The sequence below is a fragment of the Syngnathus leptorhynchus genome, chromosome 4 (assembly GCF_054491065.1).
Source record: "Syngnathus leptorhynchus isolate UIUO chromosome 4, UIUO_Slep, whole genome shotgun sequence".
NCBI lineage: Eukaryota > Metazoa > Chordata > Actinopteri > Syngnathiformes > Syngnathidae > Syngnathus > Syngnathus leptorhynchus.
Genome location: NC_141198.1, coordinates 4,261,525 through 4,322,472, shown reverse-complemented (window position 1 = coordinate 4,322,472; position 60,948 = coordinate 4,261,525). Strand labels below are relative to the sequence as shown.

Here is a 60,948-nt window from a genome sequence, read left to right as displayed (position 1 = left end):
GAAAATGTGCACTATATATGTGTATATGTACATAAATTACTGTATATTGAATAGAACCTTGTTTATATAAACAACAACCTCTTAAGCCCCAAAAAGTAATGCCGGGTTTTCATTTATTAGTTTCACTAAAGTTTATAATTGACAATTGTAAGTCTTTGTTTCTTAAATGGAAGGGTACAAACAATTTAGCCAGTGTATACACGTGATGTTCATCAGTCTTTGCAACCTAAACAAACAGGAATGCTATTGAAGGCGATTGGTACTGGTTGCCTTTACTATTTAAAATCTGTCTCATTTGCTTGCAAATGTTTTGAGCACCAAGTAAACCTGACATTATCTGTGACTTAACACTTGATTATTTTAATGGCATCACTTTAAAATACTGTAATAATGTTTAGGTTGTCTTTCAGCAATGGCAAGATTGTAAATGGATGCTTTCGAAAATGTCCACAATGCAAAATGAGCAATATCTTATAACTGTCTTTTTTGGTTTTCTATTAAATTTGACATTTCTATAAATCTTTTTTTAATTCAATAGAGGACTATTTCAGGTCCATATTCAAAGAGGAAAACAATAGTGGAGGGGAAAACGAGGGTTGTATCCAAATAAATTTCATATTTGTAGGTTAATTGCAATATTTGTCTTCAGTTCCTTGGGTGCAGGGGGTGTTCAGTTTGCAATAAATTGTATTGTCTGCTGTGTACAGTTATGTTTTGTTTTCATTGTTTTTTAACGACAGAAATTTTACTTGTTTCTATCTTTGTGTGATGGTTTCAAAGAAAACAAAATAGTTTAACATGTCTTAAATCTTAGTTGTTTTTTAGGGTTTATTCTTAAAATAAATAAACTTATCTGTGTTTTCTTTTATTCCTGTTTTTCTTTAGTTTGATTACATATTGCAATCTCATGACAGGAGACCAAATTCAAGGCTCCATGAGTGAAACAGACTGGCCTTATGGAAAGGCTTGGAATGGGTCAAGTAGTGTGGATGTGTAGTGTGGAAGTTAAATTGTCCCAAAAACTAAAGTCACAGCAGTCACAATGCGGATAGGAAACCGAGTTGGACATACTAAAACTATGTGAATGCAACAAAATCTAAGGGCAACACTGCTACAGACAGGCCAGGACAACAAGTTGTGGCACAATGCAGACTTATTTGTTTGAAGGGAAAGGCGCTATGGAGTGCTAGAGATCCGGATGGGCTGATGTGACAGGGTAGCTGACTGGTGGGCGAGGGCGGCAGTGCCGTGAATGATCACTGTCCACGGCGTGACTGGCTGTCAGATAGCAGGAAGAAACCTAGCGGAGAAAGCAGCAGAGCAAGCACGCAGCACCAGGGGGCATCGCAGGTAATCGTGGTGAGGGCGGCGAGCGGGCCGGGACGCAGTTAGAAACAGGCAAATGGTCAGGACAGTCGGCAAGCAGGTTAGTGCACGCATAGAGTTGGCAATGGTAGTCAGACGGGAGAAACACAGTGAACAGGCATGAACAGACTGACAATGATCCCTGGGCCCTCGGGATTTAAGGAGCGTTTATTAACGTCGGCGTGTCTTTGAACAACTGACGTCATTGAAAGATTACCGGTAAAGTGGTGGCGGCTGACGCAGGACTTGAAGGCTGTTTGCAGTGTGACTGGAACCCTACTTACAACTTGTCTTGGGCAAACCCATGGGTTAATAGCTGAAATTTATCTGGTTTTGAACATGTCCTGTCTGCAGAGACAGACCTCCTTCTGACTCCGCCGCTGTGAGGTTTTTTTTTTTTTTTTGTAGTAACTTTTTTTTTTTAACAAGTAGTGCTTTCTTTTTTTAATCAGGCTATTCTGTCAAGTAGCTTATTGCCAATCCACCGCGAATAGCATCTGTACGAACCGCTGGAAGTATTTCTCCACGTAACATAGGACTCTCAAAATTAAATAACAACATGTGCAAATTAACAAAGATATTTTTCTGAAGGCTGAACAAACCAAAAAGTGTCAGTGAATAATATAGTAATACAGTGAGTAATATAATAATATATTATAAAGTCACACTTTATTTCAAGAAAACCGGGCTAATGTGGCTGTCCCTAATGTACGTATTCTAAAGAAAAGATTCATTGTATTCCTGATTGATAGAAACAGCTTTCAGCGACAAATGCCAATCATTTTGATTTGGAGACAAACTGAAGGTTTATTTCACATACATACGTCGAAATGTAAAATTGATTTAAACTGGGTAAATTCCAAGTGACCTGTGCTCCAAAAAATTTAAAAAAGAATGTCATTAAAGAACAGTCTTGGTCAGCTAAGTCATTGGTATTTTAAAGGATGCAACTAAACAACATTTGAAATGCTTAAAGGAGAACACTTTTAAAACTTGTAGCCCAGGCCAGATCTGCTGATGTGGCAGAAGAGTGTCATTGCAAAACACATCCCTAGGACCTGTCAACAAAAACAAAAAAACAATGTGATCATCCTTGCTGAAGATTTTAGTCATGCTTAAGCTATTGTTAGTCCAAAGGGATTTAATATTTCTGCTGTTTTCTTTTCATAAAATGCTTCTCCCTCAAATTTAAGTCAGTTAGTTTCTGTCACACAAACTTACTGTTCAGCTTGAACCAGCTGGATGGCACATTTATAACATACAATTTCTACAGAATTCTTAGGAAGAGTATTGACCCTTCATGAATTGTCAAATTGTCCGAAACACGTTTATACGTATTAATAAATTTTCAAATAGTCTGAAACACGTACAGTACTGCATTTAGCCCCGTTTTAAGGAGTCCTGTATTCTACTGAGGATGTTCTAATTGGAGATGAAAATGAAATGTCCAGTAAAATGATGTACATTGTACATACGCATTGGATAGATGAATGGATGGATGGATGGATGGATGGATGGATGGATGGATGGATGGATGGATGGATACCGTAATTTTCGGACGATAAATCGTGTTTTTTTTTTTCTAAGTTTGGGTGGGGGGGGGCGACTTATACTGAGGAGCGACTTATATGTGAATTTTTTTCACAAATTTTCAAAATTAAAAAAAAAAACGCGAGAAACAAACCACGATGTAGAAAGGAATTGCTGTAATTTGAATTTTAAGTGACGTCAGTGGCGCGGCAGTTGTTTACATAAAGGACAAAGATTCGATCACGGGATGACGAAGATGACGAAGGGCCCCACGTACTACCGGCATCATTAGCGGCTTTGTTTGTAAGTGACACAGAGGACGAAGAGTTTGAAGGATTTAATGATTTGGAGTGACACAGAAGGTTTGAAAAACTATTACGGCTTTTACGCACGCCCGGTCCTTCTCGACGGGAGCTCTCTTTCACCTCCGTGGATGGAAGTCGGGGACCGGCGCTCGGCTGGGTGCCTATCCAGGGACGGTGGATGGGGCTCAGACATGGCTTTTACGCACGCACTCTACGGAGCTTTCTTTCACTCCGTGGATGGAAGTCGAGGGCCGGCGCTTGGCTGGGTGGCTGTTCGGGGACGGTGGATGGGGCTCGGACATGGCTTTTACGCCTGCCCGGTCCTATTCTATGGAGCTCTTTTCCACCTCCATGGCTGGAAGTTCAGTAGTTGTTGCCTCGTTGAACTTTTGTTTTGTTAAATAAAGAGCCGTTTACCAAACCCCCACGTCTTTGCTTGTACTTTGTTAACGCTACAATTTAGTTATATACTAGATCTGTGGAATAACGACGAGGCTGACGTCAGGGCGCACGCGCGGCTTTGTTGACAAAGGACGAGGAATTTGATCGATGGATTTAATGATTTGGAGTGACACAGATGGTTTGATAATATTGTTGTAATATGATAGTTATTTGAAAATTACTTCATATAACCTGATATGGGTCGGTGGAATAATTAGAAATGCAAATCACAACGGGTCCGACGTCAGCATATGCGCCGCATACGCGGCATTGTTTACATAAAGCACGATCGAAGGATTTAATGAATTGTAGTGACACAGATGGTTTGATAAACGTGTTATTTATGTAATACTTAATTGAATAACTCTGAATGTTACGCCAGGCCAGTTCTCAGCTCCTCGTTTGTGTATATGTCACGTTAGCATACCGTATTGTTTAGCCTGTTGTTGCTGGTTCATGTCTGTTTTTGGTGTTGGATTTTGACAAATAAATTTGCCCCAAAAGTGCGACTTATACTCCGGTGTGACTTATATATGTTTTTTTTCACTTTATTGTGCATTTTATGGCTGGTGCGACTTATACTACGGACCGACTTATAGTCCGAAAATTACGGTAGACGGATGGATGGATGGATGGATGGATGGATGGATGGATGGATGGATGGATGGATGGATGGATGGATGGATGGATGGATGGAGATATACATATAATTATAATAATATTGTGGTAGATACTATATAGATAATTTACCTCAATAATGCAGAGGAGAATTACAGAAATCCCAGTGCTTAGAAAATTGTCTTCAAACCAGCTCCTCATCTTGTCCAAACAGCCCTGAAAACCCAAAGCACACTATTTGGACTGAACTTGGAAGAAAAGGAGGAGTCTTATGCTGAACTCATCAAACGGTAACTGTACCATTGGTCTGTACTGTCGGTGTTGTGAACCAGTGCAGTCTTGAAGGCAACAGGAATCAGGTATATTATCTCCCCAGTCTGACACATTGTGCACCCCACAACAATCAAACTGGAACAAAATGTTCAACTGTGTATGAATCTGATTCAGTGATTCTCAAACTTTATATACCATTTATCATTACAAAAAAATAATCATACTTGGCTACCCAAGTACCACGTAATCAATGGTAAAATAGAGCAGCGGCTTAGTGTTCAATGAAAATACATTTTTCCTAAGATGTTTTTACTGTATATTGTAAGCCATTTTAATATTACATTTTAAACATGAAACACAGTTTAAAAGTGATTTTGTTAAAATACATAGAAGTTAATAAAAAAAAAACACCTGAATAAAAGTTCAAACCAAATAGTTCTTGATGTTTAAATCCAAATGTATTTGACTTGGAATATGAAATACAACTGAGATCGTAAGTAATTCTACCACTAGAGAAAGCCTGTGTGGTATGCGTTCCACACGTAGAGAATAAGTGTGATACAAGGTGTACCAGTGAAGTTCCAGCACTGGTGTCAGAAAAGATATTTCAAATTCCAAGTCTAATGCTGTTTTGCACCACATCTACAGCCAGTACTAGCATTTTTTTTTCCAGGATCTTCCGTAGCTCCATCACTATGGTCATCTTGATTGTTTACACATCTTCAAAACACTTCTCTTTAGTCAACCCTTTGAGCTCAGGAAAGTGAAAAAAAAAAAAAAAATCAGATGGAGCGAGGTCAGGTGTATAGAGAAGGTTACTCCAGCACAGCAATGTTCTTTTTGACAAGGAACTGTTGGATGCTCAGGGATGCGTCGTAAACCGACTAGTTGTCCTGCTGTAACTATTACTTGTTCTCACATTCTAAATGAAACAAATGCCGTATGATTTGTTTGTTGACGTGTTGGTTAAGTGTCTAGTCCATGCTGTGGGGAACAAAGTGGGGTCTTTTTGTTGTTTGTGTTTGAAATATCTTTTGTGGTACCAGTCTTGAAACTTTTCTAACACAGTTTATAGATTATTACTTGGTCTGATTTGTGTCTCACCATTTTTTGAACCAGATCCCATTCAATGTGGAACTTGGCTGCATGACTCCCATTTGCTTCCTTCAAACCGTTGTTCAGATCACGCTCCACCCATTCGGAAATCTAATGTGGTGAAATGTAAATTATTGGTATCACACTTGATGGCACACAATAATGGAAGTTAGAATGTGTTCTGGGTGTGGCCTCACAGTTTGTTCGTAGAGGAGAAGCAAACACGCTGCAATCAGCTCCACTAGGAGCAGGAAGAAGAGCAACAAGAAGAACTGACAATAGAAACAGATGTGTTAATGTCACTTTTTCAACCGCATTCATTCGCGGCATATTTGAAAGGAAATATCTGCAAATTCTGCTTTGGCCTTATCCGACATTTAAATTTTAATTGTAAGATGTAAATATAGAACAAGGTAAAGTCAATGCTGAACATCAGAGAAACTACAGCAGCTGGTGCTCAAAATGTACCCACTTAAAAAACCTTGCATGAATTGCTTTTCTCAACTATTATCATTAGTAAATGATCTATTTTTTTTGTTTGTCGGTTAACTTTACAAAATTATGGGAAAACGTTTTGGTAGCACAAATGTTGAGCCAACAATAGCAAGGTAATGCGGATAACTGATAAATTTCCAAGCAACGCCTTTTACCTCAAAATGTCGTATGACAACATGACTGTCAAACCAACAAACTTAATGTTTGGTGACTAAAGAGTTTTTCCCATTGTATTAAAAAATATGAATAATTTGTATAAAGTACAGTATGTGTGTGGTACCGTCAGTAGGAGGCAGCGATTCTCCTTCAGAGCTCCCAGGAAGCCCAGGAAGGAAACACACGAGATGATGATGCCACTGATCAGCAACATGTTGGCTATATTAAACTTGGCCAAGGAAGGTGTGAGTGCCGTCAGTTTGAAGTTCACCATCATGAACACACCGAAGCCCAGCACGGCCATACCAGACATCTGACATGGCAGAACTACTTCAGTAGGGGGCTCATCGTCAATTGAAAATGCTTTACACCCTTGTACGCACCTCAACAGTTCAACATATGCAGTGCAGAACTGGTGACATGTAGTCAGTATTTTTTTTTTTTTTTTTTAATATAGAAATAAACCTTGACCAGAAATTTGACCTCTCCATTTGACCTTTCACAATAAACACATACGAAGAAAGTTGCACCCTGGAATAGTTCTATTTCCATCCATAATACAGTGTTATAAACAAAAAAATGGTGCAAATTTAGCCATTTCATGACAGATTTTTTTTTTGCTTTTAGCCTTGCAAATGCTAATTCAAAGCTAATTCATATCTTTATTCAGATCTACATATATTGATAAACATCTATATATGTATATCAATATATGTATATATGTATATATTATTATAGTATTATATATAATTATAAATATAATATAATCTAAGCGGTTCAGAAAATGACTGAATGAATGAAGGAATATATAATTTTGTGTGTGTGTGTGCGCGCGCACGTATAAAGCTTGAAAATAACACGGCTCCTGTAAATAGTGAAGTATAAAAATTGTAACCGTTTGGATATGATATAATCGTGGCATCACAACACAAGAACAAATGAATATTTTAGACATACGTACAAAACAAAGAAAGTTGGCGACACACATGGTGTACTTTAAACACTTGAGGAATCCGTGGGTCATGGTCTGATGGCTCTGTTAAGACAGGTCACAAAATGATGAAAATGTCAATAGAAAAAGAGAGAATTTTTTTAATGTATTATTAAGAATAATGTTCTTCACAAATCAACAGTCACACTTGGGGCGTTGTGGGTGGTTGGTTGATTGGGGAGGGGTTGATTTTAACCTCATCTCATTTCCTGTCTTTTCTACCAAGTATACAAAGAGAAACTGTCTTTCAAATGTAATCTAGACATTTAGTGTTTATTTTACTTGTTAGAAAAAAAAACTAATATCACAACATTTAGGTCAAATCCTATTTTAACCAACAAAATTAGAGCCACACAAGGAACAATAAATAAGGATAATGTTTTAAAAATACTCATACCTAATTATTATACTGTTTTGGATGCCGCTATTTCAGGATTATTTTAAAAGAACTCTGTTGACTGTCAATGCTGTACATTGCAAGTTTTATTTAATCTTTAGAAGTAAAAGCTACACAGAATAGAATATAACATACGGAATAATATGCTAATTTTAACATGTCATAGGATGAAGATGACCGCAGCGTAATCTCTAGACTAAAAAAAGTACAAAGACTCTTACCTTTTTAGAAAATAATCATGAATTACTTATTGATGTTTTCGAGAACTCTGCTGGTGCTTACACTTCCCCCTTCTCTTCGTACTCAGGGCTGTGTTGTCCCTCATGGGGCTGACAACTCTGTCTTACTTCCTCTTTCTAAACGTTGGGTGGAAAATGTATGACTGAGAAACTTCAGCAGAAACTAAACAAAAATAACACCCATGTGTGTGTGCGCGTGTGTGTGTGCGCGTGTGTGTGTGTGTGCGCGTGTAAAAACATTTCTTTAGGCCTAACCACTTGAAAGCCTCAGATGTTATTAGGCAACCACTGTGATGATCATTGGGACTTTAACTTTTTAACTTTAAGTTGTGGCCGCTAAGAATTGTCATGACCTTTTCCGTGGCTGTTTTGAACAAACAACACATTTTGTCTCTTTGATAAAGTTCAAATTCATTGAGCAATGGGACTGCTATTAAGAAAAAGTACTGTATAACAATGGAAAATTGTTTTGTTTGACACACAGTAAGAACGTGAATGCCAGTCTCATTATTTGCACAATGACATGAGTGGAAGAGCTGAATCTTAAAACACTGATGTGGTGAGGAACTAGAACAAAATGAAGAAGTAATCTGTTCTCAAGCACACAGTAACTATTAACACTTAAAAGAATAACTGAAATTCTATACAGTGTGGAAGTGTTTAATCGCACGCAAGGTTCTGAGTTTGATTCTCAGCTATGGATTTGTGTTTTTAGCTTTTCCACATTCTGAAAACATGCAGGCAAAGCTGGCTGGATATTCGACAACATATTTATTGCACAAAACGAATTAAACATTCCAAAAGTGTCCCCTGTTTTTTGGATGTAGCAACTTGAAATATGTCTAGTAAATGTATTAAATGCTCCGTGATACATATTCTGACTTTAGATCAAGAAATATATACAAACTGTTGTCAAAACTGCAATTTATGCGCAAGGGCAAAATTACATGGGTGAAATCTTACTAAAATCTAGTAGTAACAAAATTGCATGTCAAGCATTAAGTACAGTAGCTACATTTCAAAGAGAATGACAGCTGTGCTTGTTGTAATATTGTACACTACTTTCATCTAGCGGATGAATATTTAATGCCGTGATCATTCTACTCAGCACCAATTTATATTACTGCTTGACTATGACCAGCCACATCTACTGATTTAAGCGATTTCTCTTTTTGGTTCAACTTTTTTTTTATTTTTTTTATGACGCAACCATACAGAGTCTGAATTACTGACCTTTAACCTCTCTTGTGAACAAGACCTCAAGTTATTTGAATTCTTCCAACAGGGATATGAATGAGCTCCTGGAGAAGACACTCCAGCCATTTCTGACCGAGGACCATTGTCTCAGATTCAGAGGTTTCCATCCCCAACAATTTCACACTTCCCTCCAAACCGCTCCAGTGAGAATTTAAGAAGAATGAAACCAGCAGCAGCGCATCATCTTCAAAAAGCAGAGATGCAATTTATTTATTTCCTTATAATGTTTGTTCTTTGTCACAGACATACAAGCACATTTTGAGTTTTTAGTTTAAGCTTTAATATCTTTATCAAGAGTCACCATTCATTTCTATATATAACTCCATCCATCCATTATCTGACCCGCTTTGTCCCCACGGGGGTCGCGGGCGTGCTGGAGCCTATCCCAGCCGTCATCGGGCAGTAGGCGGGGGACACCCTGAACCGAATTTTTGAAATTCCCCCCGGACATATTTTTGGGGCTGAAAACATGTCTGGGGAAAAGAGGACGTCTTGTCACCCTAATGCGGAGTCACATCATCTTGTGGCCTGTTGTCTCATCGGGGGAAGCAAACGCTTGACGACTCAGACTGCTTTTCAATGGGATTGTTATCTCGTACACATTCTCTGACACTTACACGAGCCCAATGAGTGCAGCCCAGACACATGCACGCACACAAAAGCTTGTCCACAACTGTGCCTTTTTTTACTCAACATTTGGAGTTGGAGGCAAAATAAATCTCAAAATAAATGGGTGTGCAAGTACATATTTGGATTCATGGTGGATTTGCAAAAGACGATGGGGGGCTGGGTGGACTCTGGATGACCTATAAAATAATGTCTCATAACTTAAAAATCCGTTGAGGAACAAACAATTTTTTTACGGCACAAACGGAACAAACTGTTTTCCTTGAATTTTGCGTGGGGTGAGGGGTCAGCTTCACGCAGGTGTAACATAAGTAACAAGCAGTGTTGCGGTTTGTGTGTCTGCTCCCACTTGTTGAAAACTAAGCCCCTTTCTGGACCATATGACTACCTCAAGGTCATCAAGGAAATAATCAGTCTTATCGATCTATCAGCAGATTTTTGTGTTCTGCTTTTGTTGCTGAATATTGATTGTCCACAAGTCATGCGTCAGCAGGGCGAAGAGCAGCGGACTGAGCACGCAGCCTTGAGGGGCCCCCGTGCTCAGCGTGATGCTGCCGGAGACATTGTCGCCAACACGCACTACCTGAGGCCTCTGACAGAGGAAGTCCAGTAGCCAGTTGCAAAGGTAGCTGAGGCCCAGCTGGTCGAGTTTGCAGATGAGATGCTGTGGAACAATGGTGTTGAATGCAGAACTGAAGTCCACAAACAGCAATCTCACATACCAGTCTCTGTTCTCCAGGTGGGTGAGGGCAGAGTGGAGGGCAGAGCGGATGGCATCCTCAGACGACCGATTGGCTCGGAAGGCAAACTGGAAGGGGTCTAAGGTGGGGGGAAGAACAGATCTGACGTGCGCCATGACAAGCCGCTCAAAGCACTTCATGACGATGGGTGTCAGTACCACAGGGCGGTAGTCATTGAAGCAGGAAGGAGCACAATTTTTCAGCACAGGTATGATGGTGGCAGCCTTGAAACCTGACGGGACGACGGCCTGCTGCAGGGAAATGTTAAAGATGTCCGTAAGACATCCATCAGCTCCTCAGCGCAGTCCTTCAGCGCTCGACCCGGGATGTTGTCCGGGCCCGCTGCCTTACGGGTGTTGATAGCGGCAAGCGTGCTCCTCAAGCTAACGGCAGAGAGGCACAGGGACTGCTCGTTTGGAGGGGTCTTTAGCGGGCAAGTGCTGTTCTGAGCGTCGAAGCGAGAAAAGAAGCGGTTCAGTTCATTGAGCAGAGGGACGTCACCCTCACAGCTCTGCGGCCCGGGCTTGTAGTCCGTGATGGTCCAAATGCCTTGCCACAGGCTCCGAGCATCCCTGCTGTCTTTGAAGTGGGCGGTAATCTTGGAAGAGAATGCCTTTTTCGCTCCCTTGATGCCCGGGGACAGGTTCGCCCTAGCTGATGTCACGCCCGCTTCATCCCCAGCCCTGGAGGCTTTGTCTCTGGCCCTCAGCAGCCCAAGGACAGCCCCATGTCACCCATGGCTTCCAGTTAGCCCGAGTGACGATGCATTTTGTGAGGGTCACATCATCAATGCACTTTGCGATGTAAGAGGTCACAGAGTCAGTATACTCCTCAATGTCTGTCTGATTGTTGCAAGTGGCTGCCTGCTTAAACATTTCCCAGTCTGTAGTGCCAAAGCAGTCACGAAGAGCATCAGAGGCCCCCTCAGGCCACACTCTTACCCGCTTGCGAACCGGCCTGGAAGTTCTCACTCTTTGTATGTACGCGGGCATAAGCATAACAGCCTTGAAACCTGACGGGACGACGGCCTGCTGCAGGGAAATGTTAAAGATGTCCGTAAGACATCCATCAGCTGCTCAGCGCAGTCCTTCAGCGCTCGACCCGGGATGTTGTCCGGGCCCGCTGCCTTACGGGTGTTGATAGCGGCACACTATTTGTGATGTGGTCACAAAGTCCAATGTGGGGGAGGGGGTGGCCTTGAAAGCTCCTTTATGTGCAGTGTAGACCAGGTCCAGGAAGCTGTCACCACGTGTTGGAAAATTAACATGCTGGTGAAGCTTTGCAAAGACAGACTTCAGGTCAGTATGATTAAAATCCCCAGCGAAGATGGTGAAACCGTCAAGGTGCGCCGTCTGCTGATCACTGACAGCCTGGTACAGTTCACTAAGGGCCGTGATCCTGTCGCTTCCAACATTGGAAGGCGGGATGTTGACCGGGAAAAGCAGAGTCGCAGTAAATTCCCTTGGCAGATAAAAAGGACGGAACTTAATGATCAGAAACTCCGCAGTTTCTGCGCACAACTAGAGTCCCGGCACTATTCGTCACGGATGTAGACACAGATTCCTCCTCCACGTGAATTTCATATTACGCTAGCTGCTCCAGTTGCACAGCAGATTCCGGAATGTTGACATTCAATCAAGTCTCAGTGAACACGAACACACAGCAGTGACTCACTGTCCGGTTCGTAGATCTCAGCAGTCGGATGTAATCCATTTTGTTGTCCAGCGACCGAACGTTCGCCAGAAGAATGGAAGGCACGGCCGGGTGAGTTGGTGTGCACACTCAGTCCAGCCTGGCTTGACTTTGTATTTTTGTTAGTTGATTCAAGGACTGGCTTCTTGAGATATGAAGAGTCTAGCGGTCTAATTGTTGCAATGTCAGATTTGCATTGAGTTACGTTGGGCTTTAGCACCCCCTAGTGGTGAAATGTGTGATAACCTGATTTGAGCTTCGTCATTGGTCGGTTATCCTTATGCCTAAAAGAGCCACACGTGTGTAACTGGCGAGTGACGATCGCTGATGGTAAAGATGAAGTGCTAACACTGTGAGTTTGAGTTTGTTTCATTCTGTCTCTCATAGTACCCGTGATGAAAATTACAGGCATCTTTTAAGTGGGAGAACTTGCACAATTGCCCCACTGTACACCTGAGGCTTAATAGCATAACTTTGGGGCAATTGTGTGCAATCCTTGGCAGGCTAAAGTGATGCTTTGATGCAAACAATCAGCAGCTCACCCAAAAATGAAGGGCGGGCATGTTTTTTGGGGCCAAAGGGACAATGGGCATTGTTCCCCGCCCCTCCGGCAAAATCCTCGTGCAATGCCCCCAATGAAGTGCTAAGAGTACAAACATGCGAGTGTGCCATCAGTGAGGAGCATAGAGTAAAATCATGCAATCAGTGTGCTCTGATCTGTCCGCCTGTTCCCCAAATTGTGCCCTCAGCCAACCAGTGTGCTCCCGGGTGGCTCAGGCACAGCAACAGCTGCTACAAGATGGAGGAGGTCCCCAATGGTTGGCTGGGCGCCTGGCACCACTGTGTCTCTGAGGGCGGCAACCTGGTCTCTATCACCTCCTCGGCCGAGGAAAACTTTGTGAAAGCGACTATGGGCGTGGACACCCGCTTCTGGCTGGGACTCTCCAACCAGGTGAGACGGAAGTGGGAGTGGACTCTGCAGTAACAACTGAAACTGTTTTCTCCCCCCCAGAAATGCGACAAGGTCTGGTCAGCCACTCAAGGAAAAACAAGAAAATGTTCCAAATCAAAACGGTTTGAGGGATTCCGGGAAGTGGAAGGCTGGCTCCTGCGCTTCCTCCTTGGCCTACATGTGCAAACGGACGCTGAGTAAGCCTGCACGTTTGTACCGTAATTTTCGGACTATAAGTCGCTCCGGAGTATCAGTCGCACCAGCCATAAAATGCACAATAAAGTGACAAAAAACATATGTAAGTTGCACCGGAGTATAAGTCGCACTTTTGGGGCAAATTTATTTGTCAAAATCCAACACCAAAAACAGACATGAACCAGCAACAACAGCCTAAACGATACGGTATGCTAACGTGACATATACACAAACGAGGAGCTGAGAACTGGCCTGACGTAACATTCAGAGTTATTCAAATAAGTATTACATAAATAACACGTTTATCAAACCATGTGTGATGTGAGTCACCCCGCTCACTCTTTGTATGTACTTCTGCCCTCTAGGAAGAGATACAGATGTCCAAGCTGTCCAGATCCTGAATTCCCTCCCCCCTCCACCCTCTGCTACATGACGTCCTGTTCTTTTGCGCTATGATCTGCTGCTATTATTTGTCTATTTATTTATTTATTATTATTTATTATAATTATTTCTTGCTTATTAAGGTTATTTGCTTATTACTTGTTCGTTGCTCGTCTGTTCGTTTTTACTCTTTGTGCTATTTGATGTGAGTGTTGTGTAGTGTGTCTAGTCACCGTGGGACGGTGGGAAACGTAATTTCGATCTCTTTGTCTCCTTGTCTCTTATCTCTCTCTGGCATGTAAAAAAATTGACAATAAAGCGGACTTTGACTTTGATCTGTGTTACTACAATTCATTAAATCCATCGATCGTGCTTTATGTAAACAATGCCGCGTATGCGCCGCATATGCTGACGTCGGACCCGTTGTAAATTGCATTTCTAATTATTCCACAGACCCATATAACGATATCCATCCATCCATCCATTTTCTGAACCGCTTAGTCCCCACGGGGGTCGCGGGCGTGCTGAAGCCTATCCCAGCCGTCATCGGGCAGTAGGCGGGGGACACCCTGAACCGGTTGCCAGCCAATCGCAGGGCACACAGAGACGAACAACCATCCGCACTCGCATTCATACCTAGGGACAATTTAGAGTCTTCAATCGGCCTACCAAGCATGTTTTTGGGATGTGGGAGGAAACCGGAGTGCCCGGAGAAAACCCACGCGGGCTCGGGGAGAACATGCAAACTACACACACAGGGAGGGCCGGAGGTGGAATCGAACCCGCACCCTCTTAACTGTGAGGCGGACGTGCTACCCACTGCCCCACCGAGCCGCCATCATATAACGATATATAAAATATATTTCAAAAAACTATCATATTACAACAATATTATCAAACCATCTGTGTCATTCCAAATCATTAAATCCTTCGATAAAATTCCTCGTTCTTTATGTCAACAACGCCGCGCGTGCGCTGCAGAGATCTAGTATATAATGTACGTAAGTACCAGGAAAGACGTGGGTTTGGTAAACGGGCGTGCGTAAAAGCCATGTCCGAGCCCCATCCACCGTCCCCGGACAGTCACCCGGCCGAGCGCCGGCCCTCGACTTCCATCCACGGAGTGAAAGAAAGCTCCGTAGAGTATGACCAGGCGTGCGTAAAAGCCATGTCTGAGCCCCATCCACCGTCCCTGGATAGGCACCCAGCCGAGCGCCGGCCCCCGACTTCCATCCACGGAGGTGAAAGAGAGCTCCCGTCGAGAAGGACCGTGCGCAAAAGCCATAATAGTTTTTCAAACCTTCTGTCTCGCTCCAAATCATTAAATCCTTCAAACTCTTCGTCCTCCGTGTCACTTACAAACAAAGCCGCTAATGATGCCGGTAGTACGTGGGGCCCTTCGTCATCTTCGTCATCCCGTGATCGAATCCTTTGCCCTTTATGTAAACAACCGCCGTGCGGCATGGGTGACGTCACTTGCAGTTTATCGCGGTTTCACTACATTGCGGATTTTTGATGGCTGGTTGGGCGGGAGTTGATGTAGCACCTGGGTCTTCTTGATGTTCACGGTCAGACCCAGGGCTCTGTATGCCTTAGCGAAGGAGTTCAGGATGCCCTGGAGGTCTTCTGCAGAGTGTGCTGCAATGGCATTATCGTCTGCATACTGGAGCTCCACGACCGTGGTGGTTCTGATCTTGGTTTTGGCTTTGAACCTGATAAGGTTGAAGAGCCTGCCATCAGTTCTGTACCAAATTGGGATTCCGTGTGGTAGTTCTTCGTCAATGAGACGGATATGGCGGCAATGAAGATAGAGAACAGGATGGGTGTAATGATACATCCCTGTTTGACCCCTGTCACTACAAATGTACAGTGAAAGGCTCAGTCAAGGAGCTGTTGTTGAGCACTGTGGCTGTCATTCCGTCATGTAATAATCGCAGTATTCTGACGTATTTATCTGGGCAAGCATACCTCAGAAGGATGCTCCAGAGGGCCTGGCGATCCACCGTGTCAAAGGCCTTTGTCAGGTCTATAAAAGCCATAAACAAAGGCTTTTTATGCTCACGGCATTTCTCCTGGAGTTGGCGTGCTGTAAAAATCATGTCTGCACTGGGATTCTGGGAGAACTTACTCAGACAGTGGCAGTAGGCGATTGGCAAGAACACGAGCAAGTACTTTGCCAACTGTTGAAAGGAGCGAGATGCCCCTATAGTTCCCACAATCCGCTTTGTCCCCTTTCTTGAAAATGGTCACTATCAGAGAGTCCCTGTGCTCCGAGGGAGTACTTTTTTTTCCCACACCTTCAGAAAGAGGGAATGGAGGTGGCGCTGGCGCTCTGGTCCACCTTCGTTTAGGACCTCAGCTGGGATTCCATCTGGCCCAGAGGCCTTGTTGTTCCTTCAGGCTCCTGATGGCATCTTCGACCTCTGCTAAAGTGGGAGGTTCATCTATGTTTTCCCTGATGGGACTCTGAGGGATGTGACTGAGAAAATCTGACTGAGTTGTGTTGACACGGTTGAGTAGTTCCTGAAAGTGCTCTCTCCACCGGTTGTTTATGGACTCATCGTCCTTCAACAGCTCCTGCCCGTCTTTAGGTTTTGGCCGCGATGGCTTGGGCCGTAGACAGCCTTAGTAGCGCTGAAAAAGCCTCTGGGGTCACCAGAGTCTGCCAAACTCTGGATTTCCAGTGCCCTTTCAGTCTACCAGGAGCTTTTAATCTGTCTCACCCGCCTCTGGACGTCAGCCTTGGCTCTGGAGTGAGCCTGTGTCTTTGCTTTGCAGGTGATGTCATTTTGCCAGACACGAAAGGTTTCCCTTTTTTTTGGAGATGAGCTGTTCTATCTCTGTGTAATTCTCATCAAACCAGTCCTGATGCTTTTTGGACTTGTACTCGAGAGTGGCACTGCAGGTATCAAGGATGGAAGACCTGAGCAGGCTCCAGTGCTCTTCAATGTCCTCAGGGTATTCCTGATTGAGGCTTTCTCCAAGAGAGGCCTGAAACAGCTGCAGGGCGGCGGTTTTGTTCAGGGTCTCAAGGTTTCGTCACTGCTTCTTTTGCAGTCTCCTCCTTCTTGAGTCTGATGGACATCGTGGATCATATCAGGCGGTGATCTGTCCAGCAGGCCTCTGAATCTATCATGGCTTTTGTGATGCACACGTCGCGCTGATCCCTGGCTCTGACAATGACATAGTCAAAAAGATGCCATTGTTTAGAGCGAGGGTGTCTCCATGAACCCTTGAGTTTGTTCTTCTGGCAAAAGATGGTATTGGTGATGATAACGTCGTATTGAGCATATTTGCTAAGAAGCAAAACCCCGTTGGAGTTGATGTTTCCAATGCCTTCCTTTCCAGTGGTGCCCTTCCAGAGGTGGTGGTCACGGCCCACTCTGGCATTGAAATCTCCCAATATAATAATCTTGTCCTCCTTGGGGATTTTTGACAATACCTCATCCAGACAGGCATAGAAGGCCTCAGAGAGAGAGAGAGAGAGAGAGAGAGACACAGAGGCTCTATGTCACTTAAGAGGATTTGGGATTTTCTCCATTTACCTTAAGGATACAGACTCATGCCCTGGTGTCTCCTAATTCCTCCACATCATCTACAACTGTGAGAAGGTGGGTTTCACAAGGAAAGCCCAGAAAGAGGATCGACTAGGGACGGACGGGTGGCCAGACATGAGAATGAATGAGCCTTCCTTTGCTCAGTGTGTCTTGACAGTCTGGGCATTGCTGACGGGACAATCCCAGATTCCTCCTTTTCAGCATCTTCCTCTGCGATCAATGCCGAACCTCACAAAGGGCATTTGGGGGGCAGCGGTTGCTGGACACCGTCTGAAATGTGTACGTAAAAAAAAAAAACAACAACACAGCTCTCCGTCGTAGTTGTTGGTAGTTTGGTATCCTGAGCAATGGAATGCCTTCTGCCCTCAGTCAACAGCTGGATCCAGGTGAACCTCGGTCAGAACTTCAAGGTGACAGGCATTGTGACCCAGAGCTGTGTACACTTTGGGCAAAGTTCCACCCTATTTGAGATGGAGTTTGAGCTCAAGCATCTGCTCGGCCGCTCTTCACTCGGGCGTCATTGAGAATGGAGATGTGATTTTGCGAGAGGCGCAGCCACAGCAGGCCTTCAACGGCTCCACCTGTAACAGGATTACCTCAAGGTTGGCTCTTACTGCAGAGTCTATTTGAAGACGACGCACAGCTCATTCTCACTTTACTGTCTGCAGATATGGTGACAATTTGGCTCCGTCTCCATCTTACACTTTTGCTAACATGGGTGAATAAAATGTTCAGAATAGAAAGCCTTTCTACACGTGACGCCATCTTGTGTGCAGAGCCAAAATGCTTGGGACCTGAATGGGAGAAGTTTGCAGACTTCTGCTACAAACGTTTTGATGCGAAACGTGCTATGGCGCTCGTCAAGCCTGCTGCCGTCTGGATGCCAACCTGGTGTCCATTCGCTTCAAGACTGAGCAGGATTTACTGCAAGACCTCGTGAAGTCAGGTCTGTGCTCGCCAAGTGTCGCAACTGCTTATTCGCTGCCATATTTGGAAAGCAAATGAGAGCTCTGTTGCTGTCTGCAGCCCCCGGCGACACGTGGATTGGACTGAACGACCGGGTGGTTCCCGGCAGATTCGCATGCTCTGACCACTACAAGGTGACCTTAACCAACTGGGCTCCGGGAGAACTTGCCCGCCGGTTGGTGAATTGCGTGGCCACCTTGAGCCAGGTCGGTGCGGAAAAGATTGATCCGCTTGCCGGAGAAAGTATTTATTTTATTTCAAATCAATCTCATTTTGACTTTCAGTCTGGCAAATGGAAGAAGATGTCCTGCGCGCAACTCAACGGCTACATGTGTAAGATGCCGACAGACTATTGTGCCCTGGATATACAAGGCACCAATGCAAGTTGCAAGTAATTGTATGAATGCAATTGATCTTGCATGATCATTCTGCTTGATTTACCATGCATTTTGATTGATTTACCATGCATTATTATGATTGATTAACCATTGATTGATTAGTCTTTTTGTTAGATTTACCATGTATTATTATTCTGTTTAAGTTCCCATACATTCTTCTTCTTCTTGACTTAACATGTGACATTACGATTTACCATGCATTATTATTATTTTGTTCAATTTACCATGTTATTATTCTCTATGCATTTTCATAATTGAGTTCTTCTATTTCATTTAATTATTGTTAAATTGACCATACATTATTATTCCATCTGTTGTTTTACCCTGTTTATTTGAACAAAAAAATCATAAAATAATAAAGACAATTGGTGTGTCACCTGTTAACTCATTTAATAGTTTACAGATTTGGACAGGGCAATTTTATAATCTGGTCAATTTGATCATAATTTATTACTCCCTAGGTACGAGTATTAGTCAGACTTCCTCATGATGCCATTTGGGTGCATTTTGTATTGCTCTTTGTAACAATTATGAAAAAAATGATTGTATATTGCTCTGTAACAATTTTGATATTTCTATTAGCGTAATCAAATACATACATCCATTGTCCTGAAGCACTTATCCTCATGAGGGTCGCGGGAGTCTGTCACCATTAAAAAAAAAAAAAAAACAGTTGGGAGTGGTCATTCCGCCTATCATGCGTGTGATTAGGAGCGGTCATTCCGCCCATCATGCGTGTGTTTGGAACGTGGGAGGCAACCCAGGAACGCAGGGACGGGGAAAACATGCAAAGCCCACACAAGGTGGCCGGTGATCAGAGGCAGAGCCGTGCTTTACCATTTAGGCCAGGAGTCAGCAACACGCTGCCCCAGAGCCGCTCTTTAGCACCCCCCCCACCAAAAAATGTGTGAACATGTTGTTGGTGGTGGTGGTGGTGTTTTTTCTAAATACATTTTTTAGATGGTAATCATGACACACCCATTCTTATGCTGTAAAAATGTATGTAGTTGTAAATATATTAAAAATACTGAATTTAAGAATGGTAGGCCGATAGAGCTCTCCAAATTGTCCCTCGGTGCCAGCGCAAATGGTTGTTCGTCTCTGTGTGCCCTGCGATTGGCTGGCAACTAGTTCAGGGTGTCGCGATGACTGCTGGGATAGGCTCCAGCACACCTATGACCCCCGTGAGGACAAGTGATATAGAAGATGGATGGATGGATTTGGGGGATGAGGGTGCACATTCATTCGAAGCACTCCACAGCTCACGCCTAAAAACACTCCTCACTTGAGCCAATGTTTATGGATATGTCTATCCTGTCTTTTCATTTGATAAGTTCTTTGTGTGTTCATCTATCATCATGTGTCTTTTGTCTGTCATCAGATACTTCACAGCCAGCAGGTACTCACAAGAACACATATGAAGAGCGAGTGCTGCGGGGAAGGCTAGAGACCTCATCATCACTACACTATCCAGGTATTTGTACAACTTTCACTGAGGGTTTTTTTTCTGATATGCGTACAATTATATATCTATACATGTTTTTAATTTCATGCTGACACCATGTCTGGTTTGTGCATGTATTTTGCGCCAATGTAGATGCATTAAAATTGCATCTAGCCATCTCACTAGAGGGCAGCAGTGAGTTTTAAATGGTGTGTCCATGAACACAACCGTTGTTAGAATAAGCGAACCTTATTTAAATTTTGGAGTACGCATTAATTTATAGGGTAACTTAGTAGATAGATAACCCAAAGAAAACCGAGGTTGTGCTCCTCTGGTGACAAATTTGCACTGGCGTGATTTTCTTGCCTGAAGCCCTGTTGAAGCTATCTCAGAGGATAGCTGAACGTAACATCCTCAACCTTCACGGCAAAGCTTCAATTGCCTGATACTACAGCAGGAAGCGGCATCTTTCTTGCAGCATCTTCAACATCATAACATTCAGACGGACCATAAAGGCATCCACGAGAGTTTTGCTTTTCCTGGTGCTATCCGCATCTGTGTTCTCGACTGCCCAAGTGACCAGGAGCCAGACCAGCAGCCAGCTTCTGACGGGTGGCCAACGGCATCTACCAGACGCTGAGCAACATGTTCGAGGAGGATGGATGTGGGTTGAATCTCACAGATACAGCCTCCATTTTTTGCAGCCAGGCCTTAAAACAGAGAGATTTGACCGCTTGACCTTTGACCTTTCAAAACTAAACTGGGCTATAACTCATGATTGGAATGGCGGATTTATGTAGGACAAAGTGTTCTGGAAAGCCTGAAGGGAGCACTGACACGTAAGTGAGAGTTGGATTGGTCTGTCCAACTGAGGTTCAATGGCACAGCTTTCTAGCACCTCATAGTTTGTTTCAGAACCTAACTAAACCCTGACGGAAGGCCTTTATATACTCGGGCGGACGTCAACTGCGGCGTTGCATCGTGATTGACGCTGCGACCAGTCTGCAACATGCTTTTTACGTTCGAAATTGTCAAATGCATTTCTTATCTTTTGTAATTAGCTATGCAATATTACATATTGGGGCTTTCCTGGCTACATCCTACAAGGTGTTAGTGCTGAGTTCTGAGTTTCCGCAGAAAGTACAGGCGGCGCTGAGCTTTCTTTGCCAGCGACGCAGCGTTGGTGGTCCAGGCAAGCAAGTTCAAAGACGCAAGTTGAAAAAGACAAAAAGGAAAAAACGCAAGTTGGCAGCCGCCGCCGCCGCCGCTTTGGCGTTTCTCCATTCAGACGGACATTCAGTCCTCACTGATGTGCACCCCCAGGAATCTGGTGCTGCTCACTCTCTCCACCACAGCACCAGGTCAGCGGCAGGTGGTGGGTGTGACCCTTCCGAAAGTCAATGAAAATCTCCTTGGTCTTGTTGACGTTCAGCAGAAGGTTGTTGTCCCTGCACCACGCGGCCAAAAGGTCGACCGCCGATCTATATAGAGTCTCGTCACCACCGGTGATCAGACCCACCACAGTCGTGTCATCGTCATATTTCAGCACGCGGTTGCTGCTGTAGGTCGCGGTGCAGTCATGCGTCAGCAGGGTGAAGAGCAGCGGACTGAGCACGCAGCCTTGAGGGGCCCCCGTGTCAGCTTGTCGAGTTTGCAAATGAGACGCTGCGGAACAATGTTGAAGTCCACAAACAGCAATCTCACATACGAGTCCCTGTTCTCCAGGTGGGTGAGGGCAGAGTGGAGGGCAGAGCAGACGGCATCCTCAGAGGACCGATTGGGTCTTAAGGAAAACTGGAAGGGGTCTACGGTGGGGGGAAGAACAGATCTGACGTGCGCCAAGACAAGCCGCTCAAAGCACTTCAGGACGATAGAGGTCAGTGCCACAGGGCAGTAGTCATTGAAGCAGGAAGGAGCGGGATTTTTCGGCACGGGTATGATAGTGGCAGCCTTGAAGCATGACGAGACGATGGCCCGCTGCAGGGAAATGTTAAAGATGTCCGTGAAGACATCCATCAGCTCCTCAGCGCAGTCCTTCAGCGCCCGTCCCGGGATGTTGTCCAGGCCCGCCGCCTTACGGGTGTTGATAGCAGCAAGCGTCCTCCTCACGCTAACGGCAGAGAGTCACAGGGGCTGCTCGTCTGGAGGGGGAGGGGTCTTCAGCGGGCAAGTATCGTTCTGAGCATCGAAGCGAGCAAAGAAGCGGTCCAGTTCGTTGAGCAGAGGGACGCCGCCCTAACAGCTCTGCGGTGCAGGCTTGTAGTCCGTGATGGTCTGTATGCCTCGCCACAGGCTCCGAGCATCCCTGCTGTCTTTGAAGTGGGCAGTAATCTTGGAAGAGAACGCCTTTTCGCATCCTTGATGCCCCGGGACAGGTTCGCCCTTGCTGATCTCACGCCCGCTTCATCCCCGGCCCTGTAGGCTTTGTCTCTGGCCCTCAGCAGCCCCAGGACAGTCCCTGTCATTCATGGCTTCCAGTTAGCCCGAGTGACGACGTACTTTGCGAGGGTCACATCATCAATGCACTTTGCGATGTACGAGGTCATAGAGTCAGCATACTCCTCAATGTCTGTCCAATTGTTGCAAGTAGCTGCCCGCTTAAACATTTCCCAGTCTGTAGTGCCAAAGCAGTCTCGAAGAGCATCAGAGGCCCCCTCAGGCCACACTCTAACTTCGTTTGCGAACCGGCCTGGAAGTTCTCACTCTCTGTCTGTACACGGGCGTAAGCAGAACGGTGACGTGGTCAGAAAGTCCGATGTGTGGGAGGGGGGTGGTCTTGAAAGCTCATTTATGTGCAGTGTAGACCAGGTCCAGGAATCTGTCACCACGTGTTGGAAAATTAACATGCTGGGTAAGCTTTGGAAAGACAGACTTCAGGTCAGCATGATTAAAATCACCAGCGAAGATGATGAAACCGTCAGGGTGCGCCGTCTGCTGATCACTGACAGCCTGATACAGTTCACTGAGGGCCGTGATCCTGTCACTTCCAACGTTGGAAGGCGGGATGTAGACCGCGACAAGCAGAATCGCAGTAAACTCCCTTGGTAGGTAAAAAGGACGGCACTTAATGATCAAAAATTCTGCCAGTGGCGAACAGTGTCTGCATACAACTACAGAGTCCCGGCACCATTCGTCGCGGATGTAGATACAGATACAGATACCTCCTCCACACTTCCTTTTTCAATGGCCCGGTCCGCTCGATAGCACGCTAGCCGCTCCAGTTGCTCAACAGAGTCGCGGGCCGCATTGTAGTCATAGCTTCTTTTGGAGGGCCATTACGACTGTCAATCCAAATAAATGTATGAGTGCCTCATTATATACAATAAAAGCTACAAAACAAACTGACAAATAACTCGTTTTCAAATCAGACGAAAAAAAATGGTCAAATATTTTAAAAAAAGATATTAAAAGTGAAGACAATTTGCAATTCTAGTAATGACACAAATTTGATGCACAATTTGTCTTCATGGGCCACATAAAAGGATGTGATGGGCCGTATCTGGCCCCCGGGCCTTGAGTTTGACACCTGTGGTCTATTTACTCACGCACACACACACACACACACACACACACACACACACACACACACACACACACACACTATTTTTTGTACAGTTTGTTTGTTATTTTCAGCATTTTCCAAAAAGTACCCCATAGTGTTGAGTGTGCAGAGAAGAAAGCTTCCTTGCACTAGGTGGAGTTCACAGCAGAGTCATAGTGTAGAAGGTGAAAGAAAAAACAAAACATGAGTTAATCCTTTGATGCTGTCTGGAAAGAGGTCTTGCTAACTCCACGATCATGATATTCTATTAGGCGATATGCTAATGTCACGACGGCTCGGTGACTTGGGCAGCAGGAAAGCTTTTGGCTGACAAATTTCATCTTGTTCCAAATTATACAACCTACCGTAGGTGTGGCTCCTGGGGACACCTCCAACACCGGTGCTGTCATTTCTCGATCAAATATGACTTCACTTTTATATGCTGTGCGGCCACTTTCCAGCCACCACAGGGCACAGTGGGCTTTTATGTGTCTGTGCCCTAGTTCACGAAGGGTAGCCCCATTTTCTGTTTACATTTTTACTGTGATAACATTTTTCTCGCTGAATCACTGGCAATGCTATATAGCAGTGCTACCTTTCCTCAGCCACTAACAGGGAACTCTACTGTGTTAGTCAGCCATTCCGAAAGCTACCACACTAAAGTTCCTTTGAATTGCCAGTTTGTTTTTTCTAGGGAACGAAATATGCAAAATACCATTTAAGAAACCTCATATTCACCGGAGAAAAAGGCTACATCAGTGTTTTGCGGCTCCCTTTTTTTTTTTTTTTGAAGATCAAATCCCCTTCGTGATCAATTAGAACGACATCCTCGCAGTACTTTGTCGCACACTTTTGGATACTATTTTCATTCTTGATTGGGAGGGCCGGAGGTGAAGCGGACGTGCTACCCACTGCGCCACCGAGCCGCCAGCATAGAACCATAGAGACAAAATTTAAGTACAAAAGATATAAAACCCTCCCTGTGTGGAGTTTGCATGTTCTCCCTGTGTCCGCGTGGGTTTTCTCCGGGCACTCCGGTTTCCTCCCACATCCCAAAAACATGCTTGATAAGCCGATTGACCACTCCAAATTGTCCCTAGGTGTGAGTGCGTGTGCGAATGGTTGTTCGTCTCTGTGTGCCCTGCGATTGGTTGGCAACCAGTTCAGGGTGTCCCCCGCCTACTGCCCGATGATGGCTGGGATGGGCTCCGGCACGCCCGCGACCCCCGTGGGGACTAAGCGGTTCAGAAAATGGATGGATGGATGGATGGATGGATGGATGGATGGATGGATGGATGGATATAAAAATAAGATGACGCAAATTATGAGGAGGTGCAAGAAGGTTTACTACAGCAAGTTAATCGAAAAAAAAATAGAAACAATAGTAAAGGGATATGAAAGGTTTTAAACAGTATTATCCGGAAAAGAGCTGCTAACACAAAGTATCCTGAACGCTTCATGAATAATGACAAGACCATAAACAAAATGGAAGATGCGGTCAATGATTTGGATGCATTTGTCATGAATGTAGGACTGAAATTGGCTGAGGGTATCAGTGACCCGTCGATAGAGCAGGCAAGAGCACTAGGAGATGGTATTGAAATTAATCCAAATTCAATGTTCTTGAGAGCGGTTGATGAGAAAGATGTTTTAGGTGTAATAAAATCATGCAAAAATAAAACATCTACAGATGGGAATGATGTTGATATGGCCTTAATTAAGGAAGTTGTTGATGGAGTGGTACATACATCTGTAATTTGTCCTTTAAAACAGGTACGTTCCCAAGCAAAATGAAAATGGCTAAGGTCATCCCACTGTATAAAACTCTATTATGTCAATTCTCTAAAATCTTGGAGAAGCTTTTCATTGTGAGACTGGATAGCTTCACTAAGATACACAACTTGTTAACTGAAAACCAATATGGATTTAAAACAAATAGATCAACAACTTTGACACGAGTGGACATGATGGAAGAAATAACTAACTGTATTGACAATAAGAAGTATGCGGTAGGACTATTTATCGATTTGAAAAAAGCTTTTGATACCATTGACCATAACATATTATTGTATGAAATGGAAAGGTATGGGATGAGAGGTGTAGTATTGAGCTGGTTAAAAAGTTACATTACTAACAGTCAACAGTTTGTTAAGATGGGTAATCGTATATCATCATGCCTAGACATTACCTGTGGAGTCCCACAGGGTATCAGTGTTGGGCCCCATATTATTTATTCTGTACATAAAGGATATTGGTAAGGCGTCAACTATCTTTAAATGTATTATTTTTGCGGACGACACAACTTCTGTTCTGGTAATAATTTAAAGATACTATTGGAGACCATTACAATTGAATTGTCCAAACTAAAAATATGGTTTGACATTAATAAATTATCATTGAATGTAGACAAAACCAAACTGATGGTATTTGGAAACCGTAAAATAGATACACAGGCCCAAGTAACAATAGATAATGTCAATATTGAACAAGTTTATGAGATCAAATTTTTAGGAGTAATATTAGACAATAAATTCTGTTGGAAACCTCATATAAGATACGTTAGAAGCAAAGAAGCAAGGAGTATTGCAGCACTGTGCAGTGGAAAACATATTCTGGAGCAGAGAATGTTGTATACCCCGTATTGTTTTACCATATTTGACTTGCTGTGTGGAGATATGGGGAAATGCATACATAAGCACTTTAAAACCATGAATTATACGACAGAAAAAAGCTATGAGAATTGTACACAAGGTTGGATTTCGAGATCATACAAATAATTTGTTTTTAAAATCAAACGCTTTTAATCTGATGGATTTATTCAAATTTAAACTGGCACAGATAATGTATCGAGCAAAGATTCAGAAACTCCCAGGGAACATTCAAACATTATTTATTGAACAAGATAAGGGATATAATTTGAGAGGAAAAAATAACTTTGATAAGGGGTATGCTTGCACCAATCTCAGGAGCAAGTGCATATCATCCTATGGAGTAACTGTGTGGAATGGATTAGAAGATAAAATGATGTAAAGCAGAAATATGGTTCTATTTTAAAAAAATGTATAAAGGAATGATGTTTGCAAATTACCAAAAAGAAAGTGACTACAACTACTACAGTGACAAGTGAAGTGAAAGTGACTACTGTTAAACTTTTGGATTACAAGATGTTTTTGTTGTTTTTATTTAGTTCTTTTTTAGTTTTAATGTTTTCACTTGTAACTAAGTGATGGATAGGGGTAGGACACGATAAGCCTAGGTTTCTTCCCACTCCTTTTCGAACAGTGATATATATATATATTGTTGTTTGTTTTTCGTTGTTTGTTTTTTATTGTTTTTATTCTTCAAATCATGTTCGAAATAAATAAATAAATCATTCATTCATTCATCCATTCATTCAATCACGATTTCACTTGATCACATTAAAGCGCCATTTAAACAGTCATAAAATAGCTTCACCCCCCCCCCCCCCACACACACACACACACACACACACACTGTCTCTCAGTATCTATAGCATTGTTTCCAAAAGGACAGAAGGTTACAGCTTGTTTAACTAACACTGATGCCACTGGTGCTATTCTCCCTGCTGTCATCACTCATACTAGATGCAGTGGAGGAATGTGCACGTCAGCCATGACTTCCCACTACCTCAGTTAGTTGGATCCGCAGCCAACTGTCACACCTGCTCCTTGCCCAAGCAGTAGACCTCCTATTCAACTTTTTATTTACCGTAATTTTTGGACTATAAGTCGCGGTTTTTGTCATAGTTTGGGTGGGGGGGGGCAACTTATACTCAGAAGCGACTTATGTGATTTTTTTCACAAATTTTCAAAATTCAAAAATCCGTGATGTTGTGAAACTGCGATAAACAAACTGCGATGTAGCAAGGGATTACTGTCATTTGAACCGCAAGTGACGCGCGGCGGATGTTTACATAAAGGGCAAAGGATTCGATCACGGGATGACAAGGATGACGAAGGGCCCCACGTACTACCGGCATCATTAGCGGCTTTGTTTGTAGGTGACACGGAGGACGAAGAGTTTGAAGGATTTAATGATTTGGAGTGACACAGAGGGTTTGAAAAACTATTATGGCTTTTACGCAAGCCCGGTCCTGCTCGACAGGAGCTCTCTTTTACCTCCGTGGATGGAAGTCGGGGGCCGGCGCTCGGCCGGGTGGCTGTCCGGGGGACGGTGGATGGGGCTCAGACATGGCTTTTACGCACGCACGCTCCTATTCTACGTAGCTCTTCCACCTCCGTGGATCGAAGTCGGGGGCCGGTGCTTGGCCAGGTGGCTGTCCGGAGACGGTGGATGGGGCTCGGACATGGCTTTTACGCACGCCCGCTCCTATTCTATGGAGCTCTCTTCCACCTCCGTGGCTGGAAGTTCAGTAGTTGTTGGCTCGTTGAACTCTTGTTTTGTTAAATAAAGAGCCGTTTACCAAACCTACGTCTTTCCTGGTACTTTGTTAACGCTACAATATAGTTATATACTAGATCTCTGCAGCGCACGCACGGCGTTGTTGACACAAAGAACGAGGAATTTGATCGATGGATTTAATGATTTGGAGTGATATTATTGTAATATGATAGTTACTTGAAATATACTTCATATATCGTTATATGGGTCTGTGGAATAATTAGAAATGCAACTTACAACGGGTCCAACGTCAGCATATGCGGCGCATACGCGGCATTGTTTACATAAAGCAAGATCTATGGATTTAATGAATTGGAGTGACACAGATGGTTTTATAAACATGTTATTTATGTAATACTTACGTGAATAACTCTGAATATTACGTCAGGCCTGTTTTCAGCTCCTCGTTTGTGTATATGTCACGTTAGCATACCGTATCGTTTAGCCTGTTTTTGCTGGTTCATGTCTGTTTTTGGTGTTGGATTTTGACGAATAAATTTGCCCCAAAAGTGCGACTTATACTCCGGTGCGACTTATATATGTTTTTTTTCACTTTATTGTGCATTTGTGCGACTTATAGTCCGAAAATTACGGTACCTCAAAAGCTCATGCTACACAACCTGTGGTGTAATATGCTCATCTATCTATGCAATCAGTATGTGCGCAGAGGGAAAACAGAGCCCATTCAGGTTCCGATAGGGATGAGTGATGACTGCAGCCTATTGACTACTAAGGGCACTCGTATGAGGAATTCGTCAGAGACGTGAATTATGATGTCCTGATACTGGACTTACAGACGTGTCCAAGGGCACACACAAATCGCATTGTATATGCAACTTTGAAAAGCGTGCAGTTGTTGCAGACATAAAATGCAGGTTTGTGCGTTATAGCAATTAACTTCTGTCGCGAGAGCATGTAAGAGATGTATGTGTACTTGTTGAAAAAGGACATATAAAGGAGACGAACAGACTGGATTTGTTAACTGATAGAAAGCTGTGGTTTGTTCTCCAGGGCAGAATAAACCCTGCACAGCTTGGGGACCTGGGTAGTCGACCCTGATCCCTAGAGAAGTAAAGTAGACTTTACTTTGAGTAGGAAGACATGAACGAAGGGGGTACGCATGTTGATAGATGCCAAAAGTGAATGTCGCATGAAAGATCGTCTCCCGACTGGATATTGACAGAATGCCTAAAGACGGCATATTACACTTTCTACACTTTCTGTTTTACTTTGAACTCAATCTGAAAGTGAGATGGACTGCTTGGCTGAGCGTGGTCTACTCTCAAAGCCACTATTACAATTAGCTTTGTTGTTTGCTCAACCCTCTAATGTCCATATTGACTGGAAAGCCACCCAGAAGAGTGCAGCCTGTTGTAAAAGATGTTTTTTCCTTTGCTACTTCCTGATTTACCAAGGATAACGATCTGACTGGCAGACATGATTCTGGAAGGTACTTGTAGGCTATTCGGATCCTCACCAAAAGTTTGTGGGATCTTCTCTGCCCCTACGTCAACCCACTTTAATTTGAGTGTTATGAATGGCACGCAACCTCTGACCTCCATATGTTTTGGAAATGGTTTCTCGCTGATAAACAATGGTTGGCGTGTGGCCAGACAGGAGGCTGCCAAATTGGCACCCTCGTCATCCCCCTTCTCATTTTGACTCCCCCAACTGCTTCGACATGACGCAGCGTGGCCTGTACACACATCCTGCCTTTGTGGGCCAGGAATTTTAAGAATGTTGACTGTTGCCCTTCTCCTCTCTGTTGACCATCAAGGTGCTACCCCCCCTCCAAACTTAGCATCCCAGTGGTTTCTCAACACAACTGTCAGGGTGTTTCTATGGATAAATTTGTGCACTGTGGTGCATGTCCTCCCACAGCGACTGGAGTGACAGCACCTGCTCTTGGAAGTCAAGTGCCCTACATAGCATAGCTCTAATTTAGAAGCCACAATTTCACGACCATCAAGGATTTACCAGTTGAGCTTCTTTTCTTGTGTAAATATACATTTGGCATTTTGTCTTTGATGGCTAAAACCTCTTCTGACCTTGTAGTGAGGCAATTCTGTCAACAGCTGCTTCTAACAGTTTAAGTCAACGGGTTTTAAAAGGATACACTGAACCAATATTAAAGAACTGGTGGCAGAAAAGAGAGACTGCTAAGCGATCTCACGTCATACGTGTCTGGACCACATACTCTCAGAAGCAGCACGCAGAGATAGATCTATCACTTCAGGTGACAAATTTCAAACACTTGCCCGATGGGTGACAAAGGAAACGCTGACTTTTTCTTGCCACTTGTGAGAACTGGAGATTAGGCCAGTATTACCTGAAATGTGGCCCATTCGGAAAGAGGCAGGGGAAACACAGGATGTCCTGAGCTGCAGTCTCACAACACAGTGTCGTGTTGTTCGCAGGGACTTTCTCCATTTCAGAACATCGCCTCTTCAAAGCAAACATTTCATTCTCAGTGCTTCCATTATACCTGTAGCTTTTCCGTCCTTCACGACTCAAGTAAAAAAGGGCCTACTTAAATTAATGGACACATTTGACAGGGTGGAGTTAAATTGTTACAGCTGTACAATTAAGTATGAACAACTCATTTTCAAGCTGGGGTGATTTGAGCACATTTTTATTAGTTCTACCTTCTGCCTCTGTTGTGCTGATGATATTACAGAGGAGGCGGGGCCATGTGTGTCTATAAGTGCAGTCCCTGTTGGGGGAAAACCTCTTCATGAGATAGAGCTCGGCTGACAGTCACATAGCAAAGTTGACTGGTGTTCTTTATTGCAAGGATCCTTTGGATTTCTTATTCCTGAGCTGACGAAAAAGCCAACGCTCCATTTTGGACACAGCTGAACACAAGGATGCTTTACCTTACTATTAGTTTGCACCAGATTTTTTCCACCATGTTTGTGGTCTGCAGCACTGTGGTGATGGTGAGTTGTTGCTCTGCACTCTCATCAGCAAGTATTCCCCATCCGCTGAATGTTTCTTTAAGTATTGAGAATTGTTGGCTACCTCTGACCCTGCTCCTTAGGCAGATGATGAATGCCCACCAGTGTGCTCCTGTGCTACCTCATCCCCGATGTGTCCGGCGGGTGTCAGTTGGGTGAGCGACCACTGTGGCTGCTGTAAAATATGTGCAAGGCAGTTCAATGAAGACTGCAGTGCTGCTCAGCCCTGCGATCACATCAAGGGGCTTCGCTGCTATTTTGGAGCTGGAGGAGACCCTGGGAGAGGACTTTGCCGAGGTGAGAGTGCCGATGAGATGTTATGATGTTTGTGATCAGGCACTTGTTATGTAATCTTACGCTGAAAGCAAATATAACTTTTAATGTGCAAACTTATGCAGATATTTAATATTTTACATCAAAGTGTGAGGGTTGCCCTTACTGCAATATTTTTTATTTGGCCTCAAATGCCTGGCGACACCACTTTTCGTGGCGTAGTGTTTTCTCTCTCCCCCCAAATGAAAAGTCCTCATAGTCTTCCTTTGTGTTTCTTGTGTGTGTGATGCTAGCTGAGGCTCATGGTCTACCCTGCGAGTTCAACGGCCAGTTGTACCAGCACAGTGAGAACTTCCAGCCCAGCTGCCAGCATCAGTGCACCTGTATGAATGGAGTGGTGGGCTGCATTCCCCTCTGTCCTCACCGAGTGTCCCTGCCCAATTTACACTGCTCACGGCCCCGGTTGGCACGGCCAGAAAACAGCTGCTGCGAGGAGTGGTTTTGTGAGGACGACAACCACATCAGAATGGAGCCAGAAGAAATGACACAAAGCCATCTGTCAGAGAGTCAACCTCTCCCAAACCACATCAGTGCTTTGCTGCCACCCTACCCACAGCCTCGCAAGCCAGCTGCCACAAGTGGGACCGTGTTCAGAGGTAAACTTTACAATCATCTTTGATGCCTTACCTGGTCATAAACATGATTGACAGAGTGAATTTTAGTTAAGAAAAGGACATATTCTGCATCAGAACAGTTCAACCAAATTTTATACATTATGGAAACAAGTATTGGAATCCACCTTGTTTCTTCTTTTGTTGCCTATGTACACACAAGACTGTAAAGGTATACCTGGATTGGTTGTTTGGTGTGGAAGAACTTAAGTGCCTTGACATCAAAACCGTCAAACACCATTCCGATGAAGTAAGACAGAGGGTGTGAGCCAGCCTTTGCGCACACCATCATCTTACAGAGTAAACACTTTGCCCAGAATATATAGTATATTTGGTCCGGAGTAGTGATGGGAACGTCAGTTCTTTTAACTGTACCTAACTATTAGACCATTTAAATGAGTCCTTCAAACAATTTGTCTACGGAATTGCTCAATGCTACATCATTCAGTTCACATTTCTAGCCTTTTACACGGGTACTCCAACTTTCTTCCCACATTCCAAAAACGTGTGGTGGGTGGGTTTGTTGAAGATTCATATTTGGTCTTTAGTTAGGAATCTGAGTGTGAATGGTTGTTTGTCTATTTCTGCCCTGTGATTTGCTGGCGCTTAGTTTGGGATGTACCGCCCTTCTCGTCCAATGGCAGCTGATAGGCACCAGCATGTCAGCAGCGCTTGTGAGCATAAGCGGTTCAGAGAATTGATGGATGGAGTTTACCAATTATTGAGAACAAAGAAGAAGTTAAAAAAACATCCATACATACATTTTTCCTGGGGTTCATTCATTCATTTACTGAAATTTCCTGAGTTCTGCAGTTCCATTCTCAAATGGAATGGCTGAGGTCAACTTGTTTAAGTTCAGCTGCAAAGAAGCAAACCATTTCACCTTTGTCTTGTGTTTTTACTTCCAGTCGGTTTAATGACCAGCTGACCTTTATAATGTATGCCAGCTCCAGTTATTAAGATGATCTAGAATTAATTCTAGTCATTGTCCTTATCCCCTCACACAGAGATAACAGCTTTACCAATGCCTGATTTGCTACCGGAATCCAGCTGTTTTCTACAAACCACTGACTGGACAGAATGCTCCACCTCATGTGGGTTGGGAATATCAAGTCGAGTCACTAACAACAACCCAGATTGTCAACTGATCAGAGAAACCAGACTTTGCCAGATTCGACAATGCCACCTGGAGCTTCCTTTGGCAACTAAGGTACGCACAGAAAAACTTAAAGTAATATGAGAGCCCACCGAGTGATGACAATGATCCTCGTTTACATTTAAAATGATATCCTGGTGTGACTTTAAAAACGGCAACTTTATGTTCTGTATAGGGGACTAGGTGCCAGAAAACTGTTCGCCCGCTGGAGCCAGTTCAAATCACTTTTGCTGGATGCTCCACAGCACAACTCTACCGCCCTCGCACCTGTGGATCTTGCTTAGATGGTCGCTGCTGCAGGCCCTTGGTCACCCGAACGGTACGGCTGCGCTTCCGTTGCCTGGACGGTGACAGCTTCTTCAGAAATATGATGTGGATCCAACGTTGCACCTGCAATAAAAGCTGTCACACACACAGCAAGACCTCGAGCCCTTTGCTTAAGCTCCACAATGACATTCACATCTTCAGGCGCTGAGGCTCTCATCGGCTCTGGCCTGGAAGACTTTGCACCGACCCCTTTTGACCCTTTAACCCTACCATACCCTCCCTTGGCAATATACCCGCTTGCACTTTAAGTCTCACAATGACAGTTTGCACGCATTGCAGGAGATGTGTGAAACCGCAAGAGCAGCTCACAGCAGAATGCACTGTGCAGCTCTGTTAGACTGTTGGAAGTAAGCTTGTACTGACATTTTAATATTTTATTTATTTGTACATTTTGTTCACTTTCTCGATATGACAGCTAGTTGTATAGAATATTTGAAGAGAAGACGATTTTGTCATATAGCCCGAGTGCTGTCCATCCATCCATCCATCCATCCATCCATCCATCCATCCATCCATCCATCCATCCATCCATCCATCCATCCATCTTCCTCCGCTTAGCCGGGGTCGGGTCGCGGGGGCAGCAGCTTTAGGAGGGACTCCCAGACCTCCCTCTCCCCAGCCACGTCTTCCAGCTCATCCCGGGGGATCCCAAGGCGTTCCCAGGCCAGCCGAGAGACATAGTCTCTCCAGCGCATCCTGGGTCGTCCCCGGGGTCTCCTACCGGTGGCACATGCCCGGAACACTTCCCCAGGGAGGCGTCCAGGAGGCATCCTGATGAGATGCCCGAGCCACCTCATCTGGCTCCTCTCAACGTGGAGGAACAGCGGCTGTACTCCGAGTCTCTCCCGGATGACCGAGCTTCTCACCCCATCTCTAAGGGAGAGCCCGGACACCCTGCAGAGGAAACTCATTTCGGCCGCTTGTATCCTGGATCTCGTTCTTTCGGTCACGACCCATAGATCGTGACCCTACGTGAGGGTAGGAGCGTAGATCGACCGGTAAATCGAGAGCTTTGCCATTTGGCTCAGCTCTCTCTTCACCACGACGGACCGGTACAGAGTCCGCATTACTGCCGACGCTGCACCGATCCGCTTGTCGATCTCGTGCTCCATCCTGCCCTCACTCGTGAACAAGACCCCAAGATACTTGAACTCCTCCACTTGGGGCAGGATCTCATCCCCGATCCGGAGAGGGCATTCCACCCTTTTCCGACGGAGGACCATGGACTCGGATTTGGAGGTGCTGACCCTCATCCCGACTGCTTCACACTCGGCTGCGAACCGCTCCAGTGAGAGCTGGAGTTCACGGCCTGAAGAAGCCAACAGCATCATGTCATCTGAAAAAAGCAGTGACGCGATGCTGAGGTCCCCAAACCAGACCCCCTCAACGCCTCCGCTGCGCCTAGAAATTCTGTCCATAAAAATTATGCACAGAATCGGTGACAAAGGGCAGCCTTGGCGGAGTCCAACCCTCATTGGGAACGAATCCAACTTACTGCCCGACCGAACTCTGGCATCGGTGATACAGGGACCGAACCGCCCTTATCAGTTAGTTCGGCACCCCGTACTCCTGAAGCACCCTCCACAGAACCTCCCGAGGGACACGGTCGAACACCTTCTCCAAGTCCACAAAACACATGTGGACTGGTTGGGCAAACTCCCATGCACCCTCGAGGATCCTGCCGAGGGTGTAGAGCTGGTCCACTGTTCCACGGCCAGGACGAAAGCCACACTGCTCCTCCTGAATCCGAGGCTCGACCTCCCGACGGATCCTCCTCTCCAGCACCCCTGAATAGACCTTGCCAGGGAGGCTGAGGAGTGTGATTCCCCTGGAATTGGAACACACCCTCCCCTCCAGTCCCCCTTCTTAAAGAGGCACCCGATGTCCACGCAATGCTGTAGAGGCGTGTCAGCCATGACAGCCCCACAACATCCAGAGCCTTTAAGAACTCCGGTCGGATCTCATCCACCCCCGGGGCCTTGCCACGGAGGAGTTTTTTAACTACATCAGTGACTTCAACCTCTGAGATTGGAGAGTCCGCCTCAGAGTCTTCAGGCCCTGCTTCCACAATGGAAGGCGTGTCGGTGGAATTGAGGAGGTCTTTGAAGTATTCCCCCCACCGACTCACGACATCCCGAGTCGAGGTCAGCAGCACACCATCTCCACTGTAAACAGTGTTGACCATGCACTGCTTCCCCCTCCTGAGACGCCGGATGGTGGACCAGAGTTTCCTCGAAGCTGTCCGGAAGTCATTCTCCATGGCCTCGCCAAACTCCTCCCACGCCCGAGTTTTTGCCTCAGCAACCGCCGTGTTCCGCTTGGCCATCCGGTACCTGTCAGCTGCCTCCGGAGTCCCGCAGCCCAAAACGGCCCTATAGGACTCCTTCTTCAGCTTGACGGCATCCCTTACCGCCGGTGTCCACCAGCGGGTTCGGGGATTGCCGCCACGACAGGCACCAACAACCTTACGGCCACAGCTCCAGTCGGCTGCCTCAACAATGGAGGCGCGGAACATGGTCCACTCCGACTCAATGTCCCCGGCCTCCCCCGGGACGTGGGAAAAGCTCTGCCGGAGATGGGAGTTGAAGCTCTTCCTGACAGGGGATTCTGCCAGACGTTCCCAGCAGACCCTCACATAGCATTTGGATCTTCCCCCACCATCGGAGCCAACCCACCACCAGGTGGTGATCAGTTGACAGCTCCGCCCCTCTCTTCACTCGAGTGTCCAAAACATGCGGCCGCAAATCCAATGACACGACTACAAAGTCGATCAACGAACTGCGGCCTAGGGTGTCCTGGTGCCAAGTGCACACATGGACACCCTTATGCTTGAACATGGTGTTCATTATAGAAAATCCGTGTCGAGCACAGAAGTCCAATAATAGAACACCGCTCAGGTTCAGATCGGGGGGGGGGGGGGGCGTTCATCCCAATCACGCCCTTCCAGGTCTCACTGTCATTGCCCATGTGAGCATTGAAGTCACCCAGTAGAACGATGGAGTCCCCAGAAGGAGCGCTCTCCAGCACTTCCTCCAGGGACTCTAAGAATGGTGGGTACTCTGAGCTGCCGTTCGGTGCATAGACACAAACAACAGTCAGGACCCGTCATCCCACCTGAAGGCGGAGGGAGGCTACCCTCTCGCTCACCGGGGGGAACCCCAATGTGCAGGCGCCCAGCCGGGGGGCAATAAGTATGCCAACACCTGCTCGACGCCTCTCACCGTGGGCAACTCCAGAGTGGAAGAGAGTCCAGCCCCCCTCGAGAGGGCTTGTACCAGAGCCCAAACTATCTGTGGAGGCAAGTCCGACTATGTCTAGTCAGAACCTTTCTGCCTCACACACCAGCTCGGGCTCCTTTCCAGCCAGAGAGGTGACATTCCATGTCCCCAGAGCCCACCTCTGCAGCCGGGGATCGGACCGCCAAGGTCCCCGCCTTTGGCCGCCGCCCAGCTCACTTTGCACCCGACCCCTTTGGCCCCTCCTCCAGGTGGTGAGCTCATGGGAAGGGGGACCCACGTTTTCTTTTCGGCCACCAGGCGCTCGCCTTCGAGCCCCACCTCCAGGCCTGGCTCCAGAGAGGAGCAGGGAAAACTAGGTCCATATATTTTATTCGTCATAAGGGGTCTTCTGAGCCGTGCTTTGTCTGGCCCCTCACCTTGGACCCTTCTACCATGGGTGACCCTACCAGGGGCATGAAGCCCCAGACAACATGGCTTCTAGGATCATAGGGCACGCAAACATCTCCACCACAATAAGGTGACGACTTACGGAGTCCGAGTGCTGTATCGTCATTCAAAAGCATTATTTCTGACAAATGACTGTATCTAGATTTCACTCATACTGTATTTGTGGAGTGACATTTTTGGGGATCACCTCATTATTCGGGGTGTGATATTTTGTGTTCTTTGTGTGTTGAAACTGACCATAACAGACTTTATGTTTGAAAAATGTTGCATATTGCTGACATCAGGCGGAAACCTCCCGTGTCACAATTTGCTAAAACTCTATACTATCAGTTAGGCCACACGTGTGGGTGTTATTTTTACAAATTACTGACAGTGTTGAACGATATAATGTTAATCAATGGTTGACGTTTTTGGGGTCTCTTGAAAAGTGATGATTCTGGAGGTATAAGGATTCCGCCCGACACCAGTGTGATTTAAACACACATTTTAGTTTTTGTCTGTCCACACCTGTATAGCAAATAAAACAAAATAAAAAGTCACGTGTAATTTATGACTAATGTGCCGGTGTAAAATAAGGATTTTAAAAAGTCAAATAGGGAAATATGTTGGAAAAACACAGATGCATAAATTAAAGTCCTGGACGCAGTCAAACAAGCCATTTCATAGTGAAGCTTATAAACAGAAAGAAATAGACATTCTAATTACGTTCCAGTAAAAGTATGTCACTAACAACATGATGATGATTCCTTGAGATGTGATGCTATCTTGGGAAGGTGGACTGACTGGGTTTGGTGTGTGAGTGGTGGTTGCGGGGAGGGGGGGTTGTATCTCGCTCATTTCTGAGGTGGGGCAAACCTGAACAAACAGTGAGTTCCAAGGAAAAAAAACAGTGAAGAGTAGATGTGACGCAGAAGAAAAAAAATCCATGTTCTTTTATGAAATTAATGCTTTCGGTGCCATCAACTGCTGGGATTTTAATGACCTGATTTAATGCTGATTGATGTCAAACCATCATCTCTCCCGCACGCCATTTTGTATAAGGATGGACTTCTACCACCGAAGAGTGACTTAGCGCACCTCACAGCAGGTAAACTAATTTTATTGGACGCGGTGGATGGTGTCATCTCAAGACCAACATTCTCAATGGGTGTGACTTGCCAGATTAGCATCTGTCAGGGATAATAAACCTTGCTGAAAGAAAACTTCTTAATCAAACCTGAAACCAAGGCTTAGAGCGCTTGCCTCTGCTGCGTGGACTTACACGATTTGTCGGCCAGCTCTTATGCTCAAACATAACGTAGGATCTTGAAATTCCTCACCCTCACCTCCTTCTTCCTCCTCTAACGGAGGAACCTTTTGACCCAGTTACACTCCCAGTCGAACCACGAATAAAATAATTCACCTCCATAGGTATTTGTATCATTAAATGATGATAAAGAAAGCAAGTTAAATACACTTCAAGAATCCTCACAAATTAAGTGAACTACAGGATTTGTAAAGTCTCAATCATATGCTGAAGCCCCTATAATGCCCCATCATCCCACTAGAACATTTTGAGTTCAGCAGTTTCAAGACCTTCCAAAAGAATTGTGAAGCATGTCCTTCTGCTCTCGGGGTCCTTAGCAATAAAAACTTTCCAGATATGATCCTGGGACAGAGAATGTTTACGTGTAAAAACAACCATTTAACTTGATCCACGAGTGCTCCCTGCTATTACATATTAGAAATTAGTGGTGAACAATGTGATACTTTTGCTCCGGAATCAGAAAAAATGACAAATCGCCACGGCGATATCATTACTTTCAGGTTAAGCGAGCTTAGACATTAGCAACGTAAAATGGCTGCCAAGAGGTTAATTTCTCTGAATAGCGAGTAATGCGACATGAGAAGTCTACGTTACTATTTACGTCCGTGGGGGCACGTAAGAGTACAACACGACAGGCTAGATACAGGCCAATTGATTAAATACAAAAGAGCATAGGCACAATAGCATCGAAAAAAACAAAACGCAGGTCACCAGTTAACTTACAATTGTAAGTACACCAATTTATTCCAACTTCAATCAGAAGAAACTTAAACATTACTTTGAATTTTGTGACTTGACAATTTCAGCAGTATGAATTTGGTCCTCTGCAAAATTGGTCAAATTTACTTTTATTGAACATTGTACAAATTTGAGACATTACTCATATTCAAGTTAATAATAATGTAAGCAAAAATGATTGTACTGCTTGTGAGTTCAATTTACATGTTTGTGGAATAAAAGCTGTTGTGAAAAAGTATGACTCCCTGTGTTGTCAATAGAGGGTAAAGTAATCACGAAAGATAAACAGATACCAACAAAGTTCTGTGTTAGCATTCCTCCGTTCTAGAGAATGAATTATTTCATATGGTTTCTAGCCAATCGGGAGAATCCACAATACCATTGGTATTGGCATACCATTTCACCATGGAGACAGACCGAGCATTTGCTTGCGTCACTATCAGTTTGCATTTGCCTAATGACATTGCTTGTACACACAAATTATTTGTTTGGTGTAAATTCAAAGAAAAGGAAAGATCACTTCACAAGTATTTTTGTACACAAAACTGGTGTCCTGTGGCAACGTTTCTCTGTTCAGTTGTTTATAACCCTAATACTAATTGTTCAAAAAAGATTAGACTTTGGCTATCTAAAGGTTAGTCTGAACCAAACCCAAAACTAACGTGAGAACATTCCATACTGGATATGCATATACCTGCGAAGCATAACAGTTCCTAAATGTTGAGGGAATGATAGGTTGCAAACTACTCAAATTATAAAATTTAACATATCAAGATACATATAAGCATATAAAGCATATATGTATAAATGTGAAAGATTTTTTCATATAGAGTCCAATTACTTGATGCAATTGAAAATGTTTGGTGTTTGAAATATGAGAGCAATGACGAAGCGATTCAGAAAATAGGTGGATCGGTTATCCTAATGTTACATAAATAAATATTTATATGAATGAAGAAAAAAAGACACATTTAAAGAAACTACAATTTGGGATTGAATCTATGTCTGAGTGCCCCAAGCAGTTGCTGATTAAGAAAACCACATTGTGCCAGACAAGTACAGACAAGTATTAGAGTGACTATATATATGTATATTGAAGATAAATGCAACCAATGCCATGTTGACAAGTTTTTTGTCAGTACAGGACCTGCTAAACATATTTTTTGTTTCTTTGAAAGGTTTTTCCCAAAGCCCATGTTGAGATTAAAGGAGTATTGATATGCTTTGCAGCAACAACTATCCTCTGGGCGCCCTACTACTGTATCAAAATCCATCCATCCATCCATCCATCCATCCATCCATCCATCCATCCATCCATCCATCCATCCATCCATCCATATATATATATATATATATATATATATATATATATATATATATATATATATATATATATATATATATATATATATATATATGTATATATATATTAAAAACTTGTGGCTCCCAGTCTACATGAGATGCAATATCAAGGTAACCTATAAAATATTACACGGCTTACCGCCTTCTTTTCTCGTCGACCTAGTTGTACCATATGTTCCATCCCGAAACTTGTGTTTACAAAACGCTGGTCTTTTAGTGACCCCAAGAACCAAAACGTTGTTGTTAATTGTTGTTACAGTTGTTTTGCGATAAACTGAATTTCAGCTCAAGATACTGCTGATGAAGATGCGGGGCTCAACTTAACTCAAAAAACAACGAAGCGTCACAGAAGTAGTCAGAACTGAAAAACATACACGTCACAAGTCTGAGCATTAAGCATTTCCACATCACAGTGTGCAAGATTCATAGATGTGATGGACTTGGCAGTCTGCTTTGCTGTGTGTGATGCTCTGCAGACAGTTTGTATTGGCTAGGAAGCCAGACTGGAAGTGTCAGGTATTGCCCAGATTCACAGCGAACTGTGACTTTGAGCATGGCCTTGATAGAGGAACATGAAATATGTCAGAAATCATCAGAGCCTTATAGAGTGATGGAAGACGTCTTGCTGCCACACCAGCTGCAATCACAAACAAACAAACAAACAAACAAACAAACAAACAAACAAACAAACAAACAAACAAACAAACAAACAAACAAACACACAAACAGGTACATTTGTTTTCAGTATTCCTCAGCTCTGTTCTTTCTTTTCGCATATGGTGAATAAAAATTTGGTTATGGAAGACATGCAGCAAGGGAAGAAAGACTCCAAAAGCAAATATGATTAAGTGATACAGGAATGAAATGCTCCTCCTATGTGTGGCTTTTCTCTCTCGGGTACAGTGCAGAAAACGGATTGCACTGCAGTCTAGTGGCTGTATTTGAAACTGCACGTTTGCCAAATAAATAAAAAAATAAATAAAAAATAAAATAAATAAATAAATAAATAAATAAATAAATAAAAAAATAAAAAAATAAATAAAAAAAAAATAATAAAAATCAAAATCAAAATCAAAATCTCTCTCTCTCTCTCTCTCTCTCTCTCTCTCTCTCTCCATATATATATATATATATATATATATATATATATATATATATATATATATATATATATATATATATATATATATATATATATATAGTCGTGCTTACATGGCTATTTAAATTCAGCAGGTTATTTAACATTTAAAGCACTTCCATTCATGGCTCATTGCAAGCCTGCATATGTGTGTGGCGAGCAACAAAAATTTAAAGTAGGGTGTCAATTAAAATGTTTCTTCTTTGATTAAGAATGCCTATGATTATAATACATTTCAAACTGTTGGATGATGGGAACATTGGCAAAACTACAAAAAAATGCAACCTCTTAAATATGCATGCATATGCTTTGAAATTACGACTGTATCAACAGTCTACTTGAACCAAATTCATTGGACCACAAATGAATTGAAAATTTCGTAAATGTATTCGTGAATGAAATGCAGCCATCCAAGAAAATGTAAAAGTTTAATGTTCCATTCAAAATTGAATATTTCTTTTATGACGTGAAAAAAATGCAGTCATAGAAGAAAATGTAAAAGTCTAATGTTCCATTTAAAATTTAATTATTCTTTTATGAATATAATCATATTATTCTGCTGGCCTTTTCTCTACTTTGTATTTAAAACAGAAGAAAAATAGATATGGTATATTTATTGGAAATGGTCTCTATTTTATTTTAGAGTTCCATCGGAGCTGTGGTCATAGGGTGGTAGGTGCCTGTCGTGGCAGCAAACCCCGAGCCCGCTGGTGGACACCGGCAGTAAGGGATGCCATCAAGCTGAAAGAAAAGGCCCTGAGGTGGACTCCTATTCTGGGGTTGAAGTCACAGAGGTGGTTAAACAGCTCCTCAGTGGAAAAGCCCCGGGGGTGGATGAGATCCGCCCATACTTCCTAAAGGTTCTGGATGTTTTGGGGCTGTGCTTGTTGAAACGCCTCTACAACATCAGGACATCAGGGACAGTACCTCTGGACTGGCAGGCCAGGGTGGCGGTACCCCTTTTTAAGAAAGAGGGTGTGTTCCAACTACACAGGACTCACACGCTTCAGCCTACCCGGTAAGGGCTATCAGAGGTGCCAGAGAGGAGGGTCCGTCGGGAGGTCAAATCTCAGATTCATGAGGAGCAATGTGGTTTTCGTCCTGGCCGTGGATTAGTGGACCAGCTCTACACCCTCGGCAGGGTCCTTGAGTGGGCATGGGAGTTCGTCCAACCAGTCTACATGTGTTTCATAGACTTAGAGAAGGCGTTCAACCGTGTCCCTCCAGGAGTGGGGGTTGCTTCGGGTGTATGGAATACCAAACCCCTTGATAAGGGCAGTTCGGTCGCTGAATCTCAGTTTGGTCTGCATTGTCAGCACTAGGTTGGATTCAGTTTGTGTGAGAGTTGGACTCCACCAAGGCTGTCCTTTGTCACGATTCTGTTCATAACTTTTATGGACAGAATTTGTAGACACAGCCAAGGCGTTGAGGGTGACTGGTTCGGTGACCTAAGCGTCTCATCTCTGCTTTTTGCTGATGATGTGGTGCTGCTGGCTCCATCACAGCTTCATCATCGTAATCTCCAGCTATCACTGGAGTGGTTCGCAGCTGAGTATGAAGCAGCTGGGATGACAATTAGCATCTCCAGTTCTGACATTATGGTCCTCAGTCAGAAAAAGGTGAAATGCCCTCTCCGGGTCGGGGAGGAGATCCTGCCCCAAGTAGAGGAGTTTAAGTGTCTTGGGGTCTTATTCATGAGCGAGGGCAGGATGGAGCATGAGATTGGATCCACAACTGCTGTGATGCGGACTCTGTGTACTTTTCTACCTTTGGTACTCAAAGTGCTTCACACTGCTTCGTCATTCACTAACTGTTGACATGCTATCAGGATGAACTGGGGGCTTCAGTGTCTTGCTCAAGGCCACTTTGACATGGTCACAACACTCTACCACTGAGCTATGTCATCCCCGTGGTGAGGAAAGTGCTGAGCCAAATGCCAAAGCGCTCTATTTTCTAGTCGAGCTACGTTCCTACCCTCACCCATGCTCACCAGCTATGGATGATGACCGAAAGAACAAGATCTTGGATACAAGCAGACAAAATGAGTTATCTCTGCAGGGTGTAGAGATAGGGTGAGAAGCTCGGTCATCCGTGAGGGACTCAGAGTCGAGCCGCTGCTCCTCTGCGTAGAGAGGGCCCAGATGAGGTGGCTCAGGCATCTGATTAGGATGCCTTCTAGATGTCTTCCTGGTAAAGTGTTTTGGGCATGTCCCACCAGAAGGAGGCCCCGAGGACATCCCAGGATACGCTGGAAAGACTGTCTCCCGGCTGGCCTGATGGTCTAGGAACGCCTTGGGCTTCGTCGGGATGAATTTGACAAAGTGGCTGGGGAGAAGAAAGTCTGGGCTTCCCTGCTGCCCCCACAACCTGACTGGATAAGTGTTGGCAGGATGTATGTATGTATGTATGTATGTATGTATGTATGTATGTATGTGTGTGTGTGTGTGTGTGTGTGTGTGTGTGTGTGTGTGTGTGTGTGTGTGTGTGTGTGCGTGCGTGCGTGCGTGCGTGCGTGCGTGCGTGCGTGCGTGCGGGCGTGCGGGCGTGCGGGCGGGCGGGCGTGCGGACGGATGGATGGACAGAATAGTGAATGATGTAAAGTTGGGTGAAGGGGGGAGATTCTTGGGATGATGCGCTCACAGCAAGGCATGATAAACTTCACTGCTCTAAATTACAATTTTATTCCCACGTTGATATAAGAGAAGCATAACTCTCTTCTGGAAAAGTTGAATCCAGTCTGAGAAATGTTATTTACATTTTGGGCCACAGCAAAAGGGGAATGAATTGGAATCATAAAACAACACATAACGTAACGCTAATTTCATAGGGAGGAAAACAAGAGCCGCATCCTTACTTACGTATATTAACAGTATTTTTGGCTCATTGGCTGTCTCAAAGCCCCCCCTACACAAACACACATACACAGACGCTCCTGGTTAGCATATCACCTTCATGCGTTAGTTGTACTGTTAATCCTAAAATAATAGAATACAGCAGGTTAGGTTGAAAAATATACATTCTTTGTGAACATAAAATTTAGAAGATACACCACAACGTGTTTTTTAAAATCTGCTTATATTGTCTCGCTTTATGCAAGTGGGAATAGAAAGATTCCACAACGAGAAACCCATAAATCATTGTGACTTTGACCACGCCCACTGCTCAGCTATTGGTTGTTACGTGCTCTACCTCGCAACGTTCGTTCTCAGCAATTTAAAGTCCCTTGCGCAATTTGATGAATAGCGTCGCTGTCATAAGCGTCAGAAATAGTGTAAGGCGTGTAATCAGACGGACAGCTGGAAGAGCGAGTGGGACGTAAAGAAGGAGCAGTTGGCATGTAACCTCCTCGCCGCGTCTAGTTCTTTATTCGGGGAGCACCAAGTGAGAGACTTTCCTCAAAACTATTTGCAGTCTGCCCGCCGTCCTGTTCTGGGATTTTATGCTTCTTTTGACACACTCTTCTACAAAGAGATGGAGCCGCAACATTGTCACGCCTAAGTCCAGCTTTACAAACGTAAAGGCACCCATGGTTTTCTGAGAACTATTTTCCACCGCCTTTTGATTTCAACGCAGGAGGAAAACCTTTTGGCTCGACAAGGTAACGCGTCTGTTTCCTCGCTTCCTTTCTTTTTCCTTCCCGTCAGCGCCAATGAGGCTTTTATTGAACTTCTACGTTATCGTTGTTACAGTTTTGCAGTTTTGTTCTGTTAAAGTTCTGTACGGCATTGAAAACAGATTGAAAAAGAAACGCTTTGACATGAATACCTTCCGTTTGAAAGCTGCCAGGCGTGAAGAAGTTCCATTATGCGACTTTCCTTGTTTCCCCCTTAAAAAAAAAATACACGACCTTGCACGACTAGATTCACCCCACAGTTTGTATCTTAATACAAGTTTTACTGAACTTTCTGACTTGCAAATATTCACATGACGTTTCGGTACAATATAGTCTTGGTAAAGTTACCGGTTAGTATCCTGCAAGTCATGTCAAGCTATTATGCATGATGCATTTCTCGTGAAAAATCAGCACTGAACAATAACCTCGTTTAAAAAAAAAAAAAAAAAGAGAGAGTGAGAGAGACTGAGAGAGAGAGAGACTGAGAGAGAGAGACTGAGAGAGAGAGACTGAGAGACTGAGAGAGAGAGACTGAGAGACTGAGAGAGAGAGACTGAGAGACTGAGAGACTGAGAGACTGAGAGAGAGAATGGAATAGCACATCCTCATCAAAACTTAGGCTTGCCATTTAACTAAAAACATCAACCATACTCTTGATCTGGACATAATGGTCAGTGTCACTGTGTCATGCCTCCAATTTCTGTGCGTCCTGTGTCCAGGAGCTACCAAGGGCCCCGTCAGTATGGTGAACAACCAAGCATCAGGCGTAGCGCCTGCCCCGAGGTCATGTGCAGGATGTGGGGGGAAGATCGCTGACCGTTTCCTGCTCTTCTCCATGGAGCGTTATTGGCACACTCGATGCCTCAAGTGTTCCTGCTGCCAAGCCCAGCTGGGCGACATTGGCACCACTTGCTACAGCAAAGGAGGCATGATTCTGTGTCGCAGCGACTACATCAGGTGAGCTCTAATGTGGCGATGAAGTATTAAGAGGAAAAGCGAAGTGGGTAGTTTTCAGCATATAGTGGTTGTATCAAATGAGCCTTTTTTTTTTTTAATTTGCAGGCTGTTTGGGCACAGCGGGGCGTGCAGTGCCTGTGGCCAGTCGATCCCAGCCAATGAGATGGTGATGAGGGCACAGGGAAATGTTTACCACCTCAAGGTAAGTCCCCAGCTCCCACCTCAGCCTGCCTTGCGTCCTGCTGTGCGTTTGACAGAAACATCTGGGGTATTCCTCATCCCCCCCAACCCTCAAATATAGACTCAGACAGTTCATTAGGAACACCTGCACAATTTTCACACTACCAAATTGAATAAAAATTCAGCCTTTTGCAATGACAATTAAGGTTGGTTTTTTTTTGCTACTGTTAAATTTTTCATTTCACAACAAACAAGATCATACAAAAATGTTTGTTGTTTCGTGCCCTTCTAAACTTATTGAGGAAAATGAAAGAAAATGTATAAAACAAAACAACAGCCTTAGTACAATGTAGTGGAATATTACATCATCAACACTTCAATGACATAAATGGTAAAAGTGACTTTAAACATCTTGATGCAGTCCTTGAATAGAAAACAGCATTCGTGCATTTTTATGGATTTCTTAAATGTCATGTTACTAATTCCTTAGTCACTTACTGTGTTCACCATTAAATCACACAATACCATCAAACATTGTCATACGAAGTATATTATCAAACCGGATATGATGTTCCTGTGTTGAATTTATTTATTGTCTTAACGTTGAGTATTTCTCTGGCAGTGTTTTAGCTGTGCCACGTGCAGGAACAGACTGATGCCTGGAGATCGCTTCCATTACATCAATGGTACAATTTTCTGTGAGCACGACAGACCCGGTGCTGCCTTGCTCAGTAGCCACCTACCACAACTTCAGAGTAACTCTGTGATGACGGACCAGAAGGTAAATAAATATTTTCCTTACAAATCTCGCATGTTTAAAAATCTGCATTGTGTTATCTCATTTAACAAAGCTGTATATTTGATCAGTCAGATAAACTGAAAATGATAACTCAGAAGTACAACATCCTTCATTCATAATTTATTATTTTAAAAGTCAAAAGGAAAACCGATATCACTGTCCCCGCATGAGCACACAAAACTGTTACACTGACACACAAATAACTGTGATAATGACAGGAGTAAAAAAGAAATCATTTAAATTAGGCTTCTAAATTCCCTATTTGAATTACAGTGTATGATCACAAACAATGCAGAGATCCAACTCTTAATGAATGATGAATACAATGAATACAAACTCGACAAAAGTGGAAATATCTTTTTGAGGTGTTTTATTTTATACCCATACAAATGTTCTCATGCAAAGATAATAGTCCTTGAACACAACTTTTTTTCTGTCAAGAGGTGCTAATTACCCCACTGTGAATTCATCAAAAAATCTGTTATTAATTCTGCACGTGACTCATCTCTCCACCGTCTATCTAAAGGCAGTCTCACTACCACTATTGTGGTGGTAATTGTTTGGAATGTGGCGACACAAGTTTCCCGACAGTCAACTTGACTACACTTGCTATACTCGTGAATAGAATGTGTGATTTGGATTGTTTGACCTAAGATCCATGTTGATCAGGCAATTGTGTTGGGTTTTTTTAAAATTCCGCTTCTACATTTTCTTTTCCTTTACTGGTTTAACATAATTGAGATGTTTCCTGTGACAGTGTTGCCACAATACCAAAATGTTAACTTTGATACTATACCTTGTACCTTGATACCAGTACTGAAACGGTACCTCGACAAAAATAAAACTGACAAAAGAACTTTAATAGGAAATGCTTTATCAGAAAATAGCATTTTAAACATAAACACGTGTTAACATTAGCGCACATAAGTCTTGCTGAACAATATTGAATTTTATTTTTTATTTTTTTTACAGGTTATGATCATTTTAATGGCCAGATATGCAACCACTATGCAATTTGGACACAGAATTAGGCCTTTTCATTGTTGAGAATGGATTTTAATAGTGATATAAGTGCGATTTATACTCCGATGCGATTTATATATGTTTTTTTTTCACTTTATTGTGCATTTTATGGCTGGTGCGACTTATACTCCGGAGCGACTTATAGTCCGAAAATTACGGTACATGTCAATGCATGTATTTGTATGCATTCACTGATAAGCTTTTTCACTGCTACATTCTTGACCTATTTGACTGGATTTAATGTCATCCATTGTTGATATTGTACATTTCCACCATTACTGTCAAGCAAATATCTACATTTGATTGCTAATGAGCCAGTAGTGTCGCTTTGAGTGTGTGCACGCACGTGTGAGGTCCACTTCATGTCCCAAGTAGTCGCCTGTTAATGACGTGCTTGGCCAGATTGGAGATGCCATGGGAGTTGGCAATAAAATTCCCAAAAGTTCCATATGACACTTTACGCATCATTCTTTTCAACAAGAAGCGGAGATGCGACAGCAAGCGGTTCTCTGCTTGAAACTATCTTCCGCTTACACTCATGCAGAAGAAGCCTTGTCAGGCACTTAAAGGTGTTTCACACATTGCTAGACAGGCAGCTTTGCATGTATGTATACTCGGTCTTCAGACGGACTTGGCGAGATGGTTTTTTAATAATGTATTTTTTTTTAATACTAAAAATAAATGTTGCTGAAATATCAAGGTGCGGTACTGGTGCCGGTATCGAATGCAACACCCATGTCATAACCCCTTTTCTAACTACTGCATAAAGGAGTCAAGTATGATTAGCCATACCCATGTCTTTGCTCGTTTCCTGTCTTCTTTGCAGGTGTGCTGAGTGGAGTGTGCGCTGACGGTTTAATTCCTGTCTCCTACTATGTACAGTTCCCATTGCTGTGAGTTCTGTTGACCCCCACACCTCCCTCCGCTGAAGAAGCAGCTTCCACACAGTGAAATCCCGTCCCGTCGTCATATCACAGAATCCCTGAACCTTCACTCAGTCAATTTATGTCGTGTTGCCAGGGTTTGCGGTCCACAGGGAAAAGGAAAAAATAGAAAAGCTGCAAAATGAAAATACTGTTTTCCATGGGACTGGTCAGTAATGGGCCCTAAGAATTGTCATCACTTTCCTTTTCCTGGTGTTCCGTACAAAGCTGGCAGATGCTTACATTCGGTGTGGACTGCACTGGCAGAGACTTTTCTGGACTCAGAGAAAGCTCGAAGACTATAACTGTCATCAATCAAAGGATGGAGCAAAAAATGCTTTAGAGTTTGATGGACTGCAGTAACATGACTGTCAATGTGTTGTGCCAAGTGGCATTATTTTCCCTAATTGTCATTAGTGTTTTGAAGGAACTCTGATCTGATCTTTTATATGTCTATCTGAGACTTTGGGTGCCAAATTATAAAATTAGATGGGTGTCAGGCACAAGGTGTACATCCCAGTCATGAGAAATCCATTAATTACACAAAAATGATGTCTCGAACTATTGCTACAAACCTTTAGAGCACTATTGAGGATGGGAGTCTTTCCGTGTCGCTGCCTGTAATTTCCATAATGAAATGTATTCATTATATCATTTTTCCTGGTCAATGTGTGCAAATGATGGTTTTATTGAGAAAAAGCAAATTTAAAAGAATTTCTCATATGAGCTGACATGAGTGTGAGGGCCCTTAGCAGCCCAGGAGTTGTCCTGGTAGCTAGCATGGTGGCTGGAGCGCTCTGTCTCTCGCTCGCTCTCTCACTCTTGTTAGCCCTGTATGGTTAAAACATGGCTGATTACCCCGGGGAATGGAATTAGGGGGCTTGAGCTCTGACCATTTACAGAAGCAATTAAACATGAGCCCTGTATCTGTGCTGGTGGAACTCCTGGGAGGCTGAACTTGGGGCATATCCTGTGGCCGGCTGGCTCTGAGACTACCTGCCTTTCTGCCTGCCTCCCTCTAATAAAGACTAATCTGAAAGCTCTCTAATTAAAGGGGAGTGGTCCCATCTCGATGGAGGAAATTTCAACCAATTGGACCTATTTATTATTTGTCGTGCTGCACCGTGCTCTTTGGGCTGTGCTGTACTGTATAAGTGTTTGGTTGAATACTCATTCTAAGCTATGTCCAATTAGACTTAGATCTGCAAAGCCTTTTAATGTAATGTCAGAATCTTTAGGTGGCATCCCATCAAAAAGGTGAGGGTAATCTCAGTGTGATAGCAGCAGTGAGCATGCAACGTGCAGCTAGCAGAAGATAGCATCTGCTCTACTTTTGCACCTTGCCTGGGAGCATGGCAGACATCAAACTTGCACCTTAATGCGCTTAGTCTTTCTAAAATGTCCCACTTGTCATGGTAGGTGCTGATACTGCATCAATTATTTATTCCACGTCTGATCAAGGGGCGTCACTCAAATTCATTAACGTATGCAAATCATCACAATTACAATTATCTTTGTGTCGTGACGGCGAGGAACTAAAACCTCGGCACATTCTCGATTCCCACCACACCACAAGTTACACTTTGCATTCAAACTAATCAAGGCTCATCTGCCTCTTCCTAATTAGCCAGAACGTTTTCAGATGCCAATTAGCAGGTCTCAAGAAAAGGCTCTATGCCATGAGGCGTTGTCTTTTATCAGAGCTTCTGCAGGTGTGTGGCTCACCATGTAGCCTGTGTCATAGGAAAGTGTTTATTCCCGCTAATTAATCATATTAAAACATGTAGATGAGAGTAATTGCCTAAGCTCCAGGTGTGAAGAAAGCACAAGATGATGCCAGGATATTTTTACATGCCCGTGATGAAAAGTCTTCTTCTTATCCAGATACTCTTGTGACACAGAGCCAAGATGCCATTTCAATGCCTTCATCTTGATGATGAGGCCTCTCTGGAAGTAAACGCATTAAGAATCAGTGATGTATTGCTTTTGGTTGGACCTCCCAGATGTTGGCCATTGTTTGCTTGCAACACGATTCTCTATCATTACGTGTGAGCACACAGAAGAATGTAGACCTCACATCAAGGGAATTATACAATGTTCAGAAATAAACTTAAAAAATAAAACTCCATCCTTTTGAAGTATAAAATAAATTATCTACAGCACCAGTCAAATGTTTAGACAAGGCTGGTTTAATACACTTGAATAGTGTAGGAAAGTATATAATACAACTAAAACATTAAATAAGTTGCTGCAATGCAGAGCCACATCCAGTTCTTAAAAGTGAAAAATATATGTACCCAGTTTTGTTTGTTGTTGTAGCTTGGGCAAATAGGTGAGCTGCTGTCAAATAACATTTTAGTATAAAAGTGTCTATGTGTGTATTATGGAATTGGTCCAAGTTAGTTTGGTCTCTCCATTCATTTTAATCATTGATACAACAAAAAAAATCAGCGTGGCTGGCTCCAACATTTTGCGTGCACTCAGAAATGAAGTTTATCCCTGATAGACAAGTCTCGTCCACAGCTGGAGGGTCAAAAATACGTTTGTTGTCAAACTGGCAACTGCCATCTGGTTCTCATGATTTTTTTTCCCATTTCTAAAGCATGAAAAGCATGGTCCTTGTGAAAGTTTCCTGGCTTGGCAAAGCTAGAGTATTTATGCTGCACCTAAATAACGTCCGCTGCTCAGATTCCTCAATAATCAACAGGACTTAATTTCTCATAACCCAGTGTGTTAAATGAGCAAACGTTTTGTGAGCTGACTTTGAACTGGCCGAGGTCTCCTTCGCTGTGCCGCGTTGTATGTTAGTGAAACATGAGACATTGGTGGAACATGTAGGAAGGGATGCATGCTGGAGCCATAACTCACTTGCCTTCCGCATGGGAGTCGAGGAACATAATGACAAAGAGTTCACGGCTCCCAGCATCTTGCAGGAATGTCAGTAATGGGAGCGCGAGAGAAGTTCTCCTGGCCAATCGGAACGCTTTGAATAATTAAAGTGATCGGCTTAATTAGCTCAATTACGTTAATTTGACCACGGAACACGGCCATATGGTGAAAGGAAACAAAAGAGGGGGGAACTAATTAAAAGTAAAATAATGAGGATTTTAATTAACTGGCTCCCTAGACAGCGGAGCGCAGGGATCAGGAGCCTGCTACCATAATTAAAGTGCTGTAACGCTGGCAACATCTCCTCTCTTTCTTATATCTGTGAGGGCTCTATCCATCTAATTAAATCTGTAAATAAATTAGCAACATTGAGGGTTCCTGCTTGACTTAACTGCCTAGAATCCACCCCCACCTTCCCAATAACATGCTCACCCTACTCTGCGCAGACAATGCAAGTCATACAGACAAGGGTTGAGCTAAGGTCACCAATTAACAGTTTTGGGGACGTGGGGAAATAATTGTGCCTATTCCGCTCCAATCAAGAATGATCCTTGTGTTTGCTTCCTCCTGCGGCATTTTGAAAGAACACTGGCGCACACTTATCCAAAGAAGGCCAAGCAGAGGTGACGTGGCGACAGCTTCATGGGTCACATCAGCGACGTGCTGTAAGCTTCAAGGTTGGTGGGACACAGATTTCATTTACAAACGTAATATAAACCAAAAGTATAGTTTTTTTATCAACAATTTATCTGTGAACCATATGACCACGCGAACATCATGTTTATACGGTTCACTATGTGAGCTGAGTTCCGACTCCCTCTTGTCTTAAGTTAAACTGTTCCCATGCAAAACCAACCTGCTAAACTTTATCCATCACCCTGTGAAAGCAGATGCTATTTTTCATTAAAACTCTCTTAAAGTTACAGGTGAGCACCTTGAATATTAATTTAATAAGCAATTTCTGAATGAACGGTAACTCTGGCACCTCTTAGTAAATATGGAGCAAGCAACCATCCAACTGTCATTACCACTGGCAGTCACAGCAAAAGAAAAAGTTTGACTTAGATGCACAAAAAAACACATAACCAACAATTTTGTCTTTGCCCTGGACATGTGAAAATGAAGCAGTATTTAAGGATTGAGAGGATTACTCATCTTGCTGAGTTATGTTAAATATTGGTCTACATTAATTTATGAAAGTATTAAATAAATTCAGGACTGATTGGCTGTCAAAATGGGAATTTGCAGCTATGTTAAACAAAATTCACAGTAAACCTGTTCACTGAGAACTCATCAGGTAGTGCTCTGCTGCAGTGGTTATGAGTGTCCAGCAGTCATAACCACTTTATACTGTAAAAGATGAAGAATTCGATCGATGATCGATGATGAATGATTTGGAGTGACACAGATGGTTTAATAAAATGGCTGTTTTTATTATAGCTATTTGATATATAGTATGTAAACAATGTGCGCCGCGCTGTTGACGTCGTCAGTTGCAGTTCTTATCAAGTAATCCCTCACTACATCGCGATTCATTTATCGCGGTTTCACTACATCGCGGATCTTTTTTCCCGAATTAAAAAATAAATAAAATTCAAAATAAAACTTTTAAATTGAGGAATTATGGCACGAAAGTTGCCCACACGTCAGCAGAAGGCAGGGAGTGCCCACACAATTGCAGTGTGTAAACTTTTACCTTTTTATAAAAAAAATGTTATATAATAAGAGTTCTAAAAACACATTTAAGAGTGTTATACCTTGTTATAGAAAAATCGTTATAATAACAAAACAGTTCTAAAAACATATTTACAGCATCCACACTTGTACCTTGTTATTAAATTGTCATAATAAGAAAAGCTGTTCTAAAAATATATTTACAGTATGTGTTAAGAATTCTCCATGTTATTTATGTTATTCAGTCGTGCTTTGATTTGAGGTAGAGTGCTTTATTTTGAAGGCCGTTTTCAGCGGATACCATTTCAAATCATTAAATCTCCTGACTCCGGAAGTCATTGAATGGAACTCATTGTCAGTGAGGCTCCAATTATTCCACAGCCATAGTGCGCCCACATGCAGTTTAAAGTGAAAATGACATGTGAAGTGATCAACTATACTAGGATATAAGTAATGTGTTAATGATCAGGTAAAAATTTGTGAATCATTTCACATATATATATATATATATATATATATATATATATATATATATATATATATATATATATATATATATATATGTATGTATGTATGTATGTATGTATGTATGTATGTATGTATGTATGTATGTATGTATATATATATATATATATATATATATATATATGTGTATATATATATATATATATATATATATATATATATATATATATATATATATATATATATATATATATATATATATATATGTATACACATATACATATCAGATTTTTTTTTTATATTTGGCGAGGAAGCAAGTGGCATTGATGAGATATTTTAAAATTTCTCTGTTCTCTTTCACCTTTGCATTGATGTTCACTGATGTTCAGTCTTCGTTGCTCGTCCAAAGCTAAATCGATCTTCGACATCCTGAATGTTTTTAGTGCGATCTGGCTTTGGATGTGACTAGCGGACCGCTCATGTCTGAATAGGCTCCTCTGCAATTTTTTTAAAAATCGGAATATCCAACATTAGTCCAGACCCTGTCAGAGCTCAGGAAAAGCAGGCAGGAAAAGCAGAAAAGACGATTTCTTGTTGCACATCAACACAGCCAATCTTTTCATGCCTATCACTCCGTTTGAAAAGACTTGCTCCGAAGTCCCGTTGTGCGGATCCACCTTTTAACTCCGGAGTTGTTCTTCCTTTCCTGATGACCTCCTGCTTCGACCAAAATTCAATAGTTGGAAATCGTTTGAGTTTTGATATGTAATCCTCCATTGTTAAAAACAAAAGAAAAATCGAATGCTCCTCAGTTGTTTACTCTAAATTTGAACTGGAGATCACTTATTCTACAGGTGGGCGCATGAAGCATCCCAGGATCACGACCGCCCCCTGCCATAAGGTTGGAGAACAGTTTTTTGTAGCCTCCGTTGGGCCTCTTTTCAAAGCCGTTTTGCTCATCTAAAGAAACACGACGTTACAGATGACAAAAAACCACTAGATATTATATACATAAGCTTAACTACGGAAATTAGTTAATATGGCCACAGTGTTTGAACACTTCAACAGCGACATAGAGACAGACAGCGGTTCAGTGTAACTGTCAACAGCCTGTCAGCATAGGCAGCCGTGTGATTACGCAAGGCAGGAAGTTGCCTCCTCTGAGCGATTCGTCTTCGGTTTTAACATAATTATAAAAATTCAGCAATTTTGGTTCAGAATGATACACAACTACTGAAATTAATAGGAAAATGACTTTATACTAAAAAGAATAGATCTATTTTCCCCCTTTTCATGATCGCAGGGGAGGCACAGCCTTGCCTCCTCTGACCGCACGTCCCTGCCCTGGCACTACCACCACCATGCTTCACTGATGAGTTGATAGTGTAGAAGCAACTGCCTTTGCTGACTTCAAAATGATTCATTTCTGCTTGAAACAACTTAACTGCATGAGAAGTGTATGGGTTGGTTCAGCATTAAAGAAAAATTGGCTTTTCAAAGAACCCATTTGGTTGAGCAGCGTTCAAATTATTTTGAAGCTTCATTAAGTAAAATTATTATACACTGTCAAGAGGCCAGGCTACATAGGAACATTTAAAAGGTTGTATGCCCATGGGGAAGTGTGCACTTGGGCATTAATGTGAATGTCAAATCTTGTCAAAGAGCCTTGAGGGAATTCTTCTCATCACAAACTGTGTCTGGGTAACAACATCCCACTTTGAAATACAATGATGGAATAACTATATCTCAAGAATTTTCAACATGCAATGTTGAAGTAAAAAAACAGCATGACTGAAAAAGACTCCAATGTGATGTGGTCCACAATGATAATTTGTGGTTTCTTCATTTGTGTCAGTGCTCAGTGAAGCCCTGCAATATGTATGTATGTATGTATGTATGTATGTATGTATGTATGTATGTATGTATGTATGTATGTATGTATGTATGTATGTATGTATGTATGTATGTATGTATGTATGTATGTATGTATGTATGTATGTATGTATGTATGTATGTATGTATGTATGTATGTATGTATGCTAACTTGGTATGTACGTACACACAATGGAACACTAAACCGTTGATGGTTGTCAAGTTGGGGTACACTCTCATTCCATTTGTTTTCCCATGCGACAAATGACTTAAAAGCAAACAATAAGCCAAAATGAAAAAATGATACAAACACAATGATAAAAGTAATAGTATATAAATCATAATCCAATAAAACAAAGGGCAAATAGTGTGACAATCAGAAAAATGATAGTAATCAATCAACCATACATTTCTGGGGGGATTCACAGAAGCTGGCATAGCTGAGGTCTGATTTATTAAACTCTTCTTTGGACTGTTTAGAGGCCACCAAGTTAGTATACATACATACGGTCTGGAACTGTTTGGATTATAACAGTGTTTTTTATTTTTGCATTCATACACTACCACAAGAAGCTCCAATTCTTTGTATTTCAACCCAACCTTTCTTGAATATTATTAATCTGAAGCCGGCAAACCAAATATCCTCAGTTCACTGAGCATCTGGGTTTAACTTGACAAATGTGTTTTCAATTTTCTACGGCTTCTTAGTGTTTTGGGTGAAAAATATCAGTGATGGAAACAGGGTAAAGTGTGATGATAACATACAGTTGATACCACATGAGATTATGTGGGAAACAATCTGCTATCGATCCATCGACCTATCCGTCGACCATCCCTTTGAAAAAACTGTTAGTTTCCATGCATCCCTCACAGACTGCATGGCCAAAACTGTTGGCAGGCATCAACTTCATCATTAGAGGAGCAATGGACAACTGTCGTCAGATGACCGTCTGGGGATGGAGCTGCTCTGTTTGTCTTGGGACAGTTTTTGTGAAAGCTGGGAAAGGCCACGCCCTCGTCACACCTCGTCAACCCCCCACTCCATCAAACCAGGTGGAACACACGTGCGTTCATTAGCGCCCTTTAATGAGGAGCAGATGCAACAATGCCACCTCTCACGCTACCTCAGCCCCCGTTTCTCTCGCACACACATGCGCCCTAAAAACTTTGTCAGATACACATGCTGTGAAAATACACCACTAAAAATCTATAACGCTAAGAAGACTCGTGGTTGTAATTCTAAGATGTATTTACATTTTTGAACATACAAAATTTGCACAGAATGTGGAACTGCCACATACACTGACGCATATCTAAATTCTGGCCCATTCATTTTGCGCTATCAGGACAGGGTCTTTCTCAGCTAAGATGTGTGGGCCTCATTTGTCCAATTTAGATGAATGACTTGGATCATATATCATTCCCTTTATGTCAGACTATTTTTATCTGGCAGGAAGTGGATGCAGGCAAGCTGAAGGCATCAGAAAAATCTTCAATTTGGGGGCCAGTTTGAAGATTGTCAGCTTGTCTTTGACACTAAAAACACACAAGTTGACTGTGCTTTTAGAAGGAACACACAAACTGCAGTGGCACATTTCCTTTTCTTAATGACAGGCCTGAAACTTTAATATGCCTTGAAATATTTTGTTCACTAATTAACCATTCATTCATCTTCTCATGCTTATCTGGGGTGGGTCATAGGGGAGAAGGCTAGGCAAAGAAGGCCGGTTCTTCCAGGGGGATTAGACTATTTCATATAGATATAAGCCTTAGAGCTGTGCACAAATGGGTGATAATTTGTTCACTCCTTGGAGGGGGCATGGCAAATTCATAACCGAAATAGAATTCATCGACTCCGATTGCTTGATGTGATGTCACCAGACTTGGTGTTTTTGTTACAGGATTTCGGTTACCGCAAATCCACTTATTATGACAGAGTGAAACTTGAACGTCTCAAAGACATAAAAAACAGGGTTTCTTTTGCGAGAACCTTCATCATCACGACGTTCATCAGCCATTTTGACTCAGAGGTCAAGCAGGGAACGCTACAACAAAGCCAGTGTCCAGAATTCGTGGAGTTTTACGAGTTACGTGCATGCACAGTACTTGACGCAGGGACGTGAGCGAGTATAGATATAAAAAAATAAAATACGGAAAACAGATTGATTGACAAGTTAAAGGATCAATGTTGCCATTGATTACGCCGACAATGATTGGTGGAGTTTTTTTGGGTTCCACAGAGCGCGCGATTTATATAAATTAATATATATATTTTAAGACGACCTATTTAACAATCCGTCGATATGTGGGAAGAAAATTGAACTTTAAATTTGAATCGCCAGGCCTTTTTTCTGAATGTAAAACCAAAATAGATTTAAATGGTTATTGATCATGCACGGTGGTGCACTGGCTCGCACGTCCGGCTCACAGTTAGGAGGGTGTGGATTCGATTCAACCTCCGGCCCTCCCTGTGTGGAGTTTGCATGTTCTCCCCGTGCTCACGTGGGTTTTGTCCGGGCACTCCGGTTTCCTCCCACATCCCCAAAAATTTCTTGGTAGGGCGATTGAGCACTCCAAATTGCCTCTAGGTGTGAGTGCAAGTGCGTATGGTTGTTTGTCTCTGTGTGCCCGGCGATTGACTCGCATCCGGTTCAGGGCCGACTACTGCCCAATGACTGCTGGAATAGGCCTCAGCACCTCCGTGGGTACAAGTGGAATAGAAAGTGGATGGCTGAATGGGTCATTAACCAAACTGATATTGTACAAATTGTCATATCTCATCTTTTTCTTTTGAATCACGGAAATCAATTAGGTTTCACTCTGCGTTTGCAGGCCACACCTCCCAAAGCACAAAGCACATCAGTTTCCTAAACCAGAAGGTTCACAAGGGGCATAATTGCAGACCAATCGTCTGCAATTGTGCACCATGTGTGTTTTCCAACTGCTTTTGACCAGAAGGCTTGGCTTTAAAGTCACTATCCCCTAATTGGCCGTTAAAGTTAACTTGCAACATCCCAGCCTTGTTTTCTAATTGAAGCCTCTAAAATGAGAGAGCAGGAGGGGGCTGTCATTATGTTTGCACTCAGCGTGGGGCCGCAATCCCCCCAAACTGTAAGCCTACATTATTTGCATTTAGTTCAACATGGGTTTGCATTTCAAACAAAAACACTGCAAATAAAACAATTGTCATATCATTATGATTATGATTATTTTTATTATTATTATTATTATTATTATTGCACACTGGCTAGCACGTACGCCTCACAGTTAGGAGAGTGCGGGTTCAATTCCACCTCCGGCCCTCCCTGTGTGGAGTTTGCATGTTCTCCCCGTGTCCGCGTGGGTTTTCTTCGGGCACTCCGATTTCTTCCCACATCTCCAAAAACATGCTTGGTAGGCCGATTGAGCACTCCAAATTGCCTCTAGGTGTGAGTGTGAGTGCAGATGGTTGTTCGTCTCTGTGTGCCCTGCGATTGGCTGGCAACCAGTTCAGTGCGTCCCCCGCCTACTGCCCGATGATGGCTGGGATAGGCTCCAGCATGCCCGCGACCCTCGAGGGGACAAAGCGGTCCAGAAAATTGATGGATTATTATTATTATTATCATTATTATTATTATTATTATTATTATTATTCGTCGTCGTAGTAGTAGTAGTAGTAGTAGTAGTAGTAGTAGTATCAACAGTCCAGGGTGTATCCTGCCCCTTACCCAGTCAGCTGAAAGAGACTCCATCTTACATGCAAGCCTAATGGAGTGCTACAGAAAATGGACGGTGGTTTCAGAGGAAAAAGCTGTGGCTTTTGTTGGTCAAATTGAGCATGGCTCAATTCTGCGAATTTTAGAATGCCTGTTTCAGGTTATGGCAGGAGTGAGCCCATTATAGCGAGCTGAGAGGGTGAATGGATGACAATAGTGCCGTAATAATTACCAGTCAACATTGTGTGCAATGAGTATACACTACCATTGTATACAATTGGGCACAAATGGATGCAAGGATGTGATATGTGTCTTGTTACTAATTTGTCAGAGAAAATGTAAGAAAAACCTCTCAAACATCTCTGACTTGGAAAGAGTCAAGCGCACAAGCAGGAAGAATGTGCTCTTTGGTAGACATCAAGCTGAAATGCCAGATTGTTTGTGTGCAAGAGTGAGTGTGCGAGTGTGTGCATGCGTCCGTGCGTGCGTGCGTGCGTGCGTGTGTGTGTGAGAAAGAGAGCGAGCAAGAGAGGGAGAGAGTGATTTGGCATTTCAGACAGAGATATCAGTGCAGAGGGTGAGAGGTGCACAGTGCACGTTTGCAGAAGACGGGGGCTGTCCAACCTCTCTCAAACAGTGCCGCTTGTGATTTTTCTGACTCAACCTGCGCCCTGCCCTGAGACAATATTAGGCGAGATGATGGGGGGGTCGGGGGTCCCTGTGGTTCCGCCACGTGTCTGGTCCTGGTTTCCTGGCTTGATAAGCGGGGCTGCTTCTGCTCTCCTCAGTAAAACTTACGCCTTTTGGAAATGCCAGTGTGGGGCTGAGGGCAGATGGCGCCCATTGCAGCCTCACCTCACTGAACCACGAGGGAACACATGGTTCTTATCAGCACCCATGCACCTGCACAGTCACACAATGGGAGACCACTGATGTTTCCGAGGGTGGAGTTGAGTTGGTGTAAGACAAATACAATGACAGGCAGGCAGGAAATAGTGTCCTGTTAACCAGTTAGCAAAGTTGATTGTGCTTCAGTATGAAATAAGACATTTTTTTTCCTACCTAAAAGTTTGAGGATTGGTCTGCCTTTGACTATTGCTTTTGAACAATTTTTTTCTTTTCTTTTCTTTCTCAGTGGATGTTAACAAAGATCCTGCTGGATAAGAG

General features: G+C 43.3%; 4 protein-coding genes across 7 annotated transcripts; 3 read left to right on the top strand and 1 right to left on the bottom strand.

The window, feature by feature from the left end:
- Positions 1 to 331: 331 nt before the first annotated feature.
- LOC147057674 (leukocyte surface antigen CD53-like) lies at positions 332 to 12,397 on the bottom strand. Of its 2 annotated transcripts, XM_085910154.1 has the most exons (9): positions 12,204 to 12,225; positions 7,888 to 8,022; positions 7,240 to 7,314; positions 6,403 to 6,591; positions 5,825 to 5,899; positions 5,637 to 5,738; positions 4,560 to 4,667; positions 4,392 to 4,475; positions 333 to 2,423 (listed from the first exon to the last, which is right to left on the bottom strand). In XM_085910154.1, the coding sequence occupies exons 3-9, from the start codon at positions 7,300 to 7,302 to the stop codon at positions 2,352 to 2,354; spliced, it is 693 nt and encodes a 230-aa protein (XP_085766280.1). In that variant the 5' UTR covers positions 7,303 to 7,314; positions 7,888 to 8,022; positions 12,204 to 12,225; the 3' UTR covers positions 333 to 2,351. The 2 variants fall into 2 exon arrangements, with proteins under 2 accessions (XP_085766279.1, XP_085766280.1); XM_085910153.1 differs by lacking the exon at positions 7,888 to 8,022 and having other exon boundaries at positions 332 to 2,423; positions 12,204 to 12,397.
- LOC147057673 (secretory phospholipase A2 receptor-like) lies at positions 11,727 to 14,067 on the top strand. Of its 2 annotated transcripts, XM_085910156.1 has the most exons (5): positions 11,727 to 11,827; positions 12,218 to 12,293; positions 12,971 to 13,173; positions 13,234 to 13,370; positions 13,734 to 14,067. In XM_085910156.1, exons 1-5 carry the CDS (start codon positions 11,741 to 11,743, stop codon positions 13,822 to 13,824), a joined length of 594 nt encoding a protein of 197 aa, XP_085766282.1. In that variant the 5' UTR covers positions 11,727 to 11,740; the 3' UTR covers positions 13,825 to 14,067. The 2 variants fall into 2 exon arrangements, with proteins under 2 accessions (XP_085766282.1, XP_085766281.1); XM_085910155.1 differs by lacking the exons at positions 11,727 to 11,827; positions 12,218 to 12,293 and having other exon boundaries at positions 12,580 to 13,173.
- Positions 14,068 to 30,944: 16,877 nt separating this feature from the next.
- ccn1l2 (cellular communication network factor 1, like 2) lies at positions 30,945 to 33,609 on the top strand. Its single transcript, XM_085910308.1, has 5 exons — positions 30,945 to 31,016; positions 31,118 to 31,331; positions 31,601 to 31,963; positions 32,986 to 33,188; positions 33,310 to 33,609. The coding sequence occupies exons 1-5, from the start codon at positions 30,945 to 30,947 to the stop codon at positions 33,607 to 33,609; spliced, it is 1,152 nt and encodes a 383-aa protein (XP_085766434.1).
- Positions 33,610 to 44,868: 11,259 nt separating this feature from the next.
- On the top strand, positions 44,869 to 51,332 carry lmo4lb (LIM domain only 4-like b). 2 transcript variants are annotated; one of them, XM_085910658.1, is made up of 5 exons: positions 44,869 to 45,289; positions 46,024 to 46,261; positions 46,367 to 46,463; positions 47,064 to 47,222; positions 49,146 to 51,332. In XM_085910658.1, the coding sequence occupies exons 2-5, from the start codon at positions 46,047 to 46,049 to the stop codon at positions 49,158 to 49,160; spliced, it is 486 nt and encodes a 161-aa protein (XP_085766784.1). In that variant the 5' UTR covers positions 44,869 to 45,289; positions 46,024 to 46,046; the 3' UTR covers positions 49,161 to 51,332. The 2 variants fall into 2 exon arrangements, with proteins under 2 accessions (XP_085766784.1, XP_085766785.1); XM_085910659.1 differs by having other exon boundaries at positions 44,870 to 45,289; positions 49,090 to 51,328.
- Positions 51,333 to 60,948: the final 9,616 nt, after the last annotated feature.

Excerpts from the sequence above, each read along its gene's own strand:
- ccn1l2 (XM_085910308.1), top strand. The coding sequence starts at position 30,945 with ATGCTTTACCTTACTATTAGTTTGCACCAGATTTTTTCCACCATGTTT. Across the intron at positions 31,017-31,117 it reads TCTGCAGCACTGTGGTGATG|GCAGATGATGAATGCCCACC; the intron begins GTGAGTTGTTGC and ends CCTGCTCCTTAG. Across the intron at positions 31,332-31,600 it reads TGGGAGAGGACTTTGCCGAG|CTGAGGCTCATGGTCTACCC; the intron begins GTGAGAGTGCCG and ends GTGTGATGCTAG.
- lmo4lb (XM_085910658.1), top strand. The coding sequence starts at position 46,047 with ATGGTGAACAACCAAGCATCAGGCGTAGCGCCTGCCCCGAGGTCATGT. Across the intron at positions 46,262-46,366 it reads TGTCGCAGCGACTACATCAG|GCTGTTTGGGCACAGCGGGG; the intron begins GTGAGCTCTAAT and ends TTTAATTTGCAG. Across the intron at positions 46,464-47,063 it reads GAAATGTTTACCACCTCAAG|TGTTTTAGCTGTGCCACGTG; the intron begins GTAAGTCCCCAG and ends TTTCTCTGGCAG.
- LOC147057673 (XM_085910155.1), top strand. The coding sequence starts at position 12,742 with ATGCAAACAATCAGCAGCTCACCCAAAAATGAAGGGCGGGCATGTTTT. Across the intron at positions 13,174-13,233 it reads GGCTGGGACTCTCCAACCAG|AAATGCGACAAGGTCTGGTC; the intron begins GTGAGACGGAAG and ends TCTCCCCCCCAG. Across the intron at positions 13,371-13,733 it reads CATGTGCAAACGGACGCTGA|GAAGAGATACAGATGTCCAA; the intron begins GTAAGCCTGCAC and ends TCTGCCCTCTAG.
- LOC147057674 (XM_085910153.1), bottom strand. The coding sequence starts at position 12,242 with ATGGATTACATCCGACTGCTGAGATCTACGAACCGGACA. Across the intron at positions 5,739-5,824 it reads TTCTCCTCTACGAACAAACT|ATTTCCGAATGGGTGGAGCG; the intron begins GTGAGGCCACAC and ends TCACCACATTAG. Across the intron at positions 4,476-4,559 it reads ACCGACAGTACAGACCAATG|GGCTGTTTGGACAAGATGAG; the intron begins GTACAGTTACCG and ends TTGGGTTTTCAG.